Source organism: Nicotiana tabacum, chromosome 16 (genome assembly GCF_000715075.1).
Source record: "Nicotiana tabacum cultivar K326 chromosome 16, ASM71507v2, whole genome shotgun sequence".
Classification (NCBI taxonomy): Eukaryota; Viridiplantae; Streptophyta; class Magnoliopsida; order Solanales; family Solanaceae; genus Nicotiana; species Nicotiana tabacum.
The window spans coordinates 109,787,221-109,859,309 of NC_134095.1; the positions used below are offsets into that span (position 1 = coordinate 109,787,221).

The following is a 72,089-nucleotide window of genomic DNA, read 5'->3' on the forward strand; positions in this document are numbered from 1 at the left end:
ATAGAAACTACAACTTAACACTTTGGCCACCGTTCTTGCTCCACCATGGTGACCACCATAAGGCGAAGAATGACAAGCCACAAGAATTTCAACTTGTTCCTCCTTTATTACACATCTTCTAATCACTCCATCCGTACTAATTTGGAAAAGGTACGGTTCATCCCAATAATAGTCTTGACAATACCGTTTGAGCTTTTTCCTTAACCGGAATGATACCACTCACAAGGTAATTTGCTAGATCCACGAACCAAGGCACCTCTTTCATTGAAATAGCCAAGAGTTGCTCATCGGGGAAGGAATCATTAATTTCAAGGCCATCGTGCGGCCTCCCCTCCTCCTCCAAACAAGACAAGTGGTCCGCCACTTGGTTTTCGCTCCCTTTTTTTTATCTTGGATGTCTATATCAAACTCTTGCAACAAAATTACCCATCTCATAAATCGAGCTTTGGAATCTTTTTTGATCATAAGATAGCAAAGTGTCGCATGATCCGTATGGACAATTACTTTTGCACCCATCAAGTGCGGGCAGAACTTCTCAATAGCAAACATAATGGCGATGAGCTCTTTCTCTGTAATGGTGTAGTTGATGATCTTACTTGCATAATAAAGTAGTTTTATGTTGATCCTCCAGAGCAATAAGAATTTGATTATAGCCGGAATACCCATCAAGGAAACAATAGAAAGCACGCCCGGCCAATCTATCAAGCATTTGATCTAGGAAGGGAAGTGGAAAATGATCTTTCCTTGTAATTTTGTTGAGCTTACGATAGTCCATACACACGCCCCACTCAGTCATCATTCTTGTAGGAATCAACTCATTCTTATCATTGGCAACCACTATCATACCCCTTTTTTGGATCACATGAACTGGAGACACTACAAAAAACTGGCATTAGCTACGAACGTCGTCGCTAATCTGTCGCTAAAATGCTCGTAGCTAGCAGAATTTCTTGATACTCCGTTGCTAATCTGTCGCTAAATGAGATTAGTGACGAATTTTTTTGTTTAGCTACAAAATTTGTCCGTCGCTAAAACCTAATTTTTAGTAGTGAGAAGTCTACGAACTATCGGAAATGGGGTAAAAAACCCCGGAATCCAACTAATCCTTTTTGACAACCTCTTGCATAGCTTCATTGAGTCTCCTTTTTTATGTTCATAGATGGTTTGGTACCTTCCTCCAAGTTAATCTTGTGCATGCAAAATGCGTAGTTTATTCCCCGAATATCCGCCAATGTCTATCCAATAGCCTTCTTCCTCTTTTGCAGCACCACCAATGTAGAATCTACCTGCACATTAGACAAACAAGAGGAAAGAATAAAGGGTAAAGTAGAAGAAGGGCCAAGAAATTCATACTGAAGATGTGGAGGTAATGGCTTCAACTCCAAGATGGGAGGCTCCTCAACTGAAGGCTTTGTTGGAGGAATGGTTCTATTTTCAAGATCCAAGGACAATTTTCGGGGCTCATAAGTGTAAAACCCCATTCCTTGCAAAGAGTTCACACATTCCACGCAACCCTTCATCTATTCATCATCACAATTGAGCAAGACGGCCTCCAATGTATCATCAACATTCATCATAGCACTTGTTTCATCCACAATCACATCGATCACCAAGTCCACAAACGAGCACAGCTCATTGCTATTAGGTTAGCCTAAAAAACTTACACATATGGAAAAGCATTTTTCATCACTAACCCAAAAACTAAGTTCTCCGGCTTCAACATTAACTAGAGCCTTCCCCATAGAAAGGAAAGGTCTCCCAAGAATAATTGACACATCGTAATCAACCTCACAATCAAGAATGACAAAATCCGTCGAAAGAATGAATTTATCAACACGAACCAACACGTCATAAATCACTCCCAACGGTCTCTTCATGGTACAATCGGCCATTTATAATCTCATAGATGTGTTTCTTGGTTGCCCAATCCCCCAAGTCTTGAACACCAAATAGGGCATCAAATTGATACTTGCCATAAGATCACAAAGAGTTTTAGAAAATTCGGCACATCCAATGGTCAAGGAATTTTGAAAGCGCCAGGATCTTCCTATTTAGGAGCTATTAAATGCATAATTGCACTCACTTGATGAGTCATTTTTATAGTTTCACAATTTATCGACCGCTTCTTTGTCACCAAATCATTCATAAACTTTGCATAACCAGTCATTTTCTCCAAAGCTTCAACCAATGGCACATTGATAGATAGAATCTTCATTATGTCAATGAACTTTTTGATTTGATTCTCCCCGTTTTGCTTGGCAAGCCTTTGAGGATATGGAGGAGGAGGCTTAGCATTGGTGCCTTAGCCTTTTGCACTACCAGTTCCGGTATGTTAACAATGTGCTCCCTAGACGGGTTCACTTCCTCTTGAGTATCCTTCACATTGTCATCAATATCAATCCGCACTTTATCATTTGCTTGCACCACATTGTTCGATATCTCATCCTCTTGTACCACTTGCTCATCATCCACAAGTTTCCTTTGACTTGAGGTGGGTGCATCCCCACCTTTTCCTCTCCTTGTAGTAATGGCCATGGCATGTCCCGTGTTGTTCCCACCCTTTGGGTTCACCACTGTGTCACTTGGTAGTGCCCCCTTAGGACGAGTGTTTAAAGCTTGAGAAATTTTCCCCAGTTGAACTTCCAAGATGCAAATTGATGTGTTGTGTGAGGTTAGTTGAGCATCAGAGTCAGAATTCTTCTTCATAATTTGTTTGAACATATTCTCAATTCGTCCCATCTCATTTGGTTGTTGATACATTGGTTGTTGCCTCCCCAATATCCTTGATTATCGCCACTCCAATTGCCTTGGTTATTTCCACCATTCCAATTTCCTTGATTGTTGTTACTGTTCTAATTACCTTGGTTGTTCGAGTTCTAATTACCTTGATTACCTTGAGGTCTCCATGTTGTTGATTCGGGCCTTGAGAGTTGTTTCTTTACCCTTGAAAGTTGTTCACGTATTACACTTCCTCCTCTTTGTTCATTGTAAGATTCATCTTGATCAAACCCACTATTTTTTTGCACATAATTATCCACACGGTTTTGTACTTATGGACCCTTTTGCCTTCTCTTGTTTACCATCATGCTAACTCCCTCAATTGCATTGACTTGCTTAGGACCTTGCACTTGTTGAAGTTGAGCCTTGGCTAATTGATTCATTATGGTGGTCAACTCAGCAATGTCTCGCCTATGATCATGCAATTCTTTATGCAGGTGAATCACGTTCGGATCACCTTGAGGAACATTTTCTCTACTTTGCCATGCCGATGAAGTATCCGCCATTTCATCTAAAATCTTACAAGCTTCCACATACATCGTTGTCATGAAATTTCCACTGGCAAGTTGGTTGACCACATATTGATTGGTAGTATTAATCCCTCGATAGAAAGTTTGTTGAATCATTGCCTCCATCATGTCATTATTGGGGCACTCTTTGACCATTGTTCAGTACCTCTCCCATATTTTATGCAACAACTCATTGGGTTCTTGTTTGAATGCTAGAATCTTGTCTCTAAGTAGCCATATGCCCGGTAGAAAAGAACTTAGAAATAAATTTATCCGCTAATTCATACCATGTATGGATAGAATGGTTTTGCAATATCTCTAACCAATCCAAGGCTTTCCCCCGTAGAGAGAAAGGAAATAGCCTCAACCTTAAAGCATCCTCAAAGATGTTTGTCTGTTTACTCCCCAATAAGTGTCCACAAACCCCTTCAAGTGTTTGTATGCATTTTGACTCGGAACCCGATAAAGAATACCCATTGCTCTAGCAATGTGTGCATTACATTCATGATTTGAACGTTGCCTGCCCTAATGCGGGGCGAGACTATGGCACTTGCATATCCTTCACTTGGCAATACCCGACGTGGAGCCACTCTTGGTGAAGGTGGAGGTGGAACTGGGTCGTTGTCTTGAGGTTGTCGGCCTCTTCTATTTGCTTGAGGTTCAAGAGGAACCTCTTCAACTTGGTTGTCCTCAACGTCCACGTCCCCCATAGGCATGTTTCTGAGTGGATCATTATTGAGAGCCATTGTTTCACCTACAATTGTTTCACAAAAAAAATTATTAACAAGGAAGGAAATGAAGACAATTCACACACAAAACCAAATATATAGCTAAATCCATTTTTAGCTCCCTAAATCCAAATGCATGCCTCTAACGAGGTATGACGTGGTCGTTTGCAATAACTAAACATAATAAGGAGTCGGGATCGAATCCACGGGGAGCTGAGATGGGAATTAGTAGTATATATTTGGAGTGAGTATGTGAAGTATCTAGATTGCACTACCACAAACAGGGTATTGTTTTTACTTCTAAAATTACGCTAAAAATTGCAATACAATATGCATAAAACTAGAGAAGATTGTTTTTGAATGTTTTTCAAAGATATAAATAGGCCTAGGGTTGTGACCATAACCTAGGTGTTTGCCTAATGGGATAAAGACTTTTATGTTTTTTATTGACTGGGGTGTGTTATAGCTCACAACACTATGTTGTCCAATCAATACCTCTCGGTCAGAGAGTGGTTTTGCCCAATTTGGCTTTCTCAAAAACAAATGGGTATCTACCGAAACAGTTGATAAGCACTCAAGTCGGGTTGTTACTATCTCTAGTTGAACCATTTAATTGGGTTAATCAATCTCTCAATTGATCTAACTCTTTTTTAGCTAAGCTAACCTAGACTAGGTATCTCTTCCTCAAGAAGAGACTAAGTCAAATATGCATAAATCAATATTTATAACCATTTATTTCACAATTGAAGCATGAACTTAGCTAAATAACAAACACTCATTCATAAATAAACATAAAATTAATCACCCATAAGGTTTACACACTAGGGTTGGGTCACAATCCTAGTAAAAAATCTAGCTACTCATAATGGGTATAGAAGAAAACAAATAAGAAAACATAATAAAACTCATATTGAAAGATTAAAATATAAAAACTCAATGTTAAATCACCAAAATAAGCTAAAGTTGCTTAAAGAAACAAGAAGAAAAAGCTACAACACTTTGAATATTCAAAACTTGACCTAATTTCGTGAAACTATTCTATTTATACAAAGCTAGAATTTTCAGACAAAAATGCCCTTCGAGACTTTGCGGTCGCACAATTCCATGTGCGATCCGCCCTTTACTCCAGCTTCACAGGATTGAATCTTTGCAGCCGCACAATTCTGAACCGCGGCCGCATCCCATATTCTGCGGTCCGCGCATTTCTGGGTGCAGCTACGTAGGGCTCTTCTGTGGACCGCACATTTCTGAGTGCGGCGGCGTAGCTGACTTCTATGGCCGTAGAATAATTGTACGGTCCGCACATCCTTTGAGCTTGAAATGAACACTCTTTGAACTTCTGCTTTTGCATAGCTTATGCGGCCGGACATTTCATGTGCGGACTGCACTTTGCACTTGGTCTCTGATAAACTTTTCTTCACAATCTGCGGCTGCATATGGGAATCTGCGGTCCGCAGATCACTCCTTCTTGAGTTAGATTTCATTTATGTGGCTCATTTTTCAATACTCCTGCAATTAAGCATATTTCATCAGTTTTCGTGAATATAATTAAACGCTTTTGGACTAAAATAAAAGCTACAAGGTGCTAATAAAGAGTCAAAATCCCCATTTATCATATACTCTACAAAATTCAAGACAAAACCTCCAAATATCTCTTTTAAATGTCATAATCTATGTGTAATCTATCCATGGAAAAACATGATATATTATCAAAATCAAGTGGAAATCACTCATCCTCTTACCTTGTATAAAATTCTCCTTAAAAAATTACCCATCTCCAATTCTAGGGTTTAAAATATGAAAGAATTGGTTAAAATCCTGAAATTAGAACTTAAATTAGTCTGTCCAGCACTACCCATCGCGATCGCGACAGGCCCTTCACAATTGCGAAGGGAAAACTTAGCCACTGCCTCAAAGGACTCTTCGTGAATACAGAATTGACCTCGCAGACGCGATGCAAAGACACCCCTGACTAGGGGAATGCGAGCCCCTTCCCGTGACCGCGAAGGCCAACCTCTAGCCTACCTCACTGCTCTACGAATGGAATATACCAGGTGCGAATGAAAAGACCAACTGGCTACAAACCATCACAAATGCAACCATCAGCCTAAGAATGCAAATAACAAAACCATCCTGTTCCAAAATCCTTCTTCGCGATCGCGATACTTACTCTGTGATCGTGAAGCACACTAGATATCAGCAGAATCTGCTACATCAAACATGCTTCGGATGGTCCGAAAATCACCTAGGCCTTGGGACCTCATTCAAACATACCGATAAGTCCATAAATACCACACAGACCTATCCAAAGCTTTCAAACACATACGAGATCACCACATCTACTAATCGTAGATCAAACCACAAATTGAATTTCTCTTAATTTCATAAGCTTCTAAAGTCCCAAACAAGCATTCGATTCATGACTAACCACTTCATATCACAATCAAACTTTGCAAACAAGTTCCAATAAATCAAATGAATCTATTCCAAGTCTCAGAACACCAACCGAAATATGATAATATCAGAATTAACTTCTGGTCAAACCTATGAACTCTCCAAATCTTTAAATTGCCAACTTTCATCAAATATAGTCAAAACCTTCTAGGAACTTTCAAATCCAAATTCGAACATACGTCCAAGTTCGAAATTACTATACGAACCTGTTGGAATTATCAAATCACCATTTTGAGGTTATCTATTAAAAATATAACTTTTGTCAACTCTTACAACTTAAGCTTCTAAAAATTGAACTAAGAGCTCCAATTAACTATTAAAACTTTCTTGAACAAAACTAACCATTCATGTAAGTTACAAAACAATATAAAAGCATACAAGAAGTATCAAATAGGAAAACATGGCTCAAATATACAAAATAATCGATCGGGTCATTACAATAGGCACCTTGGATTTTAAAGTGTCTAATAAGTCCAGCATTCTTCTTGTTGAATAAAGCTCATTGTTGCTAAGTGGTGTCAGTTAGGTACTGATTTTCTAAATCCTTAACCTTTCTCCAACTCCTTGGTATCTGCACAAATGTCACCCACCTTCTTGTCCTATACTTGTTTGATCACCTCCTTAAATCCATCTTGCATAGTCTACAAGTTTAAAAACTTAAAGTATCTAGACAGTTTAGCTGTAGAAATTTTGAGCCAGTGAGGAGCATGATCTGAATTGACTTTAGGCAAGTGCACAACTAATGATTTACAGTACTTTGTGGCCAATTGATTATTATCCAGGGCCCTATCACTTCTCATCAATTCTCTTCCAAATTCTTCTATCATGTGCCCCATCATTACATCAAGTGTATTTTGGGTCAGAGAACTGAAGTTTCACAAGATCACACTGAAGAATACAGTTGATAAAAGGTAAAGCTTTCTGATGGTTGTGAGGATGTCCTCCTTCTTTCTCTTGAGCTTTAGTAGTGTAATTAAAGTCACATGTCACACGCCATGGTTTATTGTAGTATGAGAGCCTCTTTAAATCTTCCAATAAAGGAAGCCTCAAAGAAGACTTAGTATTAGTATAAACAACAAAAATGATAAAATCTTCCTCATTGTTATTAATGGAGCAAGTTAGGACCTATTAAAGATCATCAATAACAGTACAATCTAGATCTTCATCGCTAAAAATCCAAATTTTATTTTTGATGTTTCAAAATGCTTGACTATAACCAAGCATTCTTTTGTATCTTTGAAGTTTCTCTCTAGCCACAAGGGGTTCCATAATGGCTATAAAAGAAAGTTTTTTTATTGAGTTTGAGGAATTTAAGTCTTTCAAAGGCATTTTTAATACCTCTAATATTTCATATGAGAGTGTTAATCATGGGAAAGATTGTGAGAGAATGTTAGCTTAACCCTGGATCTTGTTAGAGGAGAATCACCTCCTCCTCTGCTTTTGCCCCCTCTATAAGTGCCTAGCCCTCTAGGTGAGAGATTGTATGTCTTAGTGACCACCTCAAAATCTTAGCTAACGTTGGGATCTGAGTGTTGGCGTGAGCTAACTAAATCAATTAGTTTTGCTTCAGTTTTATCATCATCATCATCTCTTTTTATACCACTATCTTCATTGTCTGCAGAAGTATCCCCATCTATGATTTCATATCTTCATTTATCATCTGAAGTGCTTTCATTTTCAGAATCTAGAGGCAGTTCCACTTGCAGGAATAGGATCATCTTGTGTTGGTGATTTATTGAATGACCGATGGGTGAGTTCTGTCTGTAGATTGAGGTTTATATTTATGACTTGAAACTTCTCCTTGTAAGCATTGTCTGAAGATTCTAAAACATAAGATGAGGAGTTTTGAGAGGTGTTGAGTTTGATAAATATTTGGTAGTTGTTGGAGTGTTGAATTTAGGTTTGCTTTAGTTAGGATTTGAATAGAGGCAGGATTGTTGTGGGGTTGGTCACTCTAGTGACTTTTGGGAAGTTGTTGGCTATTACGGGGGTTGCTGTCTTTGGTAGAAGGTTCAGCTTGCTTCTGTCTTTGTATATCATCTTTGGTAGTAGTTGAAATAGTACTGGTTGTTGTATTTGAATCAAGTTTATTGTGGCTTGGTTCAACATGGTTAGTTTGCTGGAATTGTTGGCTAGTTTTAGGTCCTTGTTTGTGTGCCTTATTTGATTTTTTGTTGGTATTGGGGTAGAGTGAATTTGGATAGGCTGTTGGATAGTGTTCTTGTCTTGTTTTTCTGTTGGCTTTTGGGGTAATGTCAATTTGGATAGGTTTATGAATAATTTTCTTTGTTTCTTTCTCTGTTGATACATGCTTTTAGGTAATCTAGGAGATTTGAATCTGCAATTGGCTTTTGGTACAATTATCTTTGTTTATTTTCTTAACAGTAGTAACATTCTGGTATAACATGTATGTGGTCTGAGTTTTCCTTGAACTTCTTTTGGTTAGTGTTTGAAGTTTGTTGGTTTCCCACCTGAGGAACCTTTCATGTCATGGTAGAATATGCCAGCAGAAGAGATGTAATGGTAGTTGATGCATAAAGATCCCAACAGGGGCTAATAGAATTTCTATTTCAGGTACAAAGTCAGGCGACCACGGAAGTAGCTTCATTGGGCAACAAACTATATTGCAAAACCTCCTGAAATATATGTTGTTGTAATTTGTGAGAGTACTTGTTGATTTTTTGGTATGTATTGACTATTCATGTATGTTATCTTTGATCATTGTTTCTACTTGATAAAAAAGAATGATTATTGTATTGTAGATTGGTAAAGATCAAGTGTTTCATCAATGGATACAAAAAGTGAAAAATACAGTCCATCCTTTTCATGTTTTTGAAAAAGATAAGCTTCGAAATCTGTACTAATCACTTATGTTCCTTTGCTTACTATGCGAAAAGATTTAATCAACGATTATATTGAACCAGGTTCAACATCATGCATATCAAATGAGTCACGTGCTCCAACCTTTTAAATGGGTTTCATTGACGGTTAGTATGGACATGAAACTTTGCTTCTGTTGTTCTTTCTTCTTTCATTTTTTCATTCCTAAAGATTGTTGAACAAAAATTTGCACCTTTTAGTTCATAATTGATACATATAATTTACTTACTTCTAGGTTTTATAAAGGTTGCTCCAGGATAAAATCATAGCTAACTCTAGAATTTTATTCTACGTATTGAGTTATTTGTTTAACAGTCAATTACAAATTAGTTACTATCCAATCATGCTACCAAATAAAAATTTAATCTCTTTGTTGGTTACTTCTCAACTAGGGAATGCATACAATAAGCAAATATGAGACTGAAGTTGAGGGAGGAAGTGATGAGTTAATATGAAGGTAGGAACAAAGAAGCTCGCTCGAGTGAAATGGACCCTGCTCAAGTAATAATTTAATGTTCTCTTGATTGATATTATCTGTTTTTGATATGATATTAGCGAGCAGTTTATAGTCCTTATCTTGTTCAAGAAAGTTCAAACATATCGATTGCTCGACTCCTTCTTTCTCGGTTATTTCAAACTAGCTTATGTTTACCTAAAATCACCACTTCAGAGACGACTATAGGAGAATTGCTTAATGAAAAGAATTTATGCTATTTTCATTGAATGTCGATATTCCTCCACAAATAACTATCTAAGTGTGAGTTGTGTTTTTCTGATAGCTTTTGATGTCCAGGTGCTTAGTGATGCTAGAGTTGTATGCAAACCTACCGGTGACACACCATTTTATCTAGCATTTGTGTTCAAATGTTGGAACAAGCTAAATCGTGCGAACTACTATGTAAGATTCATCTATCTTTCTCTCTGGTGCATTTGTTCAAGCTCACTTTCTTTCTTTTTTCCTCCTCTTTTATAGATTATTTTTTTCTTTATGTTTTTTTTTTTATAACCTTCATAGAAGAATTTCATATATTTCCACAACTACAGATGGCACCGCCGGTGTTTGACTTATATTGTAACACAAACAATCCTAAGCATAGACAAAGGTTACCTATTGCATCTTAACTCCTTTATTCGACTTACGAGGAGAAAAAAGACATAAACTTCTTTGGAACTTGACATGCCACACTTGTTCTTTGATGTAATTTGCTGCAGTACAATTGACTCTCTATATAGCTTCCACGATAACCTTAATTTTTTTTGTTTCATTTGAAGTTCTTTCTCTGTTTTCTTTTCTAACATCATTTCACTCAATGCAAATTTATGTTCTTATTTAGGTTGAGAATTTATATAAGGATATCACAATAAATTTGAACAATAATGTTATTAAGCTTCTTTAGTGTCAATACTTAGTATCGGCAAAAACAATAAACTTATCTTTTTAACTTGACTTAATTGTAAGAATAGAAAAAAGATGGTGTCACGACCTAGATTCCCACCGTCGGGATCGTGATTGCGCCTACTAGTGAAAGCTAGGCAAGCCAATTGCTCCGATTAATTTACCCTTTTCATTTTTATCTTTCAAAAATTCACAAGTTAACACAATATAAACAGCGGAATAATAATGTGGAAGAACGGAATTAACAATTTAACTTAATACAAATACGGATCCATAATAGAGTTCTACCCAGAACTGGAGTCACAATCTCACAGACTGTCTAAGAATACTACAAATAGTGGTCTGAACAAAGAAAATACATATCTGTCTTAGAAATAAGTAAAAACAGAATGGAACAGGATAGAGGGGGACGCCAAGGCCTACGGACGCCTGCAGGACTACCTCGGGTCTCCACTGACTGAAGGCAGCACCCTCGAACTATGGTCTGTAGGGTCCAGTACCGGGATCTGCACAAAAGAGTGCAGAGTATAGTATTAGTACAACCGACCCCATGTACTAGTAAGTGTCGAGCCTAACCCCAACAAAGTAGTGATGAGGCTAGGATGCGACAACTATATAAACCTGTGCAATTTAATCTTATACGAGAAGCAATAATACCAAGAAACAATAATAACAGGAGGCAATAATAACAAGAATTAAACAGGATAAGATAGAAAAGGGGGAACATGCTGAGGGGGGGATATCAGGTTATGACAACAATGAAATAAAGTGACAAAGTAAATACCAAACTTGAAGCAACGGAGATAATAACACAAAAACAAGTGTACGACATCACCCTTCGTGCTTTTAGTCTCATCCTCACCATATAAATCAAAGAGAAGGCACGATATAACCCTTCGTGCTTTTACTCTCAATAATATGGCACGACATCACCCTTCATGCATTAACACTCACAATAACAGCACGACATCACCCTTCGTGCACTAACACTCTCTCAAAATATCATGCACGGCATCACCCTTCGGGTTTTACATGCTGAAGTCTAATACGTGGGATAGATCGTCGTGATACTTCCGAAGCATGGACACATGAAACACTGGGTGCACGACTAATAAATCTAGTGACAACACAAGCTCGTAAGCCACCTCTCCCACTCTCTGAAGAATCTCAAAAGGGCCAATGAATCTAGGGCTTAGCTTGACCTTCTTCCCTAACCTCATCACGCCCTTCATGGGCGACTCCCTAAGCAACACTCGCTCTCCGACCATGTATGCCACAACACGAACCTTGCGGTCGGCATAACTCTTTTGCCTGGACTGAGTTATACAAATTCTATTCTGAATGATCTTAACCTTATCCAAGGCATCTTGGACTAAGTCGGTACCCAACAATCGAGCCTTTCCGGGCTCAAACTATAAGGCCCCGGAAAATTTTTGCTAAGTAATTTAGGATTTCGAGGTGTCATGTAGGCTAATTATAATATTTTATGTGCTATTAACATGATGGATATCAATTGGATATGATAATAAGTGTATGAGGCATATTAAAAGTGATTTGGAGTCTAAGGAGAGGCCTAAGTCTAAGCCAAGTTGGAAAATTTCATAATGGACTAAAGTTGTGAATGAGTACGCAAAAGACCTCACTTTGGACAATCATATATCCAGTTATATAAGGTTTTGTTTTATGCACAACCTATCAAATTAAATCTCTTTGAGTGTAGTTTCCGATGCATCAAACCGTTCATCATTTGGAGGTGTATACAGAAAGTTACGACCATTTAACTGGGCATGTGTCATATGCGTGCCCAGGTGCGAGGTGGAAGCGCGGCCGTGCATATTAAGGAGTATTTTGCCTCGTGAGCGCGGACTTAGCGCGGTCATTACCGTGGGCGCACTAGTAGCAGACCTATAAATACCCCAAGACCGGGTATGGAGAGTCTCTAAGTCATTTTTTGAGCTAGGGGTTGCTCTATCAAGGGGAATCCATTCCATACTTCCCTCCTATGATCCAAGGTAATGTTTTTGGTGTATTTTGAGTTGATTACTACTCCTAAACACTTATATTAACAAGGATTGATCTTGAAAATCCATAGATTCCCATTCAAATCCCTAAATTGATCAAGAACACTACAAGTGGGGATTCTCAAAATTCTTACTACAAGAGGTATGTCTATCATCTCTAACTACTCTATGGTGATTAGTTAGGTATGATATATACATTAGAACTCATGGGATGGAGATTAGAAGCCATAAGTGCCTAATCTAGGTTGTGTTGGTGTTGTAGAGATTGTGAGATGGGTTATTGAGTTATGATTCTTGGGTGTAATAGTATTAAGTAGACATGCATGTACAAATTAGGTTTGTGGGAAGATTGTTGAACATAAATAAGTAAAGATTGGGTTGAGGAATGAAGGAAATCTTGTAAAAGAGATTTGAAATCAAGATGCTCAACTAGTGTTTGATAAAATGCTCAAATAAGCTAAAACAATGAATACCTTCCTAATTTGTGTTCAATTTTGTTATGTCTCAAGTAGATTGGAATTGCTAGAATTTCCGGAATGTCTTAGTAACTTAAGGAAAGCTTAAACAAGGTATGTATGGATAAAACCCCATCTTTTAGAAATCGAGCTTCATCGATGTTTGTGTGAATATGGTAAGATTAAAGTTGAATTGTTGCATCGATTGTTATTTTACATGAATTGGTGTTGTAACCTTATATGCATGAAAGATGTGTCTCAACATGATCAACGTACTATCTTGATAACTTGAAAGGGGCAAAAGATATGAATTATGTATTGAAATGCTTAGACCTTAAATTGAGATTGAAGCTGCATATAATGTGTCATCTATGTGAAATCTTATCTATGCTCACAATTTAAATTGCTGTTGTGTGCACCTACTGTCCTAAATTACAAAACTAACACTAAAATTGAAAATGATGTGAAATGTGGCCTAGTGTCAAATATATGACGTGATAGTTATGGCCCCAAGTGCCTTTGAAATGGCATATGTGTAACCAAAGATTGGAGTGAGATGAATAATGGAAAATGGTAACGTCTCGGGGAGGCGGCTTAGCCGATTGGGCCGTGATCGGACGCTATGATATATATGTCGTGCCCTCTTTTTTCTCGCGAAATTAGGCTTGTGACATTTGGGAGGACAACTCGTTCCCTATTGGGAATTGGGTTTTGGAATTTGAAGAGTCGCCACCTAATGATTAAGTGCATTAGGACACTTAGAAGAGTTTGGGTAAGGGCTAGAAATTATCTCGAGTGGAAGGTGTTAGGCACCCCTCAAGATCCACTAGTATGGTTGCTGCCATGTTACAATTGTGACTTCACATAATCAAGTAAACAATTAAGGGCCTCAAATAGAAGGGGATTTTCACATATTATTGCAAGCAAATTGCAAGTTTGGAGAGAATAAAGAAAGCAGAAATAGTTCGGACAATAAAACAAGTTAAAAGGAAGCGGGTCCTAGGTTTACAAACAATATGGATCACATCAATGCAATACCCGGCAATCACTCCTCAAAAGAGGGGTTACACGTGGTATTAGCGCACCGGTCATCATATTCATATCTACCCTTTCCCACCCCGTTAAGGTATTAAGTACGAAATAGTATCGTTACTTATTGCATGCTAGTACCCGCCCCAATCCTATCAGTCCCAGAGGCATTTGGGACTACCAGTCCTAAAGGGAAGGGAGATTTGGTTTTCAGAGTTTTAAAAGGACAAAATTCTAGGGCGACAATCAAAACATATAAGGCAGGTATGGGGAGAACACATAACAGTTTAAAGGGCTCAATCAGGCCTCCTCATTTATAGAGACAAATTGGCTAGCATGACTTACAAGTACTGGTTATGGTCTGAAATCAAATTAAAGCATAGGATAGGCTGATTCATCACATATTTCTCAGATAAGGAGTCCGAATTAGCCTTCTCTGGTTGTAATTTATCAAAGACTGATGCAGTTAATCAATTATCTACTAGCTTGCCTAGGTGAAACTTATAGGCATGATATCTAACAGTGCTTACTCCGATTTTAAAGAAGGCTTACTGATTGTGAAAAACACATAAGTTCTGCAGATGTTAAACGACATTACCACTGATGTTAGACTTGTAGATGAAGTAAACGAATCAGATTCAACTGGTTACTCCTATAGGCATGATTTCTAGGCGTCGTTGGTTTTAAGACGATTATAAAAATGCAGGAGTCCTATAGACATGGTATCTAGAATGAAACTAATTATTACTTAACCTATAACCGTTTGCCTAATGATAGATGCAAAATTCAGAAACTATAGGCAGGATTTCTATATGACGTGCATGAATAAAGAAAACTATAGGCAGGATTTCTATGTGACGTGCATGAATGCAGAAAACTTATAAGAAGGATTTCTATATGACGTGCATGAATGCAGAAAACTTATAGGCAGGATTTCTAATGAAATGCGGAAGTGCAGAAATTGTAAATAGTAACCTATGATCATGTTGTCTACCCTTTGCATACATAAGTGACCCTCCCCTTTCACTAGAATCCCATAAATTATTACAACATATTACAGACCATAATGAATTAAGAAAAGTAAAATTACATCAGAAATTAAGCTACAACCAAGGAGCCTAATTCAGACTCAAGGTCCAACAATATGAGGTGAACCAACTTCCAGGATCAGGTTTCCAAAGCCTTCTCTTATTTGGGATGTGTTAAAGTTCCTCAAGAGCCTCAAATGGACTCCGGGCAGTTCTTACAACCCAAATATATTGCAGAATTAAGAGCATAGTGCAGTGTGGAAATGCCAGCCCTCAGATGTCCAAGTTCAGAGGGAACTCAAGGTCCCAAAGCAAGGCTCATAAGAGGGGGCAGAACTAGAATCTAAGAGTAAGTGTAAGTGCACTAGGGGAAAATCAGGGAGAGTCATGGCAGACATGGGGTCATGCCCAACAATCAGGAGTGCTGGCACACCCCTGACTAGCCTATTAGCCACATTTGAGAGTTGGGATCCATTTAGGATCAGGTTCAGACCTAAGCAGCAATTTGGATGCTGTTAGGCCATGAACCTTAACTCAAACCATAGAAGGGAGTGAAGGTATAGGGAGTTCATAACAAACAGCATATGCAAAGAGAGAGTAGCATACTCAATACATAACATGAACAACAGAGTAGACAGGAGTGTAGCAACTGTAAAAATAAACACATAGGATGGTACTGAAATCAAAATTAAGGCATACCAGTTTCAGGGAAATAAATAAGTGAAAGCTGAAGTCTTGTAAACCAAATTGCAAGCAAACAGTACAAAAAGATCTCAGAAGAGAGTAGAGTAGAGTATTGTAATTGAGAGATGTGCGTGTAAAGTGTTGAATTCGAAGTGTTGAACTGAAGGTTCAAGGTGTCTTAGTGCAGAAGGGTCGTGCCCCTTTTATAGTGCAGAAAACAAGTAAGAAAAGGTAAGCGAATAGTTTGCAATCAATCGCACAGAATCTCCCTTCAGTTAAGGAATTCTGATTACAAACGGGTAGAATACAATTAAGGAAAGAATTGGATTAAAATCTTTTCCAAAGTAGTACAATAAGGGCAAATACATAGAAACTATTTAATGAAAGAGTTTGATAGCAACACGGTTTGTGCAAATAAGGAAAGGCAATCAATCATCAGCCAGTAAAAATCAAAAATTGAGTTTTGGTATGAATGAATCCAACCAGAAAAGGTGAAGAAAGGTTTAATTTAAAGAAAATCAGTAACAATAAATCGAACCTTATTAAAAGGAATTCTGAATCAATCACAAATTGGCAAAATCTCTTTTGAAGGAAGAATTCCTCATATATAAAGCATACAGACAAGTCAAACAAGAAAGAACTGTCATGCTAATTAGAAAGAATCTAGCATAGAAAAGAGTTCAGAGTCAAAAGGGATACAAGTTCAGTTTGGCAGACTCATAATGAGTCTGAGAGTCCAGTGTTCCAAAGTAGCCCTAGTCCAAAACAAAACTTGCCAAAACCCAAAGCCTAGGGTTTTCAACTTTACTCAGAAGCAGAGACGAGAAGACAGATAACAGGCTCAGAGGCCTCTTTCAGAGACTCATGAGAAACCAACATGCATGATAGCAGGTTCGAAACAAATATAGTGAAAAAGCTGATTTGAAGCATAAAGAACATGTTTTAAGAAAATCTTGGAACTTAAATAAGTTCAGAAGACCAAGAGGTAGCATAAACTTAAGGAAGAAGTAGATGAAATATGTTTGGAAAGAACTCAAACAAAGTCCAGAAGAAGGCAAATAAGAACTAAGAGCTTAGTAGAAATTACAGTAAGGGAACACAGGGTTAAACAAACACATAAGATAAACGTGTGAAAGCATGATATAGAACCCAGTAGAAGAAAGAACGGAGCATAGTAGAAGAATATGCATAATAAGGCAAACCTAAGAACACAGGAGAAGGACATGAGAGGTAGAAAAGCGAACATAAAAACATAGCATAGACAGATTCACACAAAGAAAAGAAGAAGAGGAGTCAGAAAACATTTTAATTTTTTTTTTCAGAAACCCTAAATCGAAGAGAAACAAATTTTGAAAGAGAAGATTGGGGAAAACGTTTTTAAAATTCCAGTAGAACACAGATATAGCATAGATATAAGAAAATAACCAGCGAAACCTCGAATAGCTTAGGATTTCAGAGAAACCCTAGAGAAAGGCTGGGAAGAAAATCCAATCCTGAGTCAAAAAGACTCATATTGCTTGAACACGCCGGAATAATGGCCGGAGAAGCCATAGATCTACAGATCTGAGCAGGATCTGAAGAGAGCCATCGGAGTCGGACCTTAAAACATCAAACATCCAAGGTTTGATGGTGGAGGGGGGTTCGTACCAACCATCCATGGCCTGAGAATCCACGGATTCCGGTGGAAACATGGTAGAATAAGGTGGGAGATGGCTAGGGTTTCAGAGAGCTTGAGAGTGTTTTGAGAGAAGAAGGGTTTCAAGGCGGCGGGTTAGGTGAGAATGAGGGGGATTAGGGTAGTCGTTTAGGTTTAATTATGGAAGGGCGAGTCTTGGCCGTTGATCTTGAGTGATCAACGGTCCAGATTTAAGTGGTAGGTGGGGAACGGGTTGGGCCGTTTGTAATTGGGTCGTGGGATCCAGATTGAAACCGGGTTGGTTTTAATTTGGGCGGAATTGGGGTCAAATTGGGGTTAAAATTGAAAGGAAATGAGGCTGTAATTGAAATAGAAATAGGCTAAATGTTAAATAGCCAGTTTTTCTTTTATTTTATAAAAAATAGTAAAATAATTTTAAAAGCAAATTAAAAGTACTGAGCCAATTAATAATATATAAATATCAATTTAAAAATACTGGAACAAATTTTACAATTTTAGAAATGCTATTAATTTTAAAATAGGCTATAGTTGCAATTATATGCAATTTAGTCTTTTAAATACCAAATAAATTCGTAAAAATGTACAAAAATTATCTTAACTATATTTTGGTATAAATATGGGAGTAAAATAAATTATTCACCAAAATTGATAATTTTGGGAATAATTATGGATTTTGTACTGCTAAAATGGATGGTAAATTGATTTTAAAAACTCTTCAAAAGATTAGAAAAATACTAAAACACTTGGGTATGCTTATGTATGCATATATATGATATTTTGAAAGTATTTTGTAATTAAAAATACATAGAAAAAAATTGGGTATCAATAGCTGCCCCTCTTTACCCGGGAAGGATGAAAGGGTTGCCGGGTAAAGGCCAATTTTTGACCGAATGAAATGATTTGAAGAATTTTGATCGAGCTATGGTTCCTGAGCTGCCTACATATCCCTGGTCTTACAGGAATCAGGCCATATGTAGTTCAGGATCCATTGGCGGAATATGTCGATGGAGACTTCAAAAAGCGGACGCGATGTTCGGGTTGAGAAGGATGGTCAGTGTCTGATAGGCTGCAGGAACTAGAGCGAGATCGCCCCTGCTAAGACGGCCGTTGCTAGATGGTTTACTTGCAAGTGAGCATACATTGTGCATAAATTTAAACATGATGCAAGTTCCCATTGGACCATGAATGCTGTCCTCGGACGGTTAGGATGATGTCTTCAGACTATGACATCCTGGGCCATGAAGCGTATGATAAAGGATTCGCAGGCTATGAAATGATGTTCGCGGGCTATGAGAATGATGCCTCCGAACTATGATGCCTTTGAATAATGATATGCAAGAGATAAAATGAGGTCATCACGCCATGGCATGGCGATCTCGGGATATGCAAATGGTGCCTCCGAACAATGACACCTTTGGACAATTTGGCGATCTTTCATCCCATGAAATGCAGAAGGAGGCGATATTTCAGCCGATGCAAGACGTAAATAAAAGGTGGCAATATTTCAGCCGATGTAAGAGTGATAAAGTGGCGATATTTCAGCCATGCAGGGTGGAGGCAGTGCTTAGTCTCAGAAGGCAGAACTGTAGCCTTATGCAATGCAAGAAATGCAGATGGAGGTAGAGCTTAACCTCGAAAGGCAGAAAGGTAGCCTTATGCAATACAGGGAAATGCAAATGGAGACAATGCTTAGTCTCGAGAGGCAGAAAGGTAGCCTTATGCAATGCTGGGAAATGCAGATAGAGGTAGAACTTAACCTCGGAAGGCAGAAAGGTAGCCTTATGCAATGCAGGGAAATGCAGATGGAGACAATGCTTAGTCTCGGAAGGCATAAAGGTAGCCTTATGCAATGTAGGAAATGCAGATGGAGATAGAGCTTAACCTCGGAAGGCAGAAAGGTAGCCTTATGCAATGCAGGGAAATGCAGATGGAGACAATGCTTAGTCTCGGAATGCAGAAAGGTAGCCTTATGCAATGCAGGAAATGCAGATGGAGACAATGCTTAGTCTCAAAAGGCAGAAAGGTAGCCTTATGCAAGGAGTAAAAGGGCAAAATGATGATAGAATTTTCCTAGCTGATAGCGGCTCGAGATATTGCGACTGCTAGGGATACTATGTCTGCTGGGAGCCCTGTGCGAATAGAAGCTATGAGTAAGTGAAACGGTTCTAAGAGTTATATTCCTGGGCAATGTGAGTCTCATGAGTGTATAGTATATTTGATGATTTTGCAACTCAAGTGTCTGTATTCAAAGAAAAATCGTGAGTTTTGTAAAGAGGGGAGGTTAGTTCGTATTCCCGCTGGCTCTGCTTGACCTGCTCGGCTCCATTCCGATGATATTGGGCATATCATTGGGGTAGCATTGCTAAACGAAACAACTTTGGTAATAGACATGCATGATTTAGTAAAGAAATGTGATAATAAATACATAATTAAGCATAGTTTTCTATAGATGAACTGACGACGACGACATGGTCCAAGATACTGCAACTTCTCTCACTCCAGAATTTTGAGGGTCCTCCTCAAAATTCTGCCCCAATTTCCAATAGCGGGGGGAAATGAAAATTTTATTGAATTATGACCGAACCCATAGGGCTGCCTACGTATCCCCTCTTAAATAGGAATCAGGTCAGGTGTAGTTCAAATTACATCATATGAAGAAAGCATAAAAGTTACACATAGTATCGCTTCACTGCATCTGAATTGATCGGCTTCGGCCAAACTTCACCGTCCATTTCTGCAAGTATGAGGGCTCCTCCGGTTAGAACCCGGTGAACCATGTATAGACCCTGCCAGTTGGGAGAGAACTTCCCTTTGGCTTCATGTTGATGTGGGAAAATCTTCTTTAACACCAGCTGCCCCGGTGTAAACTGTCTTGGCTTGACTCTTTTGTTGAAGGCTCTGGACATTCTGTTCTGATAAAGTTGACCATGGCAAACTGCATTCATTCTTTTCCCATCTATAAGAGCTAGCTACTCGTAGCAACTCTCTACTTATTCTTCATCGTCACGTTTGGCTTCCTGTATGATTCTTAAGGAGGGAATTTCTACCTCGGCGGGAATGATTGCTTCTGTACCATAAACCAACATATAGGGAGTTGCCCCGGTTGATGTGCGCATTGTGGTGCGGTATCCCAACAAGGCAAATGATAACTTATCATGCCACTGCTTATGCTTTTCTATCATCTTCCTTAGTATCTTCTTGATATTCTTATTGGCGGCTTCTACAGCTCCGTTCATCTGAGGTCTGTAAGCTGTAGAATTCTTGTGTTTGATCTTGAAGATTTCACACATGGCTTTCATTAGGTCGCTGTTGAGATTGGAATCGTTATCAGTGATGATTGACTGTGGAATTCCGAAACGACAAACAATGCGATCGCGGACAAAATCTGCTACCACTTTCTTAGTCTTTGCTTTTGTACGATGTTGCTTCAATCTATTTGGTGAAATAATCAATTGCCACTAGAATTAACCTATGTCCGTTTGATGCGGCAGGCCCGATAGGTCCAATAATATCCATTCCCCAAGCGGCGAACGGCCATGGCGAGCTTATTACAGTAAGCTTGTTTGGAGGCACCTTTATCATGTTTGCATGTATCTGACAGCGATGGCATTTTCAGACATACTGGATGCAGTCCGTTTCCATAGTCATCCAAAAATAACCATCTCGGAGTACTTTCTTGGCTAAGACAAAGTCGTTCATATGTGGACCGCAGGTCCCTGCATGAATTTCTTCCAATAACCTGGATGCTTCCTTTGCGTTGACACACCTTAGTAACCCGAAATCAGGAGTCATCCTATACAAGATTCCTTCGCTATGAAAGAAGTTGTTAGATAGTCTCCGAAGTGTGCGTTTCTGAGTAGGATTTGCGAGTTCTGGATATTCTCCTTTTGTCAAATATTCCTTGATATCATGAAACCAATGTTTTTTGTATGCTTCTTCTTCTACATGAGTGCAGTAAGCTGGCTGATCATAGATCTTTACCGGAATAGGATCAATGAAGTTCTTGTCGGGATGCTGTATCATGGACGATAGGGTAGCCAATGCATCAGCAAACTCATTCTGAACTCTGGGAACATGTTGGAATTTTGTCTTTGTGATCCTCTTCCTCAATTCCTATACATGATGCAGATAAAGGAGTATCTTGGAGTTCTTGGTTGCCCATTCTTTTCGGACCTGATGTATAAGCAGGTCTGAATCTCCGATCACTATCAATTCCTGAATGTTCATGTCAATGACCATCTTGAGCCCTAATATACAGGCTTCGTACTCGGCCATGTTGTTGGTGCACGGGAACCTGATCTTGGCAGATACCGGATAATGCTGACCGGTTTTTGATACTAGGACTACTCCTATGCCAACTCCTTTGAAATTTGCTGCTCCATTGAAAAACATTCTCCAACCTTCATAGAATTCTGCAATGTCTTCTCCTATGAAAGATACCTCTTCATCAGGAAAATACGTCTTTGGAGGATCGTATTCTCCATCCATGAGATTTTCAACAAGATGATCTGCTAGTGCTTGTCCTTTGATTGCCTTCTAAGTCACATAAATAATGTCGAATTCACTCAGCAGGATTTGCCATTTGGCTAGCTTGCCAGTGGGCATGGGCTTCTAAAAAATGTACTTCAAAGGATCCATTCTTGATATGAGATAAGTAGTATAGGCACAGAAATAGTGCCTCAACTTCTGAGCTACCCAAGTCAGGGCACAACAGGTGCGTTCCAATAGGGAATATCGGGCCTTGTACGGAGTGAACTTCTTGCTTAGATAATAGATGGCCTGCTCCTTTCTTCCCGTTTCATCATGCTACCCCAGAACACAACCGAAAGCTCCATCCAATACTGTAAGGTAGAGTAATAGAGGCCTACCCGGCTCAGACGGGACCAAAACTGGCGGCGTTGACAGGTATTCCTTGATTCTGTCAAAGGCTTTCTGACAATCATCAGTACATTTGGTAGCGGCGTCTTTCTTCAATATCTTAAAGATTGGCTCGCAAATGACAGTGGATTGAGCTATGAACCGGCTGATATAGTTAAGTCTTCCCAAGAAACTCATAACCTCTTTCTTGTCTTCGGTGGTGGCAATTCTTGGATGGCTTTGACCTTTGACGGATCCAATTCTATTCCTTGATGGCTCACAATGAACCAAGTAGTTTTCCGGCAGGAACCCCAAATGCACACTTGGCGGGATTCAGCTTCAAGTTGTACCTCCTTAGTCTGTTGAAGAACTTCCTCAGATCTTCCATATGGTCATTGGCTCTCTTGGATTTGATGATGACGTCGTCTACATATATCTCAATCTCTTTGTGTATCATGTCATGGAAAATAGCAGTCATAGCCCTCATGTAGGTGGCCCCAGCATTCTTTAACCCGAACGGCATCATCTTGTAACAATACATCCCCCACGGTGTAATGAAAGCCGTTTTCTCTGCGTCTTCCTCATCCATCCAAATCTGATGATACACAGAAAAACAATCAACGAACGACTACAGTTCATGCTTGGCGCAGTTGTCAATTAGAATATGTATGTTCGGCAAGGGGAAGTCATCTTTCGGACTAGCCCGGTTGAGATCCTGGTAGTCGACACAGACTCTAACCTTCTCATCCTTCTTTGGCACTGGCACAATATTGGCTAACCATGTTGGATACTCTACTACCCTGAGAACCTTGGCTTTGACTTGCTTGGTGACTTCTTCCTTGATTTTCAAACTCATGTCAGGTTTGAACTTCCTGAGCTTCTGTTTTACTGGTAGACATGTCGGATCAGTTGGCAGTTTGTGAGCTACAATAGATGTACTGAGACCAGTCATGTCATCATAAGACCAGGCGAATACGTCCTCATATTCCCTTAGAAATTCCGTGTACTCTTTCTTTTTCGATGGTGACAGCTGAACGTTGATTCGTGTTTCTTTGACATTTTCTGCATCTCCCAGGTTGACAATCTCAGTTTCGTCCAGGTTAGACTTAGGTCTGTTCTAAAAATCCTCAACCTCTTTAACAACCTCTTCTGGTATATCATCTTCTTTTGAGTCCAAATCTATTTGTTGCGTTGCCTCGTCGCACGTCACAATCGTCGGTTCATCAAGATAAGTAATAGTAATGTTGTGTGAATAAAGTAAACAATAAAAAGTAAAAAGAGCAAGATTTATAAGAAACTTAAATGCTTTGATAAGTTTTTATAATTGTTTCGAACATTGGAGCTCTTATTTCAATATTAAAAATGCGGAAAGAAAGTCAATTAGCGAAAAAATAAAGATAATGGATGGTACTTTTTTCAGCCTTGCTACCCCAAAGCTTTCCGGGCCCTGGTGGTTCTGATGGACCAATTGTTGAGGCATGATCCTCGGCTCACATCTTGTATAGAAGGGATTTCCTCCCCCTCCTCCTCGAAAATGACACAACACTCCATATTATCATCTTCCAAAAATAAATTCCTCATCGCCTCCAGTGCTTCCTCTTCTCCCAACCCATATATGACATTCGTGGGCTAGAAAGTCTGTTCCAAGCGAGGTATTGGATGCTCCAGTGGGTATTAGGGAATGCGCCATGGTGGCGAACAGTGGTTGAATTTATCCCAAGTGTATTCATATCCCAAACCAAAAGTGGTATCGTGTTTCTTCAACTTGATAGGCTTAGCGATTCCTTGGAGATTCTTGCCAAGTCCCTTGCCAGGTTCGTATCCACACCATTTAAGTATACTTTCAATTTTGCTATCCCACCATTTGTCCGTGTCCACGGCGTTGACTCGCTCAATGTGATGGTAGGTTTCTCCGCCTAGCTTCCTTCTTCCTCCGATTACTGGGATGGTCTGGCGACTGTATATGGGATTGCTACTATCGCCGTGAATAATTACCTCTTCGTGATTCCACTCGAATTTCACTGCTTGATGCAGGGTTGATGACACTGCCCCAGCGGCATGGATCCAGGGTCGTCCCAATAGCAAGTTGTAAGATGTTGGGACGTCTATTACTTGAAAATCAACATCGAACCAAGTTGGTCCTATTTGCAGACACAAACTGATTTCCCCAATAGTGGACCTTTGGGATCCATCGAAATCTTTGACATTGATGGCTCCATCCTTGATCTCATGCAGGCTCTTTCCCAATGTTATGAGAGTCACCAATGGACAAATATTGAGGTTGGACCCTCCGTCAATCAGGACACTTGTGATGAAATGATCTTCGCACTGCACAGTGATATGCAAGGCCTTGTTGTGGCTTATCCCTTCAGGTGGCAGATCATCTTCGTGGAAAGTGATCTTGTGACTCTCCAATACTTTCCCCACCATGTTTGTCATTTCTCCTCCAGTTATGTTGCTGGGTACATATACCTCGCTTAGCACCTTCAGTAAGGCATTCTTATGTGCGTCAAAGCTTTGTAGCAGAGACAAAATAGAGATTTGGGCTGGCGTTTTGTTTAACTAATCAATGACCGAATACTCTTTGGCTTGTATCTTCCTCCAGAGATCATCAGGCCCAATTTCAGTGACGGTTGGTCGTCTAGAAGCCTGCTTACTAAACTCGGCTAGGTGTTCTAGGGTATAAACCCTGCTGGTTCATGTCATACCCTATGTTGCAATTGCTTCTCCAGATTTGGTCTTCCCTTTTCTTCTGGCCTCGGTGGTGTAATCCCATGGTATGGCCTTTGGGTGGAACGGTGTTACGGCTGTCATAGCCACCGGGATGGGTACCTTTGCCTTGGATGGTAACACAGCCACTTCGAATGGTACAGGTGTCTTTGGAGACCCAAACTCGATCTCAATAGGTCCTAGCGTATTTGCAGAAGAAGGTGATTCAAACTCAAGTGGTATGGACATGTCTACTTCATCGTTTTCAGAAGGCTGGATTTGGACCACAATCGGATTAAGTGTGACTGTTGGTTCCTTTGGCTCGTCACCTTCAGCGATCAATCTGATCGACCCTTTGGGGTCCTAATCATCCTCTATTTCAATCATGTGAACGCCCCCACCCTTGTGGTCAGGTAGAGGGTTGTTGCGGACATTCGGAGCTGGCTCATTTGCTATGATGATCTTGTTGTCAATCAAAGCTTGGATCTTATCCTTCAAAGAGCGGCACTCATCAATAGTATGCCCTTTCATACCGGAATGGTATGCACAAGTTTTGTTTTGGTTGACCCATTGGTAGGGGTTTTTGGGGTTTATGGCAGGGATAGGGGTGATGTAACCAGCAGCTTTGAGCCTTTCATACAGCTAGTCGATAGGTTCGGCAATGGCGGTATACTATTTGGGGGGTCTATGGTCGAAGTTTGGTCAGGGTCTAGGAAAGTTTTGGCGAGTGGGAAGTGGTTGATAGTGAGAGGGTTGAGTATTGTAGGCTTGATAGACATGTGCGGGTTGGGAATATCTGGGCGAAGTGGGCTAATATGTGGGAGGTGGAGGTGATTGGTAAGTAGGTGGTAAAGTTTGGTAAGAGGGCAAGGGTGCTTGGTAATTTGGGTTAGGTTGATATGTGAGTGGAGGTATTGGGTAGGTTTGGTATTCAATTGGGAATTTTGTTCTTTGTGCAACCATCACGGCGCTCACGTCCCTTTTCTTAGACGTTCCACCAGACTGTAGATCCTTGTTGGTGGCCTGCAAAGCTTCAAAGTTAGTGACCATACCACTTTTGATACCTTCCTCGATCCTTTCCCTTAGCTTGATGATGTCGGAAAATTTCTGGCTTTCAATCAGCATTAACCTTTCATAGTATTGTGGGTCTTGAGCTTGGACGAAAAACATGTTCCTTTGTTCTTCTTCTAAAGCAGCTCTGACCTTAGCGGCTTCTAATCTCCAACGAGTAGCATACCCGCGGAATCTCTCCGAGGGTTTCTTCTTTAAGTTCTGGATGTAGAACATGTTTGGTGCATTTTCCGCGTTGAACCTGAACCTGTCCATGAAATCGGACACCTTACTTACCCAATTTGACCACTTCTAGGGTCTTGGTTGATGTACCAAGACAAAGTATCTCCTTTTAGAATTTTCATAAAGAGTTTCATGCGAATCTTTTCATCTCTTCCCACTCCGACCAGCTTGTCGCAGTACATCCTCAAATGGACTTTGGGATCCCCTGTGACATCAAACATCTCGAACTTGGGAGGTTTGTACCCCTCAGGAAGTTCGACATTTGGCTGAATGCAAAGGTCCTCGTAATTCAGTCCCTCAATCCCCTTGCTTCCTTCGACACCCTGAACTCGGCTTGTCAGCTTCTTGAGTTCTGCGGCCAGATTCCTGATAAAAGAATCGAACTCCGGTGTGCTTGAAATAAGTTGAGTATAGTGTGGTGTGGTTTTCACATAGGTGGGGGTATTGTGGGGATGATCATTTGTGGAGTTTAGTGGTTTAGAAATGAGCAGTGGGATGTTGTCTGGAGTATGGCATGTGTTGCAGTGGTGATGGGGAGCGGGTTGGTTTTGTTGTTTTGGGATGCTTTGTGGAGGTGTGGGGTTTTGAGTGTTGGCAAAGTTGACATTTGGAGTAGTGAGGGAAAATGACAAATTCGCCAAGTTTCGAACTTGGTCCAGTTCTTCCTGAAACTTCAATAACATATGTTCGAGCTGGGAGGCAGTTTCCTTGGAAACCTGAATACCCTGAGGAACCTCTACCCTTTAAACTAAGTTCTCCTTTCTGATTTTGCTCAAATCTTCCATCTTTCCCTTATTCTTGTTTCTGATAGGACTCGGAGGAGGAGGAGGTAGAGGGCCCTTTGATCTTGTGGAGTATGATGACGATGCCAGAGTTTACGAACTAACCTTTGGGGAGGGGAATAAGCAAAAACAAAAAAGGTAGCAAGTTATTGCAGATTATGAGAAGAAAACGTTGCAATATTTAAACACGTAGTGCAATAATATAAATCGTGTCCTAATTTGGGAGCCTCGTTGTGCCCGAGGTAGGCCTAGCGACAAGTTGATTTGGAGAACCTATAAGGCTAAATGCCTCATTTTATTGATAAAAAATAAGGTGAATCCCAAAACGACACTAAAATAGCAGAAAAGTAAAATGTTACTAATGGCCGTTGGACTTATTAAATTTTTAAAACAAAAGAAAAGACTCCTAACTACTTGGTCCCAGAAGGACCTTCCCCAGGCATCTTTAGCTCCATCGAACAGCTTCACCAGCTCACGCAGTCCCAACAGCAAATAGGCTCTAGCCAGGTGTCCTCCTTCATTTCCCTCAGCGTTCTGGCAGTTTTCAATCCTCTGGATGAACTTCCTTTCCAATTCCACTAAACCCCGCTCCAAATACCCTAGTCGCTTGTTGGCGCTGACAGCCATATCTTTCCATTCTTCAATCAACTTTTGATGGGCTTCTTGAATCTCCCGGTGCTCACTTTCGCATTCCCGTATCCTCTTTCGCAATTGGTTGTACTTGACCTGTGGTTCAGCCTTTTCATCGATGATCCTGTGACCTCGAACAAACCCAGGTTAGCCCAGACCATTGTGATTATCCTCCAGCCATCCCGAATAGTATGGGGTGCAGCCAGTATGGTATTTGTTGGGCTCGATAGTATCTCTTGCCATGATGATCTTGCAATGCCACATATGCTGAGCTTCGCACTTATAAGGATTGTCATCAGCTTGGAAATAAGCCCGGAAGTGACTTATCTTGTCGACCCTCGGTATAACCTGCTTCCTACCAGCCTGTCTCATGACCCAGAGGGGGACATAAGGGTAGGTTCCTCTTAAACCGATCAGTATCAGAAACGGTACGTCCCTGGATCGGGCGATGAACTCGTCAGTAGGGAACCATTCGAACATCCATTGTATTTGATCCTCAGTCGGATTTTTAAACAGATCCACCCATCCTTTGGCATCTTCTGGTTGAGCAAACATGTTGGGCATGTAGTTCATTCGCCTTGGTTGATGGAAGGCTATATGATCGTCTCAATCTCTCTGCTGAATCTCTTGCTGATATTCACCCCTTTGGAGATGCTCCATGAGCTAGAGCTGGAGTAGCAAGTTGCAGCCTTCGAAGTGTAGGGCTCCTTGTTGACACTTTTCCAAGGCTCTGTACATTTCTACAACGATCATGGGCACTATGCTAAAGGGTTGCCTGCCAATTCCCTCCATTAAGGTTTTAGTGACCATAGCTAGCCTGGTGTGAATCCTTGCTTTCTTTATAGGAAACACTATCATCCCCAAGAAGCAGAACATAAAGGTAAAGACCCTTCTGTGGATATGCCCCAATGAGGTGAGGGCGAATTCATCTGGGTAAATGTGGTAGGACTTACTATGGCCATACCTTTCGTATAGATAGTCGAAAGGAATGTAGGAATCCTTCAAACAGGTCAAGTCTGTGTTTTTCTTTAGTCCCATCATTTTGAGAAAACCCCTACCCTTGCAATTTTCCGGCATAAGCAAACCCGGAGTCTCCCACGGAATACCAGCTAGTCCTCCTATTTCCTCAAGAAGATGTGTCATCTCAATCTCCCCGAAGCGAAACACAGACCTATCACAGTCCCAGAACAGAGTAGCAGCTTCTATGATTTTGTTGTTGGGTTGGACCTCCAGGAGAGAAGGCAAATTTCCTAGGTATTTCCGGACAAGAGCCTGATCACTGGAGTGAAGATCCTCCCACCAGCTTAGCAACCTTGGGTGGATGTTGGTGACCATGCCAAATCTGGGGGCTTCGTGCCTTATTTCTGGAAAACAAAGTGTTAGACCCTTACCCTGCCGGACTCGACTATTTAAACCAATAAATGGCATAAGCAGCATTTAGTTCTCCAAATAAATGCATAGAAAATGGTAATGTCCGTTTGGGTTCCCAGGAAGCCCAGTGGACTTTGGACAAGGCTATCTTAAAGAGTCATTATGTGGACAACATAACTGACTGGCTAGGTTTTGACAATGATGCATGCACAATTGAATAGAACAGGGTTTCTATAAGGTATTAGACTGGTACCCTTGAGCGTACAACTCAAGAGGGAAAGGCACGGAACTGTCGACTACACCGCTGATCGACTGGTTTTACCGTAATGCGCCTTTGCCAAATTTAGGGGGTAATGATATCGGAAAGGCGCAACCACTCATTATAAGCGTTGCTATGGTATTTTGTTTGGCACGAGTGGAATATATTGTTGAATATGCAGTTACAAGAATGAAACAAGTTGTCATGTATTTGCACGTTCATAAAGTAATGATTACAATAATTACACATAATTACAACAGTATTAAAGGAAAGCAGTAAAGGAAAGCATTAAAGAAAAGAAACAAGGAGCCAAGTCAGTTTCGTTATAGAAGAGAAATAAAGACATTAAATAAAGGCAATAAAGAAGCAGTAAAGTCACAAATAACATGAAATGGTAAAAGCCTAAAAGAAATATCCCCAGCAGAGTCGCCACACTATCGCGCCCCCTTTTTCTCGCAAAATCGGGCTTGTGACATTTGGGAGGACAACTCGTTCCCTCTTGGGAATTGGGTTTTGGAACTTGAAGAGTCGCCACCTAATGATTAAGTGCATTAGGACACTAAGAAGGGTTTGAGTTTGAAGAACCAGAGTTTGGGTAAGGGCTAGAAATTACCTCGAAGGGAACATAAAAATATAGCATAGACAGATTCACAAAAAGAAAAGAAGAAGAGGAGTCATAAAACATTTTAAAACTTTTTTTTTTCAAAAACCCTAAATCGAAGAGAAACAAATTTTGAAAGAGAAGATTGGGGAAAACGTTTTTAAAATTCCAGTAGAACACAGATATAGCATAGATCAAAGAAACACAACCAGAGAAAACCTCGAATAGCTTAGGGTTTCAGAGAAACCCTAGAAATGAGAAAGGCTTGGAAGAAAATCCGATCCTGAGTCGAAGAGACTCATATTGCTTGAACACGCCGGAATAATGGCCGGAGAAGCCATAGATCTACAGATCTGAGCAGGATCTGAAGAGAGCCATCGAAGTCGGGCCTTAAAACATCGAACATCTAAGGTTTAATGGTGGAGGGGGGTGAGTACCAACCATCCATGTCCTGAGAAGCCACGGATTCCGGTGGAAACATGGTAGAATAAGGTGGGAGATTGCTAGGGTTTCAGAGAGCTTGAGAGTGTTTTGAGAGAGAAGGGTTTCAAGGCGGTGGGTCAGGTGCGAATGAGGGGTATTAGGGTAGTAATTTAGGTTTAATTATGGAAGGGCGAGTCTTGGCCGTTGATTTTGAGTGATCAACGGTCCAGATTTAAGTGGTAGGTGGGGAACGGGTTGGGCCGTTTGTAATTGGGTCGTGGGTTAGATCCAGATTAAAACTGGGTTGGTTTTAATTTGGGTGGAATTGGGGTTAAAATTGAAAGGAAATGAGGCTGTAATTGAAATAGAAATAGGCTAAATGTTAAATAGCCAGTTTTTCTTTTTACTTTATAAAAAATAGTAAAAATGATTTTAAAAGCAAAGTAAAAGTCCTTAACCAATTAATAATATATATGTATCAATTTAAAAATACTGGAACAAATTTTACAATTACAAAAATCCTATTAATTTTAAAATAGGCTATAATTGCAATTATATGCAATTTAGTCTTTTAAATACCAAATAAATTTGTAAAAATGTACAAAAAATTTCTTAACTATATTTTGGTATAAATATGGGAGTAAAATAAATTATTCACCAAAATTGATGATTTTGGGAATAATTATGGATTTTGTACTGCTAAAATAGATGGTAAATTGATTTTAAAAACTGTTAAAAAGATCGGAAAAACACTAAAACACTTGGGTATGCATATGTATGTATATATATGTTATTTTGAAAGTATTTTGTACATAAAAATACATAGGAAAAAATTGGGTATCAACAATATACACATGGTAGTAATGCATTGATGATTGAAACTGGAAAGGGTGAATGAAATATGGTAACGTCTCCGGGAGACAGCTTAGCCGATCGGGCTGTGATTAGACTCCGCTCAAAGAAGCGGTGGCAAATTGGATAATGATGCAATAGTGTGGGATGCTCCAATCTAAAATTTCTGAAACTATATGAAAATCATGTGAACCTCCTTATATTGTTGACATGGTTCTTATTTGAAACTTTGTTATCTTTATGATTTCCTCTTTACTCTTATATGAAAGTTCTTTATAACTAGATGGTGTTTAGTTATACATACTAGTGCTATTCGATGGCACTAACATCCCTTTTACCGGGGGCGTTACATCTTTAAATGGATGTAGGTGTTTCTATAGCAGGCAGTGTTGGTCGCAGCTAGTGTCGCATCATCCTTTCAGCTGACTTGGTGAGCCCCACTTCTTTTTGGGGTCCTGTTTCATCTGTTTATTATGTATTTTGTATTTTGAGGTATAGTCATAGCCTTGTTACCAGCATTTCCATATTACATTACTCTTCAGTTGTGTTTAAAGGCTCTGTAGACAGGTTGTGGGTAGTGTCGGGTATTGGAATTAAAGTGGAAATATTGATGTGTGGCAATGATGTGTAAAACTTGTAATATCTTCAAAATTATGAACGAAGTTGTTAATAGAGATGAAATGGAATTGTTAATGACAAGTTTATAGAATTTGATTAATGGTGTACATTTCCTCTTTATTCAAAGGCGAATTTGGGTAGTATGAAACCTAACAGGCTTGCTCAGTCGGGTTTACTCAGTTGAGCGCCGGTCGCGCTCCTCGGATTTTGGGGCGTGACAAACTTGGTATCAGAGCCTAAGGTTTCAAAGGGTCCTAGGATGTCTCGGAGCCGTGTCTAGTAGAGTTCTTCTTATCGGTGTGTTGTCGACCACATCTATAAGTTGGAGGCTACATGGGCATTTAGGAATATTACCCTTCTTCAACACTCTAGATCGTGCGATAAATCTTGACTATAAGATTGTCTTCTAACTCGTACGTTGAGATTCGAGATAAGTTTAAACGTTCTTTCATCTATTTCAAGTAATATTGTCATATGGAATGACCAATGGGCAAATGACTGAATATTAAGGAGATGGCACATGTATCATGTTGAACAAATGGTACGGATATATGAGATACGTACATAGTACCAGAAGCATACTTTATATGAGAAAAGTGTTAAAATTGATCACCCACCTCCAAAGAAACATTGAATTGATAAGTGATATGTAAGCTTGGATAGCATCTGTGGGTAGTGTGAGAAGTATGTAAATGATCCTAAGGTGTAAAAGAAAATTTGTTGTATAAGCATGTGATATATGTAAGGCATGACTAGGAGAGTAATGACAAACATGTAGGTCTCTTACGGGAGAAAAGAAGTCATGAAATGAGAGTCAATTGAACTCATAACAAGAAGACCCTTGTGCTATGAATGTTATAAGAATCCCATAAGTGTATGAAGTTGTGTTACACTCCTAAAGAATATTGATATGAGGAATTGGAATCCCAAGCCCGTGTGGCTGAGTAAGAGCAGAGAACTTATGAGGTTAATACCATTGTGACTTCAATCTCCCTAATAGTCGAACATATATGTGAGGGATAGAGAAATGAAACAAATGTCCATAAAGTTGCTAAATTCAAGACTTGTGTCAAAATCCGGGACATTTGCCCTAAGTGGGGGAGGAAGGGCCATAGTAAGTCCACTTAAATACAACGAAACAAGAGTAAGACCATGTAGCTATGATGTTTGAATATTTTGTTGAAGACATGCGTAGTCTAGAAAAGTGATAATGGATAACGTGATTATCTGGAAGGATATGCTAATGATAGACCACTAGTACCCCCCCCCCCCCCAAAAAAAAGGTGGAAGGTTAAGGAATGTAAATTCTTCATACAGGGCAATGTGAATGATAAGGTCAATGATCCTAGAAACTAAGAGTAGGTTTGTAAAAGGGTTCTATACTTGTTAGAGGGCCAGGGACAATGCAACCCAAGGAAGTACTATAGATCAAAGGTGAAAGTTTTTCGAGTTTTTAAAATGGGTTAACCATGGAATTGCAATTCAACAAAAGTTCCAAGACATTAAGAAAGGCGGAACGAGTGGGAGAAATAAATGTGATGCTATAATAACCCAAGAGGGTATTTGGGCTTGATGGAAATCTTACAAGCAAATAAATGTTAAGTGATATGCGGATGAATACACTTTCCCACGGATATCCTAACAAGAGTTAAGAGGTGAGCGGGATGAAATAACTAAGGGAAAAGACCACATAACATAAGGAAGAGTGCATGGCTATTCACTATCTAGGAAGAACTAGGCGAGAAAAAATGGGGAGAAAACCTATAAATTGAGATGGTCATGGTTATCATAAAATATCTTGTATCAGAATGGTGGACTCGCTTAGAGCATAAGTGTTAATAAAAGTTATAAAGGACTAACCGTAATGCAACCAACTTGGGTGATACTGAATATCAACTAAAGGATCTAGAGACAGTTCATGTCTACATACAATGAAAAGTGAGACTGCTAGAGGTAAAGCTGTGGTGTGATAAACTCACTAAACCAGGCACAATGATATTACAAGTTCACGGGAGGTAGACAAGTATGTGGCACAATAATGCTATCAATTATGCACTATGAGCAAAATAGAATGGGAATGAATATTCCAGTTAAAAAGTAAAGATAGTACCAACATATTGTCCAGGCCAAAGGGCGACGAAAAAGGGGAAAGACAACACAATCTACCCAAGGGGTAAATGAAAGGTTTAAAATAGATTGAAAGGGGATGAACACTTGTTACAGACCAGACATGTTTAACATGGTAACTCTTAAACCACAATATCAGGGAACTCTATTGGTAGCTACAACACGGGGAATGAGGTGAGTTACTCATCGAGGATAGAATCAGGTGGACTAAGTCTTACACTTAAGAGTAAAATCAAAAGTCGTTGTTGAAAAATTGAGGAGGATCTCAAGTTTCAGAGAATGCCCTTCTCGGGCCAATGACTCTTCCTAAATTGTATACATATAAGGGGTGTTGATATGTGTTTTGGGCAGTGTTTAACCGTAAAGAGGGATCGTGAGAATATTCACAGGGAAAGTAGTGTGGTTTCTTAAATTCTATAAGGCACATATGGGGAGAAGAGGTTGGATAAGAAAAGGCGGAGCACAATATTACCTTACATTTGATGCAATGTCATGCAGGTTGAGGGTATTAGGTAAGTGTGCAGGCTAGAAGATGTTATTCCTTTGAAATAAAAAGGTCCTATAAAAAAACTCATCCAGTAATGTCTTTTGTTGAGAGTTTGGAAGAGCAAGTTGCAAGTTTTCACAGAAGATGGTAACCATATCAAGGAAATTATTGAAGAATTCAATTTCTAGGAAGTCATATGTAAGAGAAATGTGATATAGATGGTTCGCTATTGATGCAACATGGCCAGGTGATCGCTTATGCCTCTAGGAAACCCTAGAATCATGAAAAGAACTATCCAACCCATGACTTAGAGAGCTTGCAGAAGTGGTGTCTGCACTAAAGATTTGGCAACATTATTTGTATGGGGTGCATGTGGATGTATTTATAGACCATAAGAGCCTTCAATATATTTTCAAGCAGAAGGAGTTGAATCTCAGGAAAAGAATATGGCTAGAGTTACTCAAGGACTATAACATTGATATTCTCTATCACCCGGGAAAGGCCAATGTTGTGGTAGATGCTCCTAGTTGAAAGTCCATGGGAAGTTTGGCTCATTTGGAGGCATATTAGAGGCCGTTGGCTAGGGAGGTTCACCAGTTGGCTAATTTGGGAGTTCGCCCTGCGAACTCTAATGAAGGAGGGGTAACTGTGTAAAATAGGGCTGAATCATCGCTCGTGGCAGAAGTGAGAGAGAAGCAATTCAACGATCCATTGTTAGAACAACTTAAAGAGGGGATTCATAAACACAAGACCACAGCTTTTTCCCTTGGCATGGATGATGGTACCCTACGATACCAAGGCCGCCTATGTGTTCCGGATATTGATGATCTTCGGGGAAGGATCATGGCAGAAGTTCACACTTCCAAGTACTCCGTGCACCCAGGTTCTACGAAAATGTATCATGATCTCAGGGAATTTTATTAGTGGAATGACATGAAAAGGGATGTGGCGGACTTTGTGGCTAGATGTCCGAACTGTCAGCAAGTGAAAGTCAAACATCAAAGACTTGGTGGATTGGCTCAAAGCATAGAAATTCCAATGTGGAAATGGGAGATGATCAACATGGATTTTGTGGTAGGGTTGTCGCGCACTCCGCCCAAGTTCGACTCAAATCAGGTAATCATGGATCGACTCACAAAATCAGCGCACGTCTTGCCAGTTAAATCTACCGACACGGCGGAACAGTATGTTCAGTTGTATATCAAAGAAATATTCAGGGTACATGGCACTCCTGTGTCAATCATTTCAGATCGAGGGGATCAGTTCACAGTCAACTTTTGGAAGAAATTTCAAGCAAGGTTTGGGTACGCAGGTAAATCTTAACACAACTTTTCATCCTCAAACCGACGGGCAAGCAAAGTGGACTATTCAGACGCTTGAGGACATGTTGCGTGCTTGTATTCTTGATTTCAAAGGAAGCTGGGATGATCATTTGTCACACATAGAGTTTGCTTATAACAACAACTTTCATGCTAGTTTTCCAATGGCACCATTTGAAGCATTCTATGGTATGAGATGTAGATCTCCCATTGGGTGGTTCAAAGTTGGAGAAGATGAATTGATAAGGCCAGACCTTGTGTATCAGGCTATAGAGAAGGTTCAGATTATTAAGGAGCGGTTGAAAACTATTCAGAACCATCAAAAGTCATATTCGAATGTTCATCGAAGAGATTTGGAATTCAAGGAAGACGATTGGGTATTCTTGAAGGTTTCCCCCATAAAGGGTATCATGCGTTTTGGAAAAAAGAAAAGTTAAGTCCGAGATATGTCGGGCCAAACTGAATCAGTCAAAGGATTGGTCAGGTGGCGTACAAGCTTGACTACTACCTGAGATCTCATTAGTATCCCCGATGTTCCATGTGTCCATGTTGTAGAAGGTAGTTGGAGATTCATCCGCTATTGTACAAATTGAGACTATTGAGGTTAATGAAGAATTATCGTACGAAGAAATTCCATTTGTCATCCTTGATAGGCAAGTCCGAAAGTTGAAGAAATAAAGAAATTTCCTCCGTGAAAGTGTTATGGCGAAACCAGCAAATTGAGGAAGCCACTTGGGAAGTTGAGGAAGAAATGAAAAAGAGGTACCCCCGTTTGTTTGAATAAGCTCTATGAAGTTGTTTCACATAATTTTGTATTGATTGTTCAGCTAATGTAAAAGAATTCCTTTCTAATTATATGTTCATTATAGGGTTATGGTTGGTGTTGTTATGTCCTATTGCGTCATTTGATCACATATATGTTTTTGCGGTGTGTTTCTGGGATTCTCTGACAGGTGGATAGGCCCAGTTACAAGGGAAACTCTGCCGAAATTTCTGAAAAATTTGGGAGTTAGTCAAAATTTGGGAGTTAAAGATGTGTGAGAAAATGGTTAGGTTATGATATGTATTTGGGGACAGACTCTACTCCGCATTTGAGGACGAATAATCCTAAGGGGGGGAGAATGTAAGGCCCCGGAAAATTTTTGCTAAGTAATTTAGGATTTCGAGGTGCCATATAGGCTAATTATAATATTGTATGCTATTAACATGATGGATATCAATTGAATATGATAATAAGTGTATAAAGCATATTATAAGTGATTTGCAGTCTAAGGAGAGGCCTAAGTCTAAGCCAAGTTGGAAAATTTCATAATGGACTAAAGTTGTGAATGAGTACGCACAAGACCTCACTTTGGACAATCATATCTCCAGTTATATAAGGTTTTGTGTGATGCACAATATATCAAATTAAATCACTTTGAGTCTAGTTTCTGATGCATCAAACCGTTCATCATTTGGAGGTGTATACAGAAAGTTATGACCATTTAACTGGGCATATGTCATATGCACGCCCAGGTGCGCAGCGGAAGCGCGGCCGCGCATATTAAGGAGTATTCTGCCTCGTGAGCGCGGCCTTAGCACGGTCATTAGCGTGGGCACGCTAGTAGCAGACCTCTAAATACCCCAAGACCGGGTATGGAGAGTCTCTAAGTCATTTTTTGAGCTAGGGGTTGCTCTATCAAGGGGAATCCGTCCCATACTTCCCTTCTATGATCCAAGGTAATGCTTTTGGAGTATTTTGAGTTGATTACTACTCCTAAACACTTATATTAACAAGGATTGATCTTGAAAATCCATAGATTCCCATTCAAATCCCTAAATTGATCAAGAACACTACAAGTGGGGATTCTCAAAATTCTTACTACAAGAGGTATGTCTATCATCTCTAACTACTCTATGGTGATTATTTAGGTATGATATATACGTTAGAACTCATGGGATGGAGATTGGAAGCCATATGTGCCTAACCTAGGTTGTGTTGGTGTTGTAGAGATTGTGAGATGGGTTATTGAGTTATGATTCTTGGGTGTAATAGTATTATATATACATGCATGTACAAATTAGGTTTGTGGGAAGATTGTTGAACATAAATAAGTAAAGATTGGGTTGGGGAATGAAGGAAACCTTGAAAAGAGATTTGAAGTCAAGATGCTCAACTAGTGTTTGATAAAATGCTCAAATGAGCTGAAACAATGAATACCTTCCTAATTTGTGTTCAATTCTGTTATGTCTCAAGTAGATTGGGATTGCTAGAATTTCCGGAACGTCGTAGTAACTTAAGGAAAGCTTAAACAAGGTATGTATGGCTAAAATCCCATCTTTTAGAAATCGAGCTTCATCGATGTTTGTGTGAATATGGTAAGATTAAAGTTGAATTGTTGCATCAATTGTTATTTTACATGAATTGGTGTTGTAACCTTATATGCGTGAAAGATGTGTCTCAACATGATCAACGTGCTATCTTGATAACTTGAAAGGGGCAAAAGGTATGAATTATGTATTGAAATGCTTAGACCTTAAATTGAGATTGAAGATGCATATATGTGCCATCTATGTGAAGTCTTATCTATGCTCACAATTTAAATTGCTCTTGTGTGCACCTACTGTCCTAAATTACAAATCTAACATTGAAATTGGAAATGATGTGAAATGTGGCCTAGTGCCAAATATATGACGTGATAGATGTGGCCCCAAGTACCTTTAAAATGACATATGTGTAACCAAAGATTGGAGTGAGATGAATAATGGAAAATGGTAACGTCTCGGGGATGCGGCTTAGCCGATCTGGCCGTGATCGGACGCCATTATATATACACATGGTGGTAATGTATTGATGATTGAAACTAGAAAGTGTGAATAAAATAATGGTAACGTCTCTGGGAGACGGCTTATCCGATCGGGCCGTGATCGGACTCCGCTCAAAGAAGCGGTGGCAAAGTGGATAATGATGCAACAGTGTGGGATGCTCCAATCTAAAATTTCAGAAACTATGTGAAAATCATGTGAACCTCCTTATATTGTTGACATGGTGCTTATTTGAAACTTTGTTGTCTTAATGATTTCCTCTTTACTCTTGTATGAAAGTTCTTTCTAACTAGATGGTGTTTAGTTATACATACTAGCGTTATTCAATGGCACTAACATCCCTTTTGCCGGGGGTGCTACATCTTTAAATGGATGTAGGTGTTTCTATAGCAGGCAGTGTTGGTCGCAGATAGTGCCGCATCATCCTTTCAGCTGACTTGGTGAGCCCCACTCGTTTCGAGGTCCTATTTCATCTGTTTATCATGTATTTTTTATTTTGTATTTTGAGGTATAGTCGTAGCCTTGTTACCCGCATTTCCATATTACATTACTCTTCAGTTGTATTTAGAGGCTCCGTAGATAGGTTGTGGGTAGTGTCTGGTATTGGAATTAAAGTGGAAATATTGATGTTTGGCAATGATGTGTAAAACTTGTAATATCTTCAAAATTGTGAACGAAGTTGTTAATAGAGATGAAATGGAATTGTTAATGACAAGTTTATAGAATTTGATTAATGGTGTACATTTCCTCTTTATTCAAAGACGAATTTGGGTAGTATGAAACCTAACAGGCTTGCTCAGTCAGGTTTACTCGGTTGAGCGCCGATCGCGCTTCTCGAATTTTGGGGCGTGACACAAACCACCCAACCGGCGACCGACACTACCTACCATACAAAGCCTCGTAGGGAGCCATCTAAATGCTCGACTGATAACTGTTGTTGTAGGCAAACTCTGCTAATGGCAAGAACTGATCCCAAGAACCTCCAAAGTCAATAACACATGCTCAAAGCATATCCTCCAAAATCTGAATAGTACGCTCAGACTGTCCATCCGTCTGATGATGAAATATTGTGCTCAACTCGACCCGCGTACCCAACTCACACTGTACTGCCCTCCAAAAATGCGAGGTGAACTGCATACCTCGGTCAAAAATGATAGACACAGGCACACCATGAATACGAACAATCTCTTGAATATAGATCTCATCCAACAGCTCCGAAGAATAGGAAACTGCCACAGGAATGAAATGTGCTGACTAGGTCAGCCTATCAACAATAACCCATACTGCATCGAACTTCATCTGAGTCCGTCGGAGTCCAACAACTAAATCCCTAGTGATACACTCCTACTTCCACTCAAGAATCTCAATCTTCTGAAATAAACTACCACGTCTCTGATGCTCGCACTTTACCTGCTAGTAATTCAAACATCGAGCAACATACGCAATAATATCCTCATCCTCCTCCACCAATAATGCTGCCGCAAATCCTGATACATCTTAGCGGCGCCCGGATGAATAGAGTACCGGGAACTATGGGCCTCCTCTAGAATCAACTCACGAAGTGCATCCACATTAGACACACAAATACGACCCTACATCCTCAAAACTCCATCATCTCCAACTATAACCTGCTTGGCACCCCCGTGTCGCACCGTGTCCCTAAGGACAAGCAAATGAGGATCATCATACTGTCGATCTCTGATACGCTCAAATAATGAAGAATGAGTGACTATGAAAGCTAGCACACAGCTGGGCTCAGAAATAACATTGCCATTCTGTATCAACACTGCACCAAGTCCAATATGAGATGCATCACAATATACTGTATATAGTCCTGAACCTATGGGCAATACCAACACTAGCGTCGTAGTCAAAGCTGTCTTGAGCTTTTGAAAGCTCGCCTCACACTCGTCCGACCACTTGAACTGGGCACCCTTCTGGGTCAACCTGGTCATCAGGGATGCAATAGATGAAAACCCCTCCACGAACCGACGGTAATAGCCTATCAAACCCAAGAAACTCCGGATCTTTGTAGCTGATGTGGGTCTAGGCCATCCCTTGACTACCGCAATCTTCTTAGGATCCACCTGAATAACCTCTACTGATACAACATGACCCAAGAATGCAATTGAACTCACCCAAAACTCACATTTCGAAAACTTAGCATATAACTGACTGTCCCTTAGAGTCTAGAGAACGACTTGAAGATGCTGCTCATGCTCCTCTCGGTTGCGGGAGTAGATCAAGATATCATTAATGAAAACAATCACAAAGATATCCAAATAAGGCTTGAACATTCGGTTCATCAAATCCATGAAAGATGTTGGGCATTCGTCAACTCGAATGACATCACTAAGAACTCATAATGCTCGTACCGAGTACGAAAAGCTATCTTAGGGGCATCGGATGCCCTACTCCTCAACTGATGGTAGCCAGATCTCAAATAAATCTTCGAAAACACTTTGGCACCCTAAAGCTGGTCAAATAAATCATCAATCCTCGGCAATGGATACTTGTTCTTGATGGTGACTTTGTTCAACTGCCCATAAACTATACACATTCTCATCGATCCATCCTTCTTCTTAACAAACAACACTGGCACACCCCAAGGCGAGACACTAGGTCTAATAAAGCCTTTATCAAGAAAGTTTTGCAGCTGTTCTTTCAATTCTTTCAACTCGGGCGGGGCCATACGATACGGCAGAATAGAAATGGGCTGAGTGCCAGGAGCCAAATCAATGCAAAAGTCAATATCCCTATCGGGCGGTATACTCGGTAGGTCTGCAAGAAATACCTCTAGAAACTCATGAACAACGAGCACATAATTCATAGAAGGAACCTCAGCACTAGAATCACGAACATACGCCAAAGAGGCCAAACATCCCTTATCAACCATACGCCGAGCCTTCATATATGAGATAACTATGCTAGTAGAATGACCAGGATTCCCTCTCTACTCCAAACGAGTCAATCCCGACAATGCCAAGATCACGGTCTTGGCATGACAATCCATGATAGAATGATAAGGTGACAACCAATCTATCCCCAAAATGACAGCGAAATCCACCATATTGAGAAGCAGGAGATTTACGCTTGCACCCCCAATAACAACCACACACGAATGATAGACTCGATCTACCACAATAGAATCACCCACCGGTATAGACACATATACAGGAGCACTCAAAGAATCATGAGGCACAACCAAATAAGGGGTAAAAAGATGACACATAGGAATATGTAGACCCTGGATCAAATAGAACTGAAGCATCTCTACTATAAACTAAAACCGTACCTGTGATAATTGCATCGGAGGCCTCAGCCTCAAGTCTGGCTAGAATATCATAACATCGGGACTGGTCCCTACCACTCTAAACTATATCTTGAGGACGCCCCCTGCTGGATGGCCTCCACCTCCAGTTGCCTGACCTCCACCTCTAACGGCCTGACCTCCACCTCTAACGGCTTGACCTCCACCTCTAACACCTCAACCCCTACCTCTAGCTAGCTGAGCTAGCGGTGGAACATCTGGTGCTGGAACCATAGCACGAGACCCCTGATGTTCAGAACTACTCGAGGCTCGAGGGCAAAACCTAGCAATGTTCCCCGGATCACCACATGTATAACAAGACTTCGACTGCTGAGACTGCAGACCCTGAAACTAACCTTGACGGCCTGAGTAACCACCATGATAACTCTGGAGCGGAGGAGCACTGATAGGAGCTAGTGGTACGCGGTACGAATGCTGATCAGAATATTGCACATAAGAACCACGGCCACCTGGAGCACCGTGAGAAGCCTGAAGTGCTGAATGAAACGGCCTGGGAGGATGGCCCCTACCAAAAGAATCCCTGCCTCCAGATGAGGCACCACTGAACCTGCTAGAATGACGGGGCCTTTTGTCAGGCCCCTGACCACTCCCTTGCAATAGAACTATCTCAGCTCGCCTGGCCACATTGGCTGCATCCTGGAAAGAAATCTCACTCCCTGTCTCCTTAGCCATGTGCAATCTGATAGGCTGAGCTAGTCCCTCAATAAACCTCTTCACCCTTTATCTCTCTCGGTGGGAAGTATAATAATATCATGATGGGCCAAAGCAATGAATCTGGTCTCTTACTAAGTGACAGTCATAGAACCCTGCTGGAGACACTCAAATTGCCTCCAATAGTCCTCCCTTTGAGTGATAGGAAGAAACTTCTCCAGAAATAGCTGAGAGAACTGATCCCAAGTCAAAGCAGGCGACCTAGCTGGCAAGCCAAACAATAATCCCTCCACCAAGTCTTGGCGGAACCTGACAGATGAAAAGCAGTGAAGTCGACCATATTGGTCTCCACTATCCCCATATTCCGAAGAACCTCGTGACAGCTGTCCAAATAGTGCTGGGGATCCTCTGAAGATGTACCGCCATAAGTAGTAGTGAAGAGATTGGTGAACATATCCAACCTCCACAAAGCATCAACAGACATAACTTCTCCATCACCAGTCTGAGCCACAACACCCGGCTGAACTATCACAACTGGCTGAGCTGTTGGAGTCTGAAACTAGGGAGTCATCTACTCCAGAGTGCGAGTAGCGGGAGTCTGTGCTCCTCTCCCAACCTGAGAGATGGATGGTGCTACAGGAAGTATGTCTGCCTGGGCGACACTCTCCATAAAGCCTACTAGACAGACTAGAGAAACCTAGAGTACCGGAGTAGCGATGAACCCCTTTGGGACCTGAGCTGGCCCTACTGGAACGGTCTGGGCTGGAGCCTCATCATCAAACTCTATCTGAGGCTCCGCCGCTGGTGCTGCTGCTCTGGGCTGAGCCCTGCCCTTGCCTCAGCCTCTAGCACGACCTCGTCCTCTGCCCCTCGTAAGAGCTGCCATTGGGGGCTCGAGCTGCTGTCGCGCCCCTTTTTTCCCTCTTCGCATTGGAAAATCGGGTTTATGACATTTTTTATGTATGGGACAACTCATTCCTTTTGGGAACTGGATTTGCATTTGGAGAGTCGTCACCTAATGATTTAAGGTGCATTAGGACACCTATAGGGTTCATTTATAAGTTTGTTTGATAACCAGAGAGAGGGTAAGGGCTTGAAATTATTCTAAGGAGAAGGTGTTAGGTACCCCTCAGGATCCACTAGTGTGGTTCCCGGCGAGACACTTTTTTGTGAATTTTGTACAATTAGCAGATAGACAAATATAGGCTTAAATAGTAGGGGATTTAAGTTTGAACACATAAGAGTTTGAAAATAATTATTAAAAGGTGAATTTTGAAAATGAGTTACAGCTCTACAAACACTTGAGAATATAAAAGGGAGGAGGGAGGTACTAGGTTTATTTACAAAATGGATCACATCAATGTGATACCGGTATGACACTCCTCAAAAGAGGGGATATGTCACACCTCCTTTTCCCGCACCCGCGAGGCGCGTAGGGAGTTTTCTCCAATTGAAGGACAGTCGAAACGGGATTTATTTATTTGTTTCAGAGTCGCCACCTGAGAATTTTAAGGCGTCCCAAGTCACCGGTTTTAATCCCTGAATCGAGGAGAATATGACTCTGTTTGTTATTCTGCGAACCAGAAATCCTGAGTAAGGAATTCTGTTAATCCGGAAGAAGGTGTTAGGCATTTCCGAATTCCGTGGTTCTATCACGGTCGCTTAACTGTTTTTTATTTTTGGCCTTTATTATCTTGATTTATTAAATATATTTTAATTGCATGATTTTGTTACCGCTTTCGTTTAGATTGTTTACCAAATTAAAGATTTTCTTGAAACGAATCACGCGTACGTATATTCGCCTTATACATTTTTATAGATATAAAGAATCGTGTCACGCATACGTGTACACAATAAAATTGACCATATTATATTTTTTATTAAAAATCATATGCTCGAGATTAAAAATAAAATTAAGAACATCATCACCCTTATATTATTAAACAGTGAACTGCACATCTCGGGTTATATGAAATTATTTTAACATCCTCGGAGAAATCCCTTTTATTGAATATTCGCTCGAAGTTGCGCGAACGCATAATCCGAATTTGCTTTTAAAAAAAATAATCAGGTTACGCGAACGCATCCCTAATCGCGCAAAATATCCGTAATGGTATTATGGATTTTCCACAAATTGTTTATTATATCCACACATTTTTATGTGAAAATCATGAGAAATTCCCATTTAAGGTGCCCTTAAATTCTTTGAAAAGAATTCACAATTTATTAAATGTTTACCGCTGATTATATTTTTTTACGTGTGAATTATATTCTTTCGAGCCATTCAAATTTTTAGGAGTAAAAGTAAACAAAGTGTGATTAAGACTACCATTTTTCTCGTAAATACAATATATATATACCCAAAAATGAATTGCATATGAAACTGAAAAATATGATTTATGCAAGGAAGAGATGTTTTCGAAGAATTTTCATTATTTTTATTTAATGCAAATTCTTTTGAAGAATTTTAATTGTTTTATTTAATGCAAATTCTATTTCTACATACCATTGATATAAAATGTTGCAATTCGTGCTTATACATCTCATCTCATTCTCATATACTTGTTTTTAATCTAATAGGCGAAATTACTTTAATTAATTCTGCTTATGATTGAGTTTGGGATATATATATATAATCAAACCAATTTGATTCTCAATCTATGTGAATTATTGCTAAACACTAACTTTCGCATTGTATAAATTCCTAGGTCATTTGTTATTAAGAAAGAGAACAAGTTTTCTTGTTGACTTAATAAAATGATATTGCATACAACATTATTCGCCATATTTTGACATTGTGAATATAGCGGATTTTATTAATGCATCTTTCAACTATTGATTATAAACATAACCATTGTTATGCCAAAATATAGCAAATTGCAACCAACATCATCTAGCTTTAAACCACAACTAACTAACTAACAAAATAAACTAATAACGTATTTTTCCTTGATATTTCCATATTATGCTATACCTAACTAACAATACCATAAAGTTTAAATAATGGCCAACTTTCTGCCATGTTCCCTATTTTGACAATTCAAATATAACTAAACTAATGAGATTTCGAAATGGATAACATTATTACAAAGCTTTTATACGAATTTCAAAATAAGACAATTAACTTATAGCCATCGTGTCGAACTCACTACTAGTTAACCAACATGAAACAAAGCTGAAATTTAAACTAATGAGCTTAAACGAATAGAAGACAAAATTACAATTCAAGCTTCATTTATTTGTCATGTTGAAGCTCTTCACAACATGAGTTTAAAAGATATGTACCTGGAAATGAAGGTAGAAGGAGTAAATTTCAGCAATAATAGCAGCAACAAGACACCGGCAGAATATACCAATAACACAGCAAGTCTGAACAAGACCCGTTAACCCAGATGAAGAGTGACAGAAACTTGAGAAAAATTTCAGATTTAAACCGAACAATATCCACAAACAAACAACGGATAGATTCTAGAAAGATAACATTTCAGATTTCAGTTTCTTTCTTCTGTCTGTTTCGGATTCCTATTTCTGATTTTTCTGTTCAGTTTTCCTCTCTTAATTTCTGATCTCTTTTTTAAAATCTGAGTTCTTTTCTTTTCTTCAAAATCTCTTTCTAAAACTGATCTTTTCTCTCTTAAAATCTCTCTCAAAATCTCAGTCTTAAAATCTGTCCCCAAAAATCTCAGTCTTAAAATCTGTCCCCCAAAAATCTCAGTCCCAACTCCTCTCTTATATAACTCATTCCCCTAATGCTGCCCAGACCCCGCCTTTTGTTATCTAAGGCAGATAAGGCAGATTTTCCCTTAAAATCTACCACTGAACTGCTTTTTCTTATTTAAACAGCACTAAGGATACCTTTCCTTTATTTTCAGCATTCCATTACCCTTTGTTTCCTATTATCCCATTAAAGTATAGCCACTAACATTCCATTATAAGCACACTATTATTATTACATTACCCTACTGTTTCATTCCTCAAATACCCCTGAAAATCCCTTAATATTACTGTTATTACTGCCTCAGACCAAAACTGCTTAAACCTTAACCAAATTATCTGAATTAAACCTGTTTAGCAGCTAATAACCAATTCCTAAATCAAACAAACATTCTGTCTTTTCAATGATAGCTAATTGATCCAACACCCAATGTCTAATAGCTAATGGACAAAACTAAATTCAGATTGAACGCTGAACTTGTACACAAACATATTAACAATACATAGAACTTAACAGAACAAAATCTGAATTGAAATTGAATTTAGCATAAGTGCAGGGGCATTGTCAGTATATGCATTACCTGAAACTAACTGCCCAGAAATCAATACACACACAACATCCATTTGACGGACTCATTGATTTACAAACAAACATGATTTAAAAGACTAATTAACTGACTATCTATAACAATTGTCAACAAACAATAGGTAAACAGATTGTTTCAATCAGTATTTATCATAAACGAGAATTCATAATATAACTAATCGACGAACTTAATCGAGTCGATTACTCACATTGTAAATAATCACAACCAACAGAAACAGTTTCATATTTTGATCATATAGACGGGTATGAGACAGAATAACAATAAAAGATGGGAAAATTACACAGACTAATGAAACAAACATAAAATACACGTAGAATACACAAAAGAAATAGAAAAAATACCTCTGAATCTTCAAATTTATTCAGACACAGACTCAACTTGGACTCGGACATTTTTTAGGCTGAACAGACCTTATTCGAAGTATTCTCAGTTGAGAATACCTCGATTAAAGTATCTTAGACCTCAATCCTTCACTCGAATCGGAAAAATTCCAAGATTGGAAAATTTTTAGGGTTTCAGATTCTTGGATCTTAAATCCGAACACTTCTAGGCAGATTCGAAGGGAACGAAAGATGACACAAGGGTGAGGGAGGCCTAGGGGTCATTTGGTGTTAGTTTGGAATGAATCTGAGTGAGTTCATGTTTGGTTCGAACCTTCAAAAGAAGATTCGAAGAACTCTGAGGTGATTCGAACCAAACCAACACCAGATCCATAGCTAGGGTAGTTAGGGGAAGCTACGGTGTTAATTTGGGGACCATCGGAGGTGGTTGAGTTTGGATCTGAGTTTGGCTCGAATCTTCAAATGAAGATTCGAGAACCTTCAGGAGGATTCGAGCCAAGTGGCTAACATATTTGGATAGAGGATGGTCAGGGGCTTCCGGGGTGTTAAGGTGGTGACCGGCGGCGTTGTTGCCGCCGAGTTTCAGGCGGTGGGGAATGAGGGCGGCTAGGGTTAGGGGTATGTTTGAAGACGATGATGAATAGGAGAGGAAGGGGGGGTGTTTAGTTAGGGGGCCGGGGTAAGGATTTGGGTTTATATAGGGGTGGGGTGGATTGATAATGATCGTTAGATCAAGCAGAATGGATGGCTAGGATCTATTCACCTAACCAAACGATGTCGTTTGGTTTAAGTTGGGGGGACGGGTTGAACCGGGTACTGGATCGGGTAAAGGGTTACAGGTAAGGGGGTGAGATCTCAGCCATTGGATAGATTTGATCCAACGGCCCTTGATGAAATACGACCAAACGCTGTCGTTTGGTTCGTTTGAATTGGACCGGACATGGGAGTGTTGGGATTGGGCTGTGGGGGGTTGAAATTGTTCGGGCCTGATTTTTGTTTAGGATTTTTGGCCCAGATCTGTTTTGCCCATTTAATTTCCACTTTTTTTTTAATTTCCAATTTAATTCTTCAATTATTAAAATCCTAATTAAAATTATAAAAACTAAATTACTCTTACAAAATATTAATTACTTTTAACAACTATTAACACATAGACAAAACATTAATCACACCGTGAAACATTTAAAATAGAACCAATGCATATTTTTTGTGTTTTTATTATTAAATCAATTATTAAATGCATAATTAAATCCTAGATATGCATGAAACATGTATTTTTATTTTAATTTTGTTTATTTAAAAAAAACATTTACGGACAAAACAAATAATTAACAAACACCACACAAATTCTAAAAATTGCATACTAACAGAGATTTGTTTTATTTATTTTTGATTTATTTTGGAGTTGTTTTCGTGAGGCAAAATCACGTGCTCACAGCTGCCCCTCTTTGCGCGGAAACTCGAAGAGTTTTCGTGCAAAGATAAAGTGAGCGGATACGAGCGATTTTTGCCCGTTCAAGTACTCCGTGGGAAGCATTTTTGAAAGATTTGACCGAACCTCTGCTTCAAAGGTTTCCTAAATATCCTTGGCTATAAAGGAATCAGGTCAATGTAGTTCGGGAAGTTTTGGGTAGCTAGGACTACCGTGGGACTGTGATGTTACTGCTGTTTCGTGCTGCTTTTACTGCTTGCTGACCTCCTTATTACACCTTGCTTTAAAGGTAATACAAAAAGCTAAACTAGACTATGGTACATGAATTATAAAATCTTATCTGGATCATGCCCTTGCGTTTCTTGTTGTCTTGATATCTTGGTGACTCTTGGGCATTTGGCTTATTCCGCATTCCCTTTCATTGTGTCCCGTATTTTCTTTCTCTGTTTGGGACTCTTGTTGTTTCCTGCTGGGGACTATGTTGGACTCCTCTGCTTTATTGACTCTAAGTGTGCTCCTTTCTCATATGAGCGAGCTTTTGATTTCAATGCTTCAATTATATTATCTTGTTCTCCAGGTGGGCGCCTGACTTCTGTTGCTTCAATTCTTCATCCTCATTCTCCAGGTGGACGCCTGACTTCTTCTTAATTTTTTTATCCTCATTCTCCAGGTGGACGCCTGACTTCTTCTTAAATTCTTTATCCTCATTCTCCAGGTGGACGCCTGACTTCTTTAATTCTCATCCTCATTCTCCAGGTGGACGCCTGACTTCTTCTTAACTTCTTCATCCTTATTCTCCAGGTGGACGCCTGACTTCTTCTTAAATTCTTCATCCTCATTCTCCAGGTGGACGCCTGACTTCTTCTTTTTCTTCATCCTCATTCTCTAGGTGGACGCCTGGCTTCTTCTTAAATTCTTCATCCTCATTCTCCAGGTGGACGCCTGACTTCTTCTTAAATTCTTTATCCTCATTCTCCAGGTGGACGCCTGACTTCTTCTTAAATTCTTTATCCTCATTCTCCAGGTGGACGCCTGACTTCTTCTTCAATTTTTTATCCTCATTCTCCAGGTGGACGCCTGACTTCTTCAATTTTTTATCCTCATTCTCCAGGTGGACGCCTGATTTCTTCTTTATCTCTTCATCCTCATTCTCCAGGTGGACGCCTGACTTCTTCTTAAATTCTTTATCCTCATTCTTCAGGTGGACGCCTGACTTCTTCTTAAATTCTTCATCCTCATTCTCCAGGTGGACGCCTGACTTCTTCTTCAATTTTTTATCCTCATTCTCCAGGTGGACGCCTGATTTCTTCTTCAATTCTTCATCCTCATTCTCCAGGTGGACGCCTGATTTCTTCTTTATCTCTTCATCCTCATTCTCCAGGTGGACGCCTGACTTCTTCTTAAATTCTTTATCCTCATTCTCCAGGTGGACGCCTGACTTCTTCTTAAATTCATTATCCTCATTCTCCAGGTGGACGCCTGACTTCTTCTTTAATTCTTCATCCTCATTCTCCAGGTGGACGCCTGACTTCTTTTTAAATTCTTTATCCTCATTCTCCAGGTGGACGCCTGACTTTTTTTTTAATTCTCCATCCTCATTCTCCATGTGGACGCCTGACTTCTTCTTAAATTCTTTATCCTCATTCTCCAGGTGGACGCCTGACTTCTTCTTTAATTATTCATCCTCATTCTCCAGGTGGACGCCTGATTTCTTTTTAATTCTTCATCCTCATTCTCCAGGTGGACGCCTGCCTTCTTCTTTAATTCTTTATCCTCATTCTCCAGGTGGACGCCTGACTTCTTCTTTAATTCTTCATCCTCATTCTCCAGGTGGACGCCTGACTTCTTCTTAATTCTTTATCCTCATTCTCCAGGTGGATGCCTGACTTCTTTTCAATTCTTCATCCTCATTCTCCAGGTGGACGCCTGATTTCTTCAATTTTTTATCCTCATTCTCCAAGTGGACGCCTGATTTCTTCTTTATCTCTTCATCCTCATTCTCCAGATGGACGCCTGATTTCTTTTTAATTCTTTATCCTCATTCTCCAAGTGGACGCCTGACTTCTTCTTTAATTCTTTATCCTCATTCTCCAGGTGGACGCCTGACTTCTTCTTTAATTCTTCATCCTCATTCTCCAGGTGGACGCCTGATTTCTTCTTAAATTTTTCATCCTCATTCTCCAGGTGGACGCCTGACTTCTTCTTCAATTCTTCATCCTCATTCTCCAGGTGGACGCCTGACTTCTTCTTAAATTCTTCATCCTCATTCTCCAGGTGGACGCCTGACTTTTTCTTAAATTTTTCATCCTCATTCTCCAGGTGGACGCCTGACTTCTTATTAACTTCTTCATCCTCATTCTCCAGGTGGACGCCTGATTTCTTTTTAATTCTTCATCCTCATTCTCCAGGTGGACACCTGACTTCTTCTTAAATTTTCATCCTCATTCTCCAGGTGGACGCCTGACTTCTTTCATCGGGTGTTTCCTGACACAAATGTTGTTTTTGCCCCTTTTTTTAAATCAAAGAAAACTTTGTTAGTTTTAAAACAGGATGGTTAACTGGGGCATTCTTGCCGACGGTGGGGCTTCTCTGTCTTGTTTTGTTGCCTTGGAATGGTTGAAATAAAATGTTTGTCCTTGTAATTGATTCTTAACTATAGGATCCCCATCTGTATGTTTTCCTTCAAACTCTTTTAATCGTAATCATATGTTCTCCTGTCATTGCTGATCCGTTTTTGATTCCACTTTTCTTACACCCATATCTTATTATTTTTTATTACCTCCTGCCCATCATGGCCGTATTTTTGTCCTATGCAACCTTGAATCTTGGTAGTATACCTTGACATTCTTTCTTATTTGTTTGGAACAAAACTCATCTCAAAAGCTTTAGAAGAGTAAGATTATTAGTGACGAAAACATGATGATTTCGTCAATCTAGAACGAAAAGAAAAATCCAAATTTGGATGATTGTTGGAGAAGGAATAAAGAACTTATCTGATTGGAGTCACTGGCGACAATGATCATGGTATGCAATTTGGATTAATCAACCCAATCTTTTAATCAATCTCCTTTCAATTGTCTCATTTTTCCCCGAAATTTCCATAACCTAACTTCATTTTTCATTTTACAGACCTGTTTGACTTGCAATATCTCAAAGAATTTTCACCGACAAACCTTCATCATTTGTTCATTTCTTACTTCCTTTTCGCCTTATGGTGCCTGCGAAGGTTTTCACCAATAAGACTCTCTCATTTTACTTTCTCTCAACTTCCGTCGTCTTATGGTGCCCGTGTGGGTTTTCACCTATAAGACTCTCTCATTTTTACTTTCTTTTCTTGTTTGTACCAGAGTGTTATGAACCATCTTCATTTGCTTGACTCAGCATTTTTCTAAGATTGATCGAAAGGTCTTTTTGGTATGTGGTTGAAAATGGAAAGGTATCAAAAGTTAAACAGTTTTGATATGGGTTTAAAATTACAACTCTTGGAATCTTTTCTTATTTCCAATACAACTCCTGCCCCAGTTTCTTGATTGGGGTCTCTTGATGTTTCTTTTTGTGCACATTATGCATATTGTGCACCCTATGACCGAGCCGTGAGCGCCTACGTATCCTTTTTTGAGGAATCAGGTCAAACGTAGTTCACTAAATGATAGTGATTTTCTTTCCCTTTTTTTTATTATTATTATTTCATATTTGATTTTCATTGATTCCAAGAGAGGGTAGGAAAGAAACAAATATGGCTCAAAGGGGAAGCAAAGGGTATAGTGTTTGGATAGCAGAATAAATTGCCTTTGTCATTCCAATCTTCGAAATAATGCTAAATACAAACATTCAAAAAGTTATGCATAATATCTCTTTACCGCGTCAGAATTGATAGTCATGTCTATGCATTTGCCTTCAATATCTGTTAAGCATAGTGCACCATTCGATAATACTCTAGTCACAATGAATGGTCCTTGCCAATTCGGGGCAAATTTGCCTTTTGCCTCAACCTGATGTGGAAGAATACGTTTCAGCACATGTTGACCCACTTCAAACTTCCGTGGACGCACCTTTTTGTTGTATGCTCTTGCTATTCTTCTTTGATACAATTGACCATGACATACTGCGGCCAATCGTTTTTCATCAATCAAGTTTAACTGTTCCAGACGGGTTTTGACCCATTCATCATCATCAATCTTTGCTTCGGCGATGATCCGAAGGGAAGGAATCTCAACTTCTGCAGGAATTACTGCCTCAGTGCCATATACCAACAAATAAGGAGTTTCTCCTACTGAAGTGCGAACAGTAGTGCGATATCCCAATAACGCAAATGGTAGTTTTTCATGCCATTGTCTTGAACCTTCTACCATTTTCCGAAGTATCTTCTTTATGTTTTTGTTGGCTGCCTCGACTGCTCCATTTGCCTTAGGCCGATATGGGGTAGAGTTGCGATGTGTAATCTTAAACTGTTGACATACTTCCTTCATTAAGTTACTGTTAAGATTAGCACCGTTATCTGTGATGATCACCTTTGGGATTCCGAATTGACATATGATATTTGAGTGGACAGAATCGACCACAGCTTTCTTGGTCACTGATTTGAATGTTTTGGCCTCAACCCATTTGGTAAAATAATCAATGGCTACCAGAATGAACCTGTGCCCATTGGATGCTGCCGGCTCAATTGGTCCAATCACATCCATGCCCCAGGCAACGAAGGGCCATGGTGCCAACATTGTGTGCAACTCGGATGGTGGAGAATGAATCAAATCTCCGTGTATCTGGCATTGATGACACTTGCGCACAAAACTGATACAATCTCGCTCCATGGTAAGCCAATAATAACCAGCTCGGAGGATTTTCTTTGCCAACACATATACGCTCATGTGGGGTCCACAAACTCCCGAATGTACTTCAGACATGACAGTCGTAGCTTGTCTGGCATCTATGCATCTTAATAATCCAAGATCTGGTGTTCTTTTATACAAAACTCCTCCGCTTAAGAAGAACCCATTTGCCAATCACCTAATGGTCCTCTTTTGATCTCCTGTGGCTTGTGCGGGATATATCCCCATCCTGATATACTCCTTGATGTCGTGGAACCATGATTCACCATCAAATTCTTCTTCAACTATATTGCAATAAGCGTGCTGATCGTGGACTTGAATATGTAGCGGATCCACATAAGCTTTGTCTGGATGGTGCAACATTGATGCCAAAGTAGCCAATGCATCGGCAACCTCATTATGGATCCTTGGAATATGCCAGAACTCCACTGATTGAAACCGCTGACAAAGATCATGTAGACATTGTCGGTATGGTATGAGCTTCAAGTCTCGGGTTTCCCATTCTCCTTGAATTTGATGTACCAGAAGATCCGAATCTCCCATGACTAAGATTACTTGGATACCCATGTCTGCGGCTAGCCTTAACCCCAAAATACAAGCTTCATATTCAGCCATATTATTGGTGCAATAAAATCGCAATTGAGCCGTAACAGGATAGTGATGCCCTGTTTCAGAAATGATTACAGCTATTATCCTGACTCCTTTCATGTTAGCGGCCCCATCAAAGAAAAGTTTCCAGCCAGGTTTTTCAATTTGCTTCATCTCGTCGATATGCATTATTTCTTCATCAGGAAAATAGGTTTTCAATGGCTCGTACTCCTCGTCGACCGGGTTTTCAGCTAAATGATCAGCCAGTGCTTGGGCTTTCATTGCAGTTCGAGTCACATAGATGATGTCAAATTCTGTGAGCAATATTTGCCACTTTGCAAGTCTTCCCGTTGGCATAGGCTTTTGAAAAATATATTTCAACGGATCCAGATGCGAAATGAGGTAAGTAGTGTAGGAAGACAAATAGTGTTTCAATTTTTGAGCTACCCAAGTCAGGGCGCAACATGTCTTCTCCAGATGAGTATACTTAACCTCATAAGCTGTGAATTTCTTGCTAAGGTAGTAGATGGCCTGTTCTTTTCTGCCGGTGAGGTCATGTTGCCCCAATACACAACCAAATGAATTTTACAAGACCGTCAAGTAAAGAATCAGAGGTCTTCCTGGCTCTGGCGGGACTAACACGGGTGGGTTTGACAGGTATCTTTTTATCTTATCAAACGCCTCCTGACACTCATCGGTCAATTTGACCGCAGCATCTTTTTTCAACAATTTGAAAATAGGTTCACAGGTTGTCGTAAGCTGAGCAATAAACCTGCTGATGTAATTCAGCCTTCCCAACAAACTCATTACTTCAGTTTTGTTCCTTGGAGGTGGCAATTCTTGGATGGCTTTGATTTTTGATGGGTCTAGCTCGATGCCTCGTCGACTGACTATGAATCCCAGCAACTTTCCAGACGGAACTCCAAATGCGCATTTGGCAGGGTTAAGCTTAAGGTTGTACCTGCGAAGTCTTAAGAAGAATTTCCTCAAATCCCTAACGTGGTCGGCCTGATGCTTTGATTTTATGATCACATCGTCCACGTATACCTCAATCTCCTTGTGTATCATATCATGAAACACTGTGGTCATCGCTCTCATGTAGGTTGCTCCGGCGTTCTTCAAACCGAATGGCATTACCCGGTAGCAATAAGTTCCCCATGGTGTGATGAATGCCATCTTTTCTGCATCTTCTTCATCCATTAGAATTTGATGATACCCGGCATAACAATCCAAGAAAGATCCTATATCATGCTTGGCACAATTATCGATCAAAATATGGATATTGGGTAATGGGAAATTATCCTTCGGACTTGCTTTGTTGAGATTGCGGTAGTCGACGCATACTCTAATTTTGCCGTCTTTCTTTGGTACAGGAACGATATTAGCTAACCAAACAGGATATCGAGTGACTCGAATGACCTTTGCTTCCAACAGTTTGGTGATTTCTTCCTTAATTCTCACACTCATATCAGGCTTGAATTTTCTCAGCCTTTGCTTGACAGGAGGCACCATTGGATCGGTGGGAAATTTGTGAACCACTAGATCAGTGCTCAGGCCCGGCATGTCCTCATATGACCATGCAAAAACATCTTTGAATTCTATGAGTGCTTTAATTAACTCTTCTCGGATCCTTGGTTCGAGATGGACACTTATTTTAGTTTCCCGAATATTACCCGTGTCCCCTATATTGATGTCCTCGGTATCACTCAGGTTAGGTTTGGTTTTTTCCTCAAAGTGAATTAACTCTTTACTAATCTCTTCAAAAGACCTCATCTTCATCATATTCTGATTCATAATCACAATATATTTCTTGAATTATTATTTCGGAACCAGATTGATTTTTAAGACTGGGCTGAGGATTCCTCATGCATGCCATATCACTAGAGCCAGCGTAAAAAGAACTGTACAGAAAAAGAAGAAAATGAAAATAAAACGATCAGGAATGATAATGAAAAAGGAAACTGTATTTTATTGGATGATGAAAGATAACAAGGTTTGCACACTTCAAACAAACTGTAAGATAAGCATTGGGATTACAACCCTGAGGTAACCCAAACAAACTGAAAGAAAATCAAAAAAACTACCAAGACTCCTTTCGAATGGGGAGAGGAGTGGCTTTCCAATTATTAAGCTTTGTTTCTGGCCCAACGAATTGAACTTCTGCGTTGCTACAACCTTCCCCACTTTCCACCATATTCACATCGTCAAACAATTTCTCGAATTTTTCAATTAATTCCTCCTCAGGATTGACCAGGGATATAGGAATTGTTGTTATCGGGCGATTTTTAGCACCGGTCTTGACAAAAGACTTTGACAGATGTGGAACTGGTTTTGGAAGAACCCATGCCTTGTGTTTCAGCTTTCTGGCCTTTTTCACGTCGGTGATAGTGGGTATGAACCCCAAACCGAATGTTCCCCAGTTCTCGGGGAGAGATACTGGTTGTATAATTCCTTGCAAAGATGAGCCCAGACCTTTGCCGGGTATAAAACCATTTTTTAACATTTCATAGGCTATCATGACTGATGCAGAGGTTATCTTTGGATTCGGAAGGTATTTCCCCTCTGGAATTTTCTCTACCGACATTGTGTCGGACACTTGGTATACCCATGGTCCCTGGTCATTTTCTATTCCCTCTACCAGTACAATGGCACTACTGTGAGCATTTAAACTTTCTTCCCCATGCACAACTATTTCTTGATGATCCCATTCAAACTTGACCGCCTGGTGTAGTGTTGACGGGACTGCTTTAGCAGCATGGATCCATGGTCGACCCAACAACAAATTATAAGAAACAGTTATGTCCAGTACTTGAAACTCCATTGTGAATTCAACTGGCCCTATTGTCAGTTCCAACACTATGTCGCCAAATGAATCTCTGCTTCCACCGTCAAACCCCCGTACGCAAATACTATTCTTCTGGATCCTCTCCTCTTTGATTTTCAATTTGCTTAAAGTGGAGAGAGGGCAGATGTTTGCACTTGACCCGTTGTCAACCAATACCCGGGTTACTACGGAGTTTTCACATTTCACGGTGAGGTAAAGAGCTCTGTTGTGCTCAGTACCTTCCACTAGGCAATTCATCATCAGAAAATGTAATTCTGTTTGCCTCAAAGATTCTGTTGGCTATTCTTCCCAAATGATTTACAGAGATTTTTTCAGGAATATGAGCCTCATTCAGGATTTTCATCAAAGCCAGACGGTGCTCCTCTGAATGGATCAGTAATGACAACAATGAAATTTGAGCGGGCCTCTTCTTCAATTGATCCACAACAGAATAGTCATGGAGTTTCATTTTTCTTAAAAACTCCTCCGCTTCTTCTTCCGTCACAGCTCTCTTTATTGGTGTTGGATTAGTTTTAGTTTTTCTTAACTCTTCGGGCGTAAAACATCTTCCCGAACGAGTCAAGCCTTGCACCTCACATACTCTTCCTTGACTTCTTTTCCCTTGTACATTACAGTCACCCGTTCATAGTTCCATGGAATAGCTTTGTTGTTGATCACTGGTAGCTGGGTTACAGGTTTGATAATAACCCGATCTATACGGGCTCCTTCCACGACTAAAATGGGTTTACTGGCAACCCCTGGTACTATCACTTTCAACCTTTCTTGCTTTGTGACAACCTTGCTCGAAGACCCCTTCTCGTCTACCACAGATGGTTCATCACCATTTCTGTTCTGCTTAGGTACCGGCTTCTCCTCTATTAACTGCTTATCTGGCTTGGCTTCATGAGACTTGATCATCATGACAGTTTGTGACGGCTTCTTTGTCTCCCCATCAGCTTGTATGATTTCTATCATATTGGCCTCCTGATGGGCTGGCATTGGATTTCTATTGATATTGGGAGCTTCGGGGGTTTGAACCTCGATTTTATTAGTATCAATCAGCTCTTGTATTGCATTTTTTAAATGCCAGCATTTCTCCGTATCATGGCCTGGTGTACCGGAGCAATACTCACAGCTAATGGTGTAGTCCAGATTCTTTGGAGGAGGATTGGGTAGCTTGGATTGTATTGGTCTTAGCATGTCCAGCTGTCTCAGCCTGTGGAACAGACTAGTGTAAGACTCTCCCAATGGAGTGTAGGTTTTCTTTTTCTGTTCCCTTTCTCCCCTGAATGTTGGCCTAGGCCTGAAACCTGGTCCGGGATAGGCTCGTGGGTAAGTACTTGGTATGGCAGAAGCACGCCAATTAGCGTGAACAGGTGGCTGATTGTATGCTTGTGCATGGTTAATGGAAAAATGAGGCTCTGAAGTGTGATAGTAGTGTTGGGATGAATTGTGGTGGTAAGTTGATTGGCGAGGTCGTTGTTGATTATAGTAAGGCGGTGAACCTCTAGGTCCCAACCAAATTCCTGAATCAACTACCGCTGCTTCCTCCCTCTTCTTTCTTCCGATTCCTCCTACCCCGCCTTGAATAGCTTGAGTAGTCGCCTTAATTGCTGAATAGCTCATGATTTTATTTGTCTTAAGGCCTTCTTCCACCATACCTCCCATTTTTACTACTTCGTTGAATGATTTACCTACTGCTGAAACCAAATGGGCATAGTAAGTTGGTTCCAAGGCTTGGAGGAAGTAGTCTACCATTTCACTCTCCTTCATAGGAGGATCCACTCTTGCTGCCTGTTCTCTCCACCGGAAACCAAACTCTCTGAAACTTTCATTGTGTTTCTTCTCAAATTTTGTCAAAGATAGTCGATCTGGGATGATTTCCAGATTGTATTGGAAATGGTATGCGAATGCCTGTGCCAGGTCATCCCAGGTGTACCATCTCCCATGGTCCTGGCGTGTATACCACTCCAAAGCTGATCCACTTAAACTTTGACTGAAGTAAGCCATCAATAATTCGTCCTTTCCCCCAGCTCCTCGCATCTTGCTGCAGAAACCCTTAAGTGGGCTACTGGGTCGCCGTGCCCATTGTATAGGTCAAATTTAGGCATCTTGAAGCCAACTGGTAATTGTACATTTGGGAACAAACACAAATCCTTGTATGCTACACTGACTTGCCCACCTAACCCTCGCATGTCTCGAAACGATTGTTCCAGACTTTTGACCTTCCTGAACATCTCTTCTTGTTCAGCATTTTTGGCTGGATTGTCACTTTCGGTTGGGAGGTCAAAACGAGGAGTAGTTGAATGGATTTCAGAGGCTTTGAGGGTGGGCTCCGGGGGTAATATTGGTTGTCCTGGGCCTGGAATGTAGGCTCACTAGGAGATTTGTGGAGTGTAGCTGTGGGAGGTGCCACAAAGACAGGAGTTACAAGTGGAGGAAAGTATGGAACTGGTTTAGGAGGGGGAGACTACGGTGTCTGAGAGGTGGTTCCTCGGTAGTGTTGGTAAATGGGGAAATTTGGGGATAATTACGTGGTAATATTATCCTGAGTTTGGGTCATTGATGGAGCAGGGTTAGTTGAGTAAGATGGGGGTAACTGCCCTGTAGACCAGGCTTGGTACATCTCAGCCATTTGCTGCTTGAGTTTAAACATCTCTTCTTTCATTTTCCCGACATCCATCTCCTCTAGCTCAATACGTGTGTCAACATCTGGGATAGACATACTTTCGGGTATTGGTCCTTTTGATCTCGTGTGATAATGATAATATGCCAGTATACTCTTTAGAGAAACTAACTGGTTGAATTCTGGAAATGAACAAACTTGTTAGTTTTGAGAGTTTAACACATATATAATTACATGTTGAGATGCAATGCTCCTAGACAAATATCCCCTTTCTATTATGCATTTGCTCGGCTGCTTGTGTCGTCCCAGCTTTCTTGAAATTTTTATTGTTACTCACTTTTATTTTATTTATTATATTCTTTATTGTGGTCGAATCTTATAGAGATTGCCTACGTATCATGCCCCCGCATGAATCAGACCTTGCGTAGTTCGGTCATAAGGCAAACACTTTTATTCATTACACAAAGATGGAACAGTCATTACATTTGAAAACCTTATAAGAAAATGGTTTGAAACACACACACTTAAATCAAAATAAAAGATACAACTCTTAACATCTTACAACATTCCCCACTTTCCACTTTTGTTGTCAATTATTGGATTATCTGCTCAATGTGGGGCTTGACCTGGATGACCTCCCAGCGTACGATACATCCTTTCCAACTCCATTGCTAGATGACGGGTAAAAATGGGTGCATGCTCTGTAAACCTTTCATAATCCATTCCTTGGCAGTTTACATAACTTTGAGAGGTGTAGACCGCCAGGTCGTGGATTTGTGCCCTGAAATCTTGAAGATGTTGGTCTTGGTTCTGCAATTGCTGCTGGCGAGTGGTGGCTATATCTCTGACACGGTCTTCACGATCTAGAGCTGACTCTAATAGAGCTCGGAGTGTGGCCTGCTCTAATCTTGCATGTGCTCTTTCTCTATCGATGTCCGCTTGTTGATGTTCTCTGTTGTATCTTCTTGCCTCTTCTAGTTGTGCATGAAGTTGGTCTTCTGATCGTATCCAATGGTCTTTTTCCTTCTTGAATTGTGCCCTGTCTTCTTCGGATTGCCTTACTTGGTGTTCCTTATTAGATCTGGCTTCTTCGTTTAATTGTTGGATTCTTTCTTTTGCTTTGCTCAACGCCCTTTCGTTTGTAGCAAGAATGGAATCATAATCTTGCATTCTTTCAAAAAGATTGGCGATGGTTTTTTGATCCTTCCAACTCCTCATTGGTGTTTCAGAAGCCTTTTTCATTTTTTGAAATCGAGCATGAAGATTTTCATTCTCACAAGCTAGACTCTTCTTCTCGCCTTCGGCTTCTTGTGCTTGCAAATCTTTCTCCAGACTGAGGCTCCTCAGATTTTCCTTTAGGGCATGGATAGTTGCTTTGTACCCTTTTTCCTTTTCTCCCCAGATCAACCGCTCTTGGATTTTATCATTAAAGTTTTGAATATGGGGTCTTTTTGTTGGCCTTCTTAGCTCAGGTTCTGGTACATCATCCACGCGAGACCGTTTCCCAAACCACCTTGCATATCCAGGATTTATCTCACCCTTGGTAGTGTCTGGGACTTGAGTATCACTTTTCAAGTATCGACATCCATTCCACATCTGCTAAATTAGAGCCTCAGGAATAGTGGCTTCTGGGTGTAATTCGATTACTTGCATACTCAAATCTTCATCATCAGGAACTACTTGGTATCTCCCTAGTTGTCTTAGGACTCTTAGGGGTGCATATGGATGGATGCTTCTCAATCCCAATAGTAGCAAATAACTGTTTGAGGTTGACATGTGTATCACTTCCCTCATCGGGAGCCATCCCAAAGTCCACTCAATTTGATTTGCCGTTAAAGCCCTTAGATGAGATACCCATGCTTCTATCCCTTCTGGAGACTTATAATCTTTTATTCTTTCCTCATAACTCTCGATGCAATTATCATTGTTTGGCCCATACTGTATGATCTTGGGCTGTTGTTGGAGATGTTCAATCACCCACATTTGCAACAAAATTTTGCATCCTTCGAAGACTTTCTCTCCTGATTTACATAAAGTCAATGACCGATAAATGTCTGAGAGAATGATGGGGACAAGGGTGTGATTTTCCTTGGTGGTGAGGACTTGCACAACTTTCGCGGTGCGAATATCAATTGTTCGCTCTTTGTTTGGGAAGACCATGATTCCTAGAAAAGCCACCATGAAGGCAAAGCGACGGTGAATCTGCCAAGTGTCTTTGTTTTGCTTGTTAGTAAGGCCTTTCTCATGAATTTCAAATCCATCTGGCTTTCCGAACCTTGAATATAAGAAGTTGAAAGAACAACATCCGTTGATGACATTGCTTTTCCTGATTTGATTACTGATGTTCAGAAGACCGAAGAATCGATGTACCGAGGGAGCCTTTGTGAATATCAGGCTCTGATTTCTTAGACTTCCGTCAAAACCAGCATATCCAGCTATCTCCTCTAATGTAGGAGTAAGCTCGAAATCAGAGAAACGAAAGACATTGTGCATAGGGTCCCAAAAAGTTACTAACGCTGCAATCAGATCATCACGGGGATTAACTTTCATAATATCCGTGAGATTTCCCAAATGCTTGACAACCCATTTTCGACCATCTTCGCCTAATTCATACCACCACATTTGAAGCTGAAATAGAAACTCGTCTGTATTCGTGGATGGGGGGTTTTGTGTGGTGCTCATTTTGTATCTGAAATTTAATTTTAATAAAGTCAAGACTCATTTTGAAAATATAAAAAATCATTTTCAATTTTTTATTTATTAAACACTTTTATTTCAAGATTTAAAACTATTTTTTGGGAATTTCTTAAAACAACCCATTTTATTCCTCGACTCTCACAATGATTTTGATTAAGCTGGTCAACAAGCAAATCCGAGGTAAATGAATGCACAGGTAGCAAGTAGGATGCATCATGATGGTCTTTTTATTTCGGGTTCACCTGTCCTAGACAGACCCAACCCCTGTGTTGAGTCTCCCAAATTCAGATGTACATGATGCAAATAGACGTTCCTACTAGGGATCCGGTACATGGCTGAGTTATTCTAGGTAAAAACCTGAGGCATATTGTTCTAAACCTGGCTTACCCAAACGGACAGTTTGAGCCGAAGTGGGGGCAACGTACCGGGAGCACGAAAGTCTACCCGGCCTAGTTACTTGTCCCAACTCCGTCTTATTTGGTATGACTTTAACAGAAAGGTGGGCCACGCGCACGTGTACACCATAAATTCAGAAGACTCAGAAAGAAGGGGGTTTCGTAGCAGTTGTATATATTCACAATTCAAATAATATTAAAGCGGTAAAAAGCAACATTTAGCATATTAAGCATATAAACAGTTGAAAATCATATAGTAAATAAAGCCAATTATCACAGTTATTTTAAGCTCGAATTCTTTAAACCCTGAACCAGTGGTTCTGGGTTACAGTTTTCACAATATGTCCCCAGCAGAGTCGCTAGAGCTGTCACACCTCCTTTTCCCGCACCCGCGAGGCGCGTAGGGAGTTTTCTCCAATTGAAGGACAGTCGAAACGGGATTTATTTATTTGTTTCAGAGTCGCCACCTGAGAATTTTAAGGCATCCCAAGTCACCAGTTTTAATCCCTGAATCAATGAGAATATGACTCTGTTTGTTATTTTGCGAACCAAAAATCCTGAGTAAGGAATTCTGTTAATCCGGAAGAAGGTGTTAGGCATTTCCGAATTCTGTGGTTCTAGCACGGTCGCTTAATTGTTTTTTTTTGGCCTTAATTATCTTGATTTATTAAATACATTTTTATTGCATGATTTTGTTACCGCTTTCGTTAATATTGTTTACCAAATTAAAGATTTTCTTGAAACGAATCACGCGTACGTATATTCGCCTTATACATTTTTATAGATATAAAGAATCGTGTCACGCATACGTGTACACAATAAAATTGACCATATTATATTTTTTATTAAAAATCATATGCTCGAGATTAAAAATAAAATTAAGAACATCATCACCCTTATATTATTAAACATTGAACTGCACATATTGGGTTATATGAAATTATTTTAACATCCTCGGAGAAATCCCTTTTATTGAATATTCGCTCGAAGTTGCGTGAACGCATAATCCGAATTTGCTTTTAAAAAAAATAATCAGGTTACGCGAACGCATCCCTAATCGTGCAAAATATTTGTAATGGTATTATGGATTTTCCACAAATTGTTTATTATATCCACACATTTTTATGTGAAAATCATGAGAAATTCCCATTTAAGGTGCCCTTAAATTCTTTGAAAAGAATTCACAATTTATTAAATGTTTACCGCTGATTATATTTTTTTACGTGTGAATTATATTCTTTCGAGCCATTCAAATTTTTAGGAGTAAAAGTAAACAAAGTGTGATTAAGACTACCATTTTTCTCGTAAATACAATATATATATATATATATACCCAAAAATGAATTGCATATGAAACTAAAAAAAATGATTTATGAAAAGAAGAGATGTTTTCGAAGAATTTTCATTATTTTTATTTAATGCAAATTCTATTTCTACATACCATTGATATAAAATGTTGCAATTCGTGCTTATACATCTTATCTCATTCTCATATACTTGTTTTTAATCTAATAGGCGAAATTACTTTAATTAATTCTGCTTATGATTGAGTTTGGGATATATATATATATATAATCAAACCAATTTGATTCTCAATCTATGTGAATTATTGCTAAACACTAACTTTCGCATTGTATAAATTCCTAGGCCATTTGTTATTAAGAAAGAGAACAAGTCTACCTGTTGACTTAATAAAATGATATTGCATACAACATTATTCGCCATATTTTGACATTGTGAACATAGCGGATTTTATTAATGCATCTTTCAACTATTGATTATAAACATAACCATTGTTATGCCAAAATATAGCAAATTGCAACCAACATCATCTAGCTTTAAACCACAACTAACTAACTAACAAAATAAACTAATAACGTATTTTTCCTTGATATTTCCATATTATGCTATACCTAACTAACAATACCATAAAGTTTAAATAATGGCCAACTTTCTGCCATGTTCCCTATTTTGACAATTCAAATATAACTAAACTAATGAGATTTCGAAATGGATAACATTATTACAAAGCTTTTATACGAATTTCAAAATAAGACAATTAACTTATAGCCATCGTGTCGAACTCACTACTAGTTAACCAACATGAAACAAAGCTGAAATTTAAACTAATGAGCTTAAACGAATAGAAGACAAAATTACAATTCAAGCTTCATTTATTTGTCATGTTGAAGCTCTTCACAACATGAGTTTAAAAGATATGTACCTGGAAATGAAGGTAGAAGGAGTAAATTTCAGCAATAATAGCAGCAACAAAACACCGGCAGAATATACCAATAACACAGCAAGTCTGAACAAGACCCGTTAACCCAGATGAACAGTGACAGAAACTTGAGAAAAATTTCAGATTTAAACCGAACAATATCCACAAACAAACAACGGATAGATTCTAGAAAGATAACATTTCAGATTTCAGTTTCTTTCTTCTGTCTGTTTCGGATTCCTATTTCTGATTTTTCTGTTCAGTTTTCCTCTCTTAATTTCTGATCTCTTTTTTAAAATCTGAGTTCTTTTCTTTTCTTCAAAATCTCTTTCTAAAACTGATCTTTTCTCTCTTAAAATCTCTCTCAAAATCTCAGTCTTAAAATCTGTCCCCAAAAATCTCAGTCTTAAAATCTGTCCCCCAAAAATCTCAGTCCCAACTCCTCTCTTATATAACTCATTCCCCTAATGCTGCCCAGACCCCGCCTTTTGTTATCTAAGGCAGATTTTCCCTTAAAATCTGCCACTGAACTGCTTTTTCTTATTTAAACAGTACTAAGGATACCTTTCCTTTATTTTCAGCATTCCATTACCCTTTGTTTCCCATTATCCCATTAAATTATAGCCACTAACATTCTATTATAAGCACACTATTATTATTACATTACCCTAATGTTTCATTCCTCAAATACCCCTGAAAATCCCTTAATATTACTGTTATTACTGCCCCAGACCAAAACTGCTTAAACCTTAACCAAATTATCTGAATTAAACCTGTTTAGCAGCTAATAACCAATTCCTAAATCAAACAAACATTCTGTCTTTTCAATGATAGCTAATTGATCCAACACCCAATGTCTAATAGCTAATGGACAAAACTAAATTCAGATTGAACACTGAACTTGTACACAAACATATTAACAATACACAGAACTTAACAGAACAAAATCTGAATTGAAATTGAATTTAGCATAAGTGCAGGGGCATTGTCAGTATATGCATTACCTGAAACTAACTGCCCAGAAATCAATACACACACAACATCCATTTGACGGACTCATTGATTTACAAACAAGCATGATTTAAAAGACTAATTAACTGACTATCTATAACAATTGTCAACAAACAATAGGTAAACAGATTGTTTCAATCAGTATTTATCATAAACGAGAATTCATAATATAACTAATCGACGAACTTAATCTAGTCGATTACTCACATTGTAAATAATCACAACCAACAGAAACAGTTTCATATTTTGATCATATAGACGGGTATGAGACAGAATAACAATAAAAGATGAGAAAATTACACAGACTAATGAAACAAACATAAAATACACGTAGAATACACAAAAGAAATAGAAAAAATACCTCTGAATCTTCAAATTTATTCAGACACAGACTCAACTTGGACTCGGACATTTTTGAGGCTGAACAGACTTTATTCGAAGTATTCTCAGTTGAGAATACCTCGATGAAAGTCTCTTAGACCTCAATCCTTCACTCGAATCGGAAAAATTCCAAGATTGGAAAATTTTTAGGGTTTCAGATTCTTGGATCTTAAATCCGAACACTTCTGGGCAGATTCGAAGGGAACCAAAGATGACACAAGGGTGAGAGAGGCCTAGGGGTCATTTGGTGTTAGTTTGGAACGAATCTGAGTGAGTTCATGTTTGGTTCGAACCTTCAAAAGAAGATTCGAAGAACTCTGAGGTGATTCGAACCAAACCAACACCAGATCCATAGCTAGGGTAGTTAGGGGAAGCTACGGTGTTAATTTGGGGACCATCGGAGGTGGTTGAGTTTGGATCTGAGTTTGGCTCGAATCTTCAAATGAAGATTCGAGAACCTTCAGGAGGATTCGAGCCAAGTGGCTAACATATTTGGATAGAGGATGGTCAGGGGGTTCCGGGGTGTTAAGGTGGTGACCGGCGGCGTTGTTGCCGCCAGGTTTCAGGCGGTGGGGAATGAGGGCGGCTAGGGTTAGGGGTATGTTTGAAGACGATGATGAACAGGAGAGGAAGGGGGGTGTTTAGTTAGGGGGGCCGGGGTAAGGATTTGGGTTTATATAGGGGTGGGGTGGATTGATAATGATCGTTAGATCAAGCAGAATGGATGGCTAGGATCTATTCACTTAACCAAACGATGTCGTTTGGTTTAAGTTGGGGGACGGGTTGAACCGGGTACTGGATCGGGTAAAAGGTTACGGGTAAGGGGTGAGATCTCAGCCGTTGGATAGATTTGATCCAACGGCCCTTGATGAAATACGACCAAACGCTGTCGTTTGGTTCGTTTGAATTGGACCGGACATGGGAGTGTTGGGATTGGGCTGTGGGGGGTTGAAATTGTTTGGGCCTGATTTTTGTTTAGGATTTTTGGCCCAGATCTGTTTTACCCATTTAATTTCCACTTTTTTTATTTAATTTCCAATTTAATTCTTCAATTATTAAAATCCTAATTAAAATTATAAAAACTAAATTACTCTTACAAAATATTAATTACTTTTAACAACTATTAACACATAGACAAAACATTAATCACACCGTGAAACATTTAAAATAGAACCAATGCATATTTTTTGTGTTTTTATTTTTAAATCAATTATTAAATGCATAATTAAATCCTAGATATACATTAAACATGTATTTTTATTTTAATTTTGCTTATTTAAAAAAAATATTTACGGACAAAACAAATAATTAACAAACACCACACAAATTCTAAAAATTGCATACTAACAGAGATTTGTTTTATTTATTTTTGATTTATTTTGGAGTTGTTTTCGTGAGGCAAAATCACGTGCTCACAGGATACACATGGTATTAGTGGACTGGTCATCATATCCATATCTACCCTTCCCACCCAGTTAAGGTATTAAAGCGCGGATTGGTCTCGACCTCTATTTCATGCTATTACCCGTCCCACTCCTATTAGTCCCGGAGGAATTTAGGACTACTATTCCTATAAGAGAGAGGGTTTTAGGCTGACTCTTGGGTTTTAATGTAAAAAGTCTAAGGCGATATACAAAACACGTAGGACTACATATTAGGGGAAACATAAAAACAAATAAGAGGCTCATATATACCTCCGCAGACAATGCACATAAATGACATGACTTAAACACACTTAAGGTCAGGATTTAAAGTACTAAGGTAGTGTGTTTTAATTGTTGAAGCAGACCATATTTATTATATAACTCAGATAAGAAGTCTGAATCAGGCATGCCTGCTGGTTGTAGCAGTTGCTAATTAAACAAAGGCGAATCCAGTTTTATTAAGCAATTATCTAAGACTTGCCTTAGTGTGTATTGGTGATGTACTATAAGCATGATATCTATCACTAATTAAGAATGCAGCAGAGCAGTGGTTAATTTAAACAGGTGATTTGGATCCTATAGGCATGCTTTCTAGACCGTATTAATAAAAGGAGTAGGTTGTTTAAAATGATTCAAAACAGTACGAGTCAAACTGATTTTAACTATACTAGTTTTAAATCCTATAGGCATGATCTCTATTATAGCTGATTTCAATTCCCATAGGCATGGTATCTAAGTGTTAATGACTGATTTTGATCCTATAAGTATGGAACATGCAGTGAAGTAGGCAGGATTTATTTGATTAAAGCGAAATTCCTATAGGCATGATTTCTATTAAATTGATTTTTTTATCCTATAGGCATGATCTTTATCTGTGTGAAAATAAAGCATGCAGAACTTGAATTATAACAGAACAGATCCTATAGGCATGTTCTCTACCCTTCTAATAGCTAAAACATCCATAATTACCCCATCCTTTTTCACTAGTCAGCCCCCAATATTTGTTACATATTATTACAGACTAATTACTGAATTACATCAGAAAAGTGTAAAATAAGAAGTTACAACCATAGGAAGCCTGATTCGGACTTCCTCTCTGAGTTATAGAATAAACCACCTCAAATGCCACTTGTTTCAAAGCCTTTCTCAGACCTGGGTATGCCAAAGTTCCCTAAGGGTCTCAAGGGACCTCGGCAGTGCTTACACCCAGGTTTGCATAACCAGATAGAGATGAGTGCAGTGTGGAAGGGACATCCCCTATGTGTCCAAGTTTAGAGGGAGCTTAAGGGTCCCAAGGCAAGGCCCACATAAGAGGGGCAAAACCTAGGTTCTAAGAATATAGTGGAAGTGCATAATACAAAGATTTATTTAAAACTGGGTTGAAAATAGTAAGTGGTAAGGGTGGTTTGAAAATAGAAGTAATAAAACTCAAACTACACAGAATCAGCAGTTACACAAAGGGGTCACGGGTTTTGGGATTACATTGCATGAAGCATATGACCCCGGAAAGGGTCCGGTTTGGTCATGTACAGCAATAGATGATACTGGTATGCCCACAAACCAGCCAGAGCACACAAACACATAGGGGGATATGGGGGTTTGGGATTCATAAGTCAGCAAATCACATAACAAGTGACTGACAAAGTACATACATAAGGGAATACATTAATTTAGAAGGGGAGGGAGCAGATTACAGCATGCTTAGTAATGTAACTTGATTGCATAAACATAAACAGAAGCGGGCAAGAGTGAAGGAAACTGAAACAGCTAAAGAAACATGTTGTTGTTGATGCTTGAAGATTAACTAGGACATAGAGTGTATGTGTGTGTTCTTGAACTCAATTGTTCATCCTTGAAAGAAGAGGGGGTGCAGGGTATTTATAGCTTTTTGAAAACGAGTGAAAAATAAGGTAATAAATAAAGTCTTAACATAAACATGGAAACAATCACAAGTCAGAATCAATTACCACAAGTGATTCCCTTTAATTAAGGAATCACTGCCACAAGTAGTAGCAGGTTTAATTAAGGAAAGAAATCAATTTGGGGATAGATTAATTATTGTCATATAAGGGGCAGTAAAAGTATGAAATAAACAATCATGTCTAAGTACAAAATAGGCTTATTTTGGGAAAGGATTCAGCAAGGTAAAACATCAGAGTAAAGGAAAAGAATCAATTAATTTAAACAACCGAGTGAAATTAGGGTTCCTAAAAACAGCTTTTGCAATCAGTCACAAGATCAAGATCAATCAAGGAAAAAACATGATTCTGCACTTCAGTATATAAATAAAGTGAACAGAAGCATCAGACATGCGAGGCCAAACACATTGGCAAAAGAGACAACACAAACATACAGCAGTGGCAGAAATAAGCTAGGATTCAGTAGTAAGGAAAATATTCGAAGCACAATAGTCAAGTAGGTCAAGTAGTCACATAGAATTAACAGTGAAGAAGATCATACTAACAAGTAGAGAGGTCAGAAACAAATAAAGGTCTCACAGTAACAAGTGAGGCAAAACTTCTAAGAAATTAGGGTTTCAACAGTAGTCGAGTTCAAGAGATGGTACAAACTCAAAATCAAACAAGTCAGAAAAGGAAAAGAGAGTCAGAAACAAAGAACAAGTACACATTTAGGCAAATAATTTCAGAACTTGGATAAGACTAAGAGGAACTAGGGTTTTTTAACATGCTGAAATAGATAGAAGAACAACATGAGCAAATTGTTTCAGACATAGCAAAATCACAAACAACACTAAAATTAGAGAAGAGATTTTTTTAAAAAAACTTAAAGGAAAACCCTAATCATTGAAAAGTGAAGAGTCGCTTTGAAAAAAAATCGGAGAATCTTTGAGAAAAACACTTAAGAAGTTCATAGTAAGCACATATCTAAGGTAGATATGAAGAAAAATGAAAGATCATAAAGATTAAGGTTTTGGAAAACCCAGAAAAGGTGAGAAAGACCTTGAAAGTTACCGATCTAATCGGGAAAGTCAAGGATCTGCCTTTAAAGGCCATGAGTGGCTGGAGAAAGGTCATGGATGGCCCATGAAGGCCATGAACAGAAGTCGAGCAAGGACTAGACTAGATTCCCTCAAGGTCTGGCCATGAAACCACAAATATAAACACCCAAGAGCCATAGGAGACCAATACACATCTCCAATGGCCATGAGAGGCCATGGATTAGGCAGGGGTTGAGGTAGATTGGGGTGGAGTTAGATAGCGGCGGTTAAGGTTCATGTGAGGTTTTAGAGAGAATAAAGAGAAGAGGGATTCAAGGGCGGCATTTGGTGAAGAATGAGGTAGGGTAAGGGGTCGTTTAAGGTTAAAAATGGTAAGGGCGATTATTGGCCGTTGATCTGAATGATCAACGGCCTGGATTAAAGAGGGTAGGTAAGGGAATCCGGATTGGGTCGTTTAATTAGGTTAGGGGTCGGGTTTGAATGGGAATTGGGTCGGGGAAATTGAGTTAATTAGGGGTCAGATTTAGGCTAAAATTGAAATGTAATTGGGCTATTATTTAAATAACCAATTTTCCCCTTTTAAAATTATAAAAAAATGGTAAATTAATTTTTGGAAATAAATTGAAAGCACTAAAATAATTTATAACATATGATTAACAATTTAAAAATATAGGACTTAATTTTATGAATATAAAATACAATTGAATCTTAAAAGGGCTAGTATTGCAATTATATGTAATTTAGCTTAAAAATACTAAATAAATTTGTAAAAATATGCAAAATATTACCTTAGCTATATCTTAGCATAAATATGAAATTCCAATGAATGAATTAATAAAAAAATAATTTTGGAAATACTTATTGGTTTTTTTGTGGATAAAAGAGGGAAATAAATTAATTTTAAAACCTTTAAAAATTATGAAAAAGTAATAAAACACTTGGATATGCTTACATATGCATATATATGCTATTTTGAAGTTATTTTGCATATTAAAAAATATATAGGGAAAAATTGGGTATCAACAGCTACCCCTCTTTACCCGGGAAGGATGAAAGAGTTGTCGGGTAAAGATATGATGGCCAATTTTGACCGAGCGAAACGGTTCGAAGAGGTTTAGGTCATTCCCTGACTTCTGAGCTACTTACATATCCCTGGTTTTATAGGAATTAGGCTATATGTAGTTCAGGATCCATCGGCGGAGTATGCCGATGGAGGCTTTTCAAGAACGAACGCAATATCTAGGGTCGGGTGAGTGAAAGGTTTACGGGAATGGTTAGGTTTGATGTGGCTGCGGGAACTGGAGT

General features: G+C 39.5%; 1 long non-coding RNA gene across 6 annotated transcripts; it reads left to right on the forward strand.

Annotated features, from left to right (window-relative positions):
- The first annotated feature begins 6,765 nt into the window (after nucleotides 1–6,765).
- On the forward strand, nucleotides 6,766–39,381 carry LOC107829389 (uncharacterized). Of its 6 annotated transcripts, XR_012699828.1 has the most exons (8): nucleotides 6,766–7,380; nucleotides 8,151–8,219; nucleotides 9,044–9,153; nucleotides 9,232–9,456; nucleotides 9,742–9,806; nucleotides 10,129–10,247; nucleotides 31,765–31,826; nucleotides 39,131–39,381. It is a non-coding gene; the product is annotated as an uncharacterized LOC107829389 (long non-coding RNA). The 6 variants fall into 6 exon arrangements; XR_001657910.2 differs by lacking the exons at nucleotides 31,765–31,826; nucleotides 39,131–39,381 and adding an exon at nucleotides 10,394–10,618 and having other exon boundaries at nucleotides 6,767–7,380; nucleotides 9,742–9,850; nucleotides 10,143–10,247; XR_001657909.2 differs by lacking the exons at nucleotides 31,765–31,826; nucleotides 39,131–39,381 and adding an exon at nucleotides 10,394–10,617 and having other exon boundaries at nucleotides 6,768–7,380; nucleotides 9,742–9,850.
- The last annotated feature ends 32,708 nt before the right edge of the window (nucleotides 39,382–72,089 follow it).